This window comes from Anarhichas minor, unplaced genomic scaffold (assembly GCF_050575085.1).
Source record: "Anarhichas minor isolate MPS153535 unplaced genomic scaffold, ASM5057508v1 ptg000037l, whole genome shotgun sequence".
Classification (NCBI taxonomy): Eukaryota; Metazoa; Chordata; class Actinopteri; order Perciformes; family Anarhichadidae; genus Anarhichas; species Anarhichas minor.
In genome coordinates this window covers 2,028,905-2,100,993 of record NW_027466483.1, presented here as the reverse complement: position 1 = coordinate 2,100,993, position 72,089 = coordinate 2,028,905, and the positions used below count along the sequence as shown (strand labels likewise).

Here is a 72,089-nt window from a genome sequence, read left to right as displayed (position 1 = left end):
TCAATCTTTTCCTCGTGGTGTTGGCTCAATTCTATTGGCTCTAACGCGTCGAAAGACGGGTCATTCATTGAAATCGACCAATGAGCTGGTGACTTACAGGTCTGCGTATACACAGAGGAACAGGAGTCAGCCAAGCTCCATGATGACAGAGACACACACAGGGCCAGTGTTGGCAACTTGGCGACTTTCTCGCTAAATCTGACGACTTTCCAAACCCTCATGGCGTTCTCTCTCGTGACTCGTCTCCCTCCCTCCTGTTCGTGTGCTTGCTGTGTGTGTAACTCCCGCCCCTCCCCCCTCTGCTCAGTGCAGGTACAGAGACGACACCACACATATTGACCAATCAAATGCGGCTTGAGAGAGAGAGAGAGATTGAGAGAGCGAGAGAGAGAAACAAAAAAACAAAAAACAAAGCGGCTCCCAATCAGGAGCCGGCTCCCGTCGTTCACGTCAAAGAGCAGGCTCTCAGAGCCGTTTCGTTCGCGACCGACACATCACTAGTGTCCACCATAGTTAGGACATTCAGAGAAGAGAACAGGTACAGTATGCTACTGTATTTTTGTAATTGCAAATTTACTGTACTACACTATATGCAGCTGTTTCAATAGACATTTGTAAAGTTCATCACTGTATGTATTGTACTGCATGAATATATTTTGTAACTGCACATCTACTTTTTGTAGAACTGCAAGGCTGCCACATGCAGGTGGAAGGAGAGCTATATTCACTCAGGAGCAAGAGACCGTTATAGTGGGCATGGTCCTTCAAGATAATTTAATACGACTCAGAGAAATCCAGGAACGAGTGATACAAGACAACACACACTTCCAGGGAATCGACAGTGTGAGCATTTCCACAATTGACCGTGTCCTCCATCGTAACAGGATACGAATGAAACAAGTATACAGAGTACCTTTTGAGCACAACTCACCAAGGGTGAAAGAACTGCGAGCTCAGTATGTGCAAGTAAGTGTACATTCAGACACATTTACTGTAACCCAGATTGTCTACAGTACTGCCACATACTATGTGAATGACATTACTCTTCAGTACATACAATGTATGTGAATCAGAAGTGCATACAGTAGGCCTAATTGAACTCTACAATATAGCACTGTCTCTGGACAACTTACTAAATTCTACATACATTATATTGTATTCCTACACAGACAATATTTGACTTGGAATCCTTGGACAGACCCCATGAGTTAATCTTTGTCGATGAAGCAGGCTTCAATCTAACAAAGAGGAGAAGGAGAGGCCGAAACGTAATTGGACAGCGGCCATTGTTGAAGTCCCTGGTCAACGAGGTGGCAATGTCACAATCTGTGCTGCTATCAGCAACCATGGTGTTCTACATCACCATGTTACACTCGGGCCATATAACACCCAGCATCTTCTAAGATTTCTGGCCAATCTAAGAGATATTTTATTTGAGCAGCAGGGTCAAGAGCTAAATGAGAATCCCATTCCCACCAATGTGATAGTGCTGGACAATGTCAGTTTCCACCGAGCTGCTCAGGTAAGGGAATGGTTTAACATCAATGTTCAGTTTATGACCTTGTACCTCCCTCCATACTCGCCTTTCCTGAATGCGATTGAGGAGTTTTTCTCCTCATGGAGATGGAAAGTGTATGATAGACAACCCTACACCAGAGTAAATCTGCTGCAAGCCATGGAATTAGCCTGTGGTGATATAGGTGAGGAATCATGTCAGGGCTGGATACGGCACACAAGAGGCTTCTTCCCCCGTTGCCTCAGGAGAGAAAATATTGCTTGTGATGTCGACGAAGTGCTCTGGCCTGACCCAGCCCAAAGACAAGAAGAAGCACATTGATGACATGTTGACTCCTTTGATTTTTGTCCCTTTTACTGTCGGATTGTATACTGTAGTAGGCCTACAGTGCATTGTAGGCTGTATAATGTACAATAAACAAATGGTATGGCCTTGAACATCGTGCTTTCTATTTGTTACAGTAACAGTACTGACTGCTCAATAGATTTTGACTGGTTGCAGGTTCATATCAACAAAGAACAAGAATTACAGTATCACAGAGACAAAGGACACGTTTGTGAGATGCAGGGTACAGTACTGTAAAAATAGGGGTACAAGGAGGAGGAAGAACAAAAGAAATTGCAAAGAGCAAAGCACAGTAGTAATTTCTGATCAATTTTGAGCTACTGTAATAGAACATGTTTTCGTTCATATGAAATTTGTTTTGAGATTAAAAATCTACTTCTCCCTGAGAACTATATGTTTTGAACAATGTGTTTTCTATTTATTGGTGTATTGTTTACTGACTGCTTGATAGTGTATATTATTTTGATCACTTTGTTTATGATTTGAGAGCAGTGTTTGATTTTGAGCACAGGTAAAACTGTTTTGAGGCGAAAGTTTCATTTTGCAAGAGGATTCAGAGGTTTTGTAAATAGTGCTTGAAGATGAGGTTTTGTGTTTACAGTTTTGAGAAAATGGGTGACCGTTTCAAGAAATGTGTCTTAGCAATCGAGAAAAACTGTATGGCATGTGGATAAAGTAGTCCCAGTGGAAGGCTCTTAATGAACCAGTGGAACTGATAGTCTCTCTCCACTTTCAGGCAGTTTACTGAGACTCATTATGTGGATGGATATACCCTGAACCTTAATGTTGTCTCGTGCAAAGACGTTCAAATATCCGTACCGCTCCACACAAACACCAGTTTAACAAGATGCATTTGAGAGGATGAGTGTTTCCCAGAGTCTTTGTTGAGCTTTTAGAAGCAATGCCAGACGAAGCTGTAAATATGTATCAAAATGAAATGTGCCAAACATTTTCCTATGGAAGCCCAGTATTCATGTTAAATTATGTTTTGACCTATAAAGAGGCCCTGCAGGCTGCTCTCATGAATCTACCGAGCCCTTTAACATGTGACATCACTCTCTAGCTCTGACCTAACATACCTTTGAGCTTCCTTTAAAATCCTACTCTCAACTAAGCAAAGACCAGATTCTTGATAGCATGACCTGTCCTTGTATCCACATTGTATCTGCTTACGCTAAATTAACTATTTATACAGCCTCATCCAGCCCAGTATCATGGCAGGTTGTAAAATAGTAATAAAAAACGCAATCTGTTGGTTTCATGTACATAGAAACAAATTGTTTTTTTTCCAGTGTCCTGTGTCAAGAATGCCAATGGAAAGTTAATTAGGATCCTTTTTTTTTTTTTAAATGCATCCACGTGACTAAGCAACAATCTAGTGCTAGTGACATAGCATTTAATATCCCAAGTCACCTAATGACGGACAGGAGAGGTGGTGGATGGGTCCAACCCAGGACATTCAGCCACGAGGCCGGTGTTCAACACTACATTGTGGTTGCAGAGACCTAACTGTACATAGTTATTTTAAGTCAAACCATGATGTTTTTCCAAAACCTAACTAAGTAGTTGTGTTACCTAAACCTTACTTACTTTTTTAACATAATGTCCCCTAAAAAAAATACGGACAATTCCAATGCCAATAGGACCAATAGACTGCATTTCGTGACTATTCCACAAACTGCCGTGAGACTGTGTTGGCTAATCAAATAAACACCTTCTGTCAATCATCAGTGTACTTTTAATAGTAGTAGTAGTAGTAAGTAGGAAATAACAACAACACCCCCCCTCTCTACTCACCTCCAAAATGACCTGCTTGTTACATCTTACCATGGTATTATCTTGTTGTTCACAAGGTATTTCCATTTTATAACATCATTAGTACAAGGTGTGATGTAAAGAGACACATATTGATTCTCCTGCTACCACTGCTGCTTCCATTCATGTTATTGGTAATGCTTCTTGAATTCCTCCGTGCACAGTGAGAGTGGTGTTTGCTCGCACAACACTACAGTAGAGTGAATTGCTAACATCTAAAGATTGTACATTGATTAGACTAGTCTTTTTTTCAGCTGTAAGTAAGTAAGATGTATTTATAAAGCGCTTTTTACAGACATAAGTCACGAAGTGCTTAACAGGGCAGAATTACAAACATAAAAAACACAATGTGACCATATAAGGGCAAATAATTTACATACACAGAAAGTACAAAATTAAAACTGAATTTTCTAGTCAAATGCCAGTCTAAACAGGTGTGTCTTGAGCTGATTCTGGAATGAGTTCACAGAATCTGAGAAACGTAGAGGTGCAGGCAGAGCATTCCACAACCTTGGTCCTACTGCCTCAAAAGCTCGGTCACCACGGGTCTTAAGGAGAGTATGTGGGACAGACAGATAATTTAACATGTTTGACCTGAGAGTGCGGGCGGGTGAATACGGGTGAAGTAATCCAGTCACATATGTAGGAGCCTGACCGTGTAGTGCTCTGTAAGTGAGAGTGAGCATTTTTTTAAATCGATCCTGAATGCTACAGGGAGCCAGTGGAGAGATCGGAGTATGGGGGTGATGTGAGACCGTCGATTTGTCCTAGTGAGTAATCTGGCGGCAGCATTTTGGATGACCTGCAAACGGTTAAGAGCAGATACACTGAGTGAGGAGAAAAGTGTTTTACAGTAGTCGATGCGTGAAGAGATAAAGGCGTGTATGATCATCTCTAGTTCAGCTGTTGATACTACGGATCTCAGTTTACTGATATTTCTTAGGTGGAAGAAACATGATCTGGACAGCTGCTTAACATGGGGGTCAAATGACATGGATCGATCAAAAATAACCCCTAGATTGCGCAGGTTGCACTGGGCAGCAGAGGAGAGTGGACCAATACTCTGCTTGATAGTAGGGACAAACTCCATCCATTTTCCTCCGCTTATCCGAGGTCGGGTCACGGTGGCTGCAGTCCAAGCAGGCTGACCCAGACTTCCCTCTCCCCGGCAACATGTTCCAGCACATTCTGGGGGATCCCGAGGCGTTCCCAGGCCAGCTGGGAGATATAATCCCTCCAGCATGTTCTGGGTCTTCCCCGGGGTCTCTTCCCAGTTGAACGTGCCTGGAAAACCTCCAGTGGGAGGCGTCCAGGAGGCATCCTAATTAGATGCCCGAAACTCATCTGAAGCAATAACTAGAACCTCCGTCTTGGTGTCATTAAGTCGTAAGCAGTTTTCTGCCATCCAGTGTCCAATAGCATTTACACAGTCCCGCAGCCTAGTTATTGCGAAAGCCTCACTGGGTTTGTATGACAGATGGAGTTGGATATCATCTGCATATAAATGATAGGCAACATTATAACTTTTTATAAATCGGTCCCAAAGGTAACAAATATAGGGAAAATAACAGAGGCCCCAGAACCGAGCCTTGCAGTACGCCACAAGACAATGGAGAGGTGACAGACACAAAATCGCCCACAGAGACATTAAAAGTTCTGTCAGCGAGGTAAAATGTAAACCAGTCCAACACTATGCCAGATATGCCAACCCAATCGCGTAATAATAATAATAATACATCGATTTTCTATAGCGCTTTTCAAGATACCCAAAGACGCTTTACAGGGCAAAGACAAACAAAACAAACAAACAGAACACTTTGGTAAAAAAAAGAATAACTGGAGAAGCTGTGCGGAATGGGAAGGTAGGGTGCTGTGTGATGTGTTCATAGTGCGCTTGGCTGACCAGAGGGAGGGGATGGAAAGAGTGGAGCGATCAGGCCAGGAGCCCACGTAGCCTCTTAATCAGGATGTTATGGTCTACAGCACGTGTCAAACTCAAGGCGTCATTTTATGAGGCCCGCGAAGGCATATTTCCATCAGCAAATTTTTTTTAAATATATATATATATATATTAAAAAAAAATTTCAAAGGTCATAATTATGATATATATTTTTATTATCAAGTCTAACTTCTCATTTGTTTTATTTCTTCTGAAATGGGCTTCCATATTAAAGGCATATGATTGTCTTAAAATTAAACTCTGCTTCATAGTGTACACTACAGTGACCATAAACTACATCTCCCACAATGCATGTTGAGTTTGTGACCCGCGATATGACGGACTCTGGCCCCTAGTTGCGTTAATGTTAACTAAATCGGTTTTCCAACAAATTGAGTTGAAAATGTTCGAAAAATAATCCCAACATGTCTAAGAAGAGGAAAATTGATACAGAGGGAAGGACATTTAATGAAAGATGGGAAAGCGAATATATGTTTGTTCTTCAAGGAGAGAAACCGGTCTGTCTTCTGTGCTATGAGGCAGTGTCGGTGATGAAAGAATACAATTTACGTCGGCATTTTGATACCAAACACGGAGCCAAGTATGCTAAATTTAGCCTCCAAGAAAAACATCAACTTGTCCAAAAATTAAAAGGCAGACTCCAATCGCAGCAGAACATATTCACAAAAGCTACAGCCAAAAATGATGCCGCTCTGAAAGCTAGCTTTATTGTGGCTGAAGAAATCGCCCGAGCTTCCAAGTCCTTTTCAGAGGGTGCATTTTTGAAGGAGTGTATGCTCAAGGTTTGTGAGCAGGTGTGCCCCGACCAGGTACAGGCTTTTAAAAATGTCAGTTTGTCAAGGAACACCATCGCAGACCGAGTTAAGGAACTAGCAGCAATCTGACAACACAGCTAGCCGAAGAGTCGAGCAGTTACGTGGCTTTTTCATTAGCTGTTGATGAAAGCACAGACAACACGGACACAGCGCAACTGTTAATTTTTGTAAGAGGCGTGAAGGCAGACTTGACTGTCAGTGAGGAGCTCTTGGATGTAGTTGCCCTGCATGGAACGACGACAGGGAGGGACATTTTTGATGCAGTGGAGAGGTCCGTAAGTAAAACTAAATTACCCTGGGAAAAGTTGGTGGGGCTAACTACCAATGGTGCGCCTGCAATGTGTGGTCAAAAAACAGGCTTGGTTGGACTAGTGAAGGAGAAAATGCAAAAAAGTAACTGCCACACACCTCTGATAACTTATCATTATCCACCAAGAAGCTCTGTGTGGAAAGGTTCTGGAACTGGATAATATAATGACCATGGTCATGAAAACAGTGAACTTCATTCGGGCGCGTGGCCTGAATCACCGCCAGTTCCAGCTGTTTTTGAAGGAGTTGGGCTCGGAGCATGGAGATGTGCCGTACCATAAAGAAGTAAGGTGGCTGAGTAGGAACGCAGTCCTCAAACGATTTTTTGAGCTTAGGGAAGAAATTGCTGTTTTCATGCAAAGTAAAGGAAAACCCCTGCCTGAACTGTCAGATCCAAACTGGCTGTGTGATTTTGCCATATTGTGTGACATAACGGAGCATCTTGCCCAACTGAATCAGAGGCTGCCGGGACGCAAACAAGTCATCACAAAGATGTCCGACATGATCACAGCTTTCCAGCGTAAACTGCAACTATGGAAGTCTCAACTGGAACAGGACAATCTTGCACACTTTCCTGTCTGCCAGGAAATCTCAGTCTCAGTTCCTGGTGCTTTTTCATGTGCTCGATTGGCTACCAAAGTGAACCGGTTAATGACTGAATTTGATCGGCGCTTCTCTGACTTCAGAACACAGCGCATTGACTTTGCCATCTTTGCCAATCCTTTTCACCGCCAACGTCGACAGTGCGCCCCATCTCCTTCCGATGGAGTTAATAGAGCTTCAAAGCGATAGTGACCTGAGAGCAAAGTTCCAGGATGCTGCAATCGAGGATTTTTACCGTCTCCTGCCTCCTGCTTTGATGCCACAGCTCCGACTTCAAGCTGCCCATGTTCTGTCCATGTTTGGGAGCACCTATCTGTGCGAACAGATGTTTTCAATAATGAATCTAAACAAGACAAAGCACAGATCACGCATCACCGACGACAACCTCCAGCTGTTTTACGGATTGCTACAGCACAAGACCTAAAGCCAGACATTGACGGACTGACCACGGGAAAACGGTGTCAGACATCCGGCCAGAAAACAAATGGGTAAGCATTTTTAAAAATCTGAATTGTATTAAAAATATAATAAAATGTATTTCAACCAAGAATAAGTACAGTGTAATACGTTTGAAATTGAATGGCTGTGTTTTGTTTGTTGTTATTTTCAGATCATGATCAATAGATGAGGATGGTGTGTGATATGGCGTCCTAGGGTGAGGAAGTATTTACTTGGTGTGTTCAAGGCCATGCAGCATCACCTCATCAACCTCACCCAGAACTTGATCAATATAATTGTGAACTGAGACATATCTTATTGTTATTTTGAGTTATTAAATATACTACTTTGTATGTATACCAATGTATGCAGTGTGTTTAGGTGTATGTGTTCATACAGCCAAATGTTTACTGTTATCAAAACCATCTCTCATTTGTTGGTTGTATGCCCTCTACAAGGCTGTCTGTATAAGTTAGATGCCACATCTGTCACACATGTTCTTAGCAGCTCACAATCATTTGTTGTACCATAGTTATGTCCCTCTCAACTGTGACAAAAATGCTTTGAACAGAGTTAATAACTAAAATAACTGACTTGTGTTTGATGATATTTGTTTTTTATATTTTCTTTAAAAGTTTGATCTTTGATTTACGTTATAATAACAGAGAAATGTGCATATCATTTTACATTTATATAAATGCATTTACAATATGTTTACAGTTGAATAAACAATAATCAAATGCAGAGAGAGTTGTTTCAGAATATGTTCGGGAGTAGTTACAGTTATACAGTCTTACAGCTACATCCGGCCCTTTGAGGGCAACCATAATGCTGATGTGGCCCGGGGTGAAAATGAGTTTGACACCCCTGGTCTACAGTGTCAAATGCAGAACTGAGGTCCAGAAGTACAAACACAGAGCAGTCACATGCATCAGAAGACATGAGAATGTCATTTGAAACCCTCAGGAGAGCGGTTTTAGTAGAATGTTTTTTACGGAACCCAGACTGGAATTTGTCATACATGTTGTGCCTCTCCAGTGCAGCAGTAAGTTGGTTGGCCACCACTTTCTCTAAGATTTTGGACAGGAAAGGCAGTTTTGATATGGGCCTATAGTTCATGGGCAATGCTGGATCTAAGTTGGGTTTCTTTAATATAGGCTGGATAGTGACATGTTTAAAATAGGATGGGACAATTCCTGTAGACAATGAGGAATTAACAATAGATGTTACAGTAGGGCCAATAATTGGCAGAACTTTCTGAAATAGAGAGGATGGTATAATATCCAGGGGGTAAGATGATGGTTTTGTTAATTAAGTCCATCAGGTCTTGAAGGCTGATAGGCTGGAAAGTGTCCAGAACAGTGGGAGATTGAGAAGAGCTACAGGTAGATGAACAAATCCCAGGCTGAGTTACCAGACCTAATAGTTATTACCGTTACAATCGTCAACAGAACAGGTAATTCTGATTTAATGAGCCATTCGCAGTTTCACTGTACCGGCCGTGTGTACTTAGACTTGCATGGCTTAATCTTTGAGACAAGCATATGTTACTGGCAGGATCAACCAGGTAGAGACAGACGGTGAAACAATTCTATTAATTAATTGTGTCAAACAAAATCTTGGGATTTCTCTTTGAAGAGGAAATTAATTTGGCAAAATAAGCAGTTCTAGCTTCCTTTACTCCAGCATTAAAATAAACTCTGAGGTCTTTGAGATATGTGCGATGCACTTCGAGCCTAGTGGCTTTCCATAGCCATTCTGTCCTGCGACACTTCCGTCTCAGGCTGCAGACAGCGTCTGTCGTCCACGGAGACGTGTTGTAGGCAGCCCTGGTCCTTTCCTTCAGAGGTGCCACTTTATCCAGCAATGAGGTGCAATGTTCATTAAAGGACTGTATTAAAAATTCGACATCATTGTGAGTTGTGTTAATATCACAGCAAAAGTGCATTGAGAACTGATCAGCTGTACTCTGAGTAATAATGCGGGAGTGGAATATTCGTTTCAGACACAAGGGGTCAGCATTTACAGAAAGATCAAAGAAAATACATTTATAGTCACTGATCAGTAGGTCCTCACAACGGGTATTATCAATATCAAGACCCAGAGAGAACACAAGGTCCAAGGTGTGACCACCGCTGTGAGTGGCGCCAGAGACATGTTGCATGAAATTAAAAGATTCAGTAATATTAAGAAACTCAGTGGCACTACAGTCTGTGGTATCATTGATTCAAATCACCAACCAGAAGCACTTTGTCTAGCTTGATAATAGAGATCAGAAAGTCTGTGAACTCTGATAAAAACTGACCTGCTGGACCGGAAGTCGATAAATTAAAACACAGTAAAACGGCTTTAGCCGAACCACTTTAGTCAGCTGTAGTTCAAAAGTAGCATAGGATTCTGTGCTCCCCAATTGGCAGGAAAACTGATTCTTTCAGACCACGGCGAGACCTCCCCCTCGGCCTGTCAAACGCAGAGTCCCAATGTAAGAACAGTCCACAGGGCAGAGTTCATTTAAATGGATGCATTCCATATTCCGTTGCCAGGTTTCAGTCAGAAATAAAAAATCCAAATTATGACTTGTGAACAAGTCATTTAAAATGTGAGCCTTGTTTGCTACAGAGCGTGCATTAATCAGACACATTTTAATGGGGGAATACACTGCGTCGTCATCAGCACAGGAAGCTTTGGGGGTATGTGCAATAGGACGGATCACTCGTGCAACACCTCGAACCCGACCAAAATTAGGGCGCGAGCGCGAGTCTGTGATTCTGACGGGAATGTTCATGGGTCGTGGAGTGGAAGTTATGGTGGAGACTAGGGAGAGAGTAGTTGCAGACTCGCCAGGGGGAGCTAGAGTTGCTTGTAGGAGACTGTCCAAGCCGCCAGGGGCAGCTAGTGTTGCTTGTCGGAGACCCTCCAAGCCGCCAGGGGGAGCTAGTGTTGCTTGTAGGGGAGGGCTTGTGTTGACAGGCTACCAGGTGAGGAAATGAGATGTGGGCTAGTCAATGCGACAGTGAAGTCAAGATGGAGTAAAACAGTCAGATAGAGTGCGTGACCCCAAGTCAGTTGGGTGGATGCCATCAGGGCGGAAAAAGGCAGGACGTTTCCAGAAAAGATTAAAATTATCAATAAAAGCCATGTTTCGAGCTGCGCAGATTGACTTCAGCCACGTATGTAGGCTCAGCAAGCGGCTAAACCGACCCGCGCCGCGGTTGTGTGGGGGGATGGGTCCACTGATAAAGACCCGTTTACTGTGGACCACAAGGGAGTCCAGGAGAATGCTGAAATCCTGTTTCAGTAATTCAGAGGACTGGTTGGAAATGTCATTGCATCCCACATGCACGACCACGTCCTGGACAAGTGGGTGTTTGGCCAAGATGCTGGGAAACTTTTCCAGGATGTCTGTTACCTTTTCGCCGGGAAAGCAAAAGGTAGCCGCCACTTTCTCCTCACGTTCCTCACGATCGAGTCTCCAATGATAAGCGTGGTGAGAGGTGGAGCGATCGCAGGAGAAATCTTTACCTGCGACGGTGGAGTGGAGGACTGAGGACGGACGGAGCTGGGCGCTGGATCTCTCCGCGGTGCCGGTGTGAAGTTCGGAACGGAGCGCCGGACCCTGGTGAGGGAGAAGTTTTGAGATGTGGCTGTTAAAGGGACCGGAGCAGACAGTGAGCTATGGGACAGCCCCAGTGCTGTAGGAGGATCCACAGCCAGGGGAGGGAAGTCATGCTGGTCTAGAAGATCGTATTTGTTCTCCAGTTGGATGTTATAGCAGGGGGCTGCGTGAGGGGAGCACCTCCCTCTCCTGCTGCGACCACGGCTCCTGATGGTGTGGAGTAGAGCTGACCAAGGCTTTAGGCTTAGCCCCAAGATGTATCCAGGAATCCCCATGGACTGTCACCAGAGGAGGAGCATCAGCAGCCGGACCGCGAGCAGTCACACCGGACTCTGGCGGCGCGGCAGTCCCAGCGGCGGGACAGGGAGCGGTGGTATCAGGCACTCGGGCACCGGTTGTGTTGCTTTGTGCTGGCCCGAAGTTGATGGTATCCATTAACTTCTCGGCTTCTTGGATTTGGTACAGCGTGGAGATTCTCATTTCCAGCTCTGCAATCTTATCAGCCAGGCGGACACAGCTGACACAGCCGGATGGGGAGGTGAGTGGAGCAATGGTAGTGACACAATTTCAACAAGTGGACCCAATGCGGGAATTAGGCTGCAGTTTGCAGATCGTAGCTTAACTTGGCCCAGTCTGCGGTCTTCGTTACGTTAGCAACAGGTTAGCACCCGGAGCTAGAAGCTAAGAGCTAAAAACAAGCCTCGCTGCACTAAGCCTCGGCAGATTGACTAGACTTCAAATCCGTGCGCCTGATGACTGTGATCTTTGGTTCTGGTAAAACATCTAGATACAAGTAATCAGGATCTAAAAATGTAGCAGAAGATGAGGTTTAGAAACCTGATGAAATGTCCGTTTTTGACAGCGTTTCAGAGAGCCGGTCACAGGACGTAGTTGTAACTCGGCGGTAAAACTCGAAACTCCCGTATGTGGTTTGCTGTTAATAACGGGTGCCCTTGAACAAAAGAGAAAACCCTTTTTCATCTGAAAGAGCTCACTCTGGTCCAAGACTCACATTTGAAACTGCTTCAGGGATTTCATCTAAAAAGATTCTGCCTTGTGATTAAATCCACATATCTACAGCCATCTACTCTGGTTGAGGAGATAACTGGAGAAAAGGCAGCCTGGGATCTGAATGGTAAGTTACACAACACACTCAAATTTAGAGATGACTTTAGACTGGGCAACATGGAATACTGCTACCTTCAACAGTCCATTTATATCATTTGAACATAAATGTTGAATAGATTGTGCAGTTGAGGTCAAAGGGAACACAGTTAAAACAATATTTAAAGGAATATTACAAAAAGTTGAGAGAACTGTTCATTTTTGAAATTACAACACCTACCTCTGATTCAGCATTACCATAATACTGAGGGCATTGATTTGCTTATATATATGCCATATATGACAGTCTGCAGTTTATTTGATCATCAGCTCTCTAAAAATGTCTCTCGGCATGCATTGTTTTGCCCTGTGAAAGTACCATAAGCATAAATTTCCCATAAGGTAACATCTTTAACAGGTGACTGCACTGTATGCTGATGGTGCTCTTTGTGGCGGATATATGAAAGGCACATTCAAATGCATACATTACATATATCACGTTCTTTCCCACCTTCATCCTAGTTGGTTTGTCAGTTCCTCAGAAGGGAAGGCTCAATGGGAAAATTGAATGGATGCAAAGCCACACATGGAGCTATTGTGTGAAAACTGTTTTGTATTCATGAGAATGCCGACTTAAGTGGCAGAGAGTTAAATTGAACCTTATAGCAGAGATACTGCAGACGAGCAAAATGCCTGCATCACCTCTCAGTCCCAGAGATGGAATTAAACCATCCACACCACAGGCAGGTATGCGTTTGAAAAAGTTATGGCTATCGCCATTTTTCAAATCATAAAAAAATGTGTCACATTGGAACCATCAGAAATAACATGAATAACAATCAAACGCTGCTGGACTGAAATACAAGGGAAATATTTCAGATAAAAATTTTGAGGGCCTGTCTGGAGAGATACCAAGTGTGAGGGTTCTGTTTGGCTGTAGCCTCGATAGCACCCGAGGAAATGTTCCTGTGAGAATGCAACTCCTACCTCAATCAATCAATGAAACATATGGAATTTTGTTGACGTAAGTGCTTAATATGAGATTGGAAGCTTAACTATGCTACAACTCTTAACATGGCGACAGCTTAGCCGGCCGCTCGCAGCTAACAGTGCGGACAGAGCTAACAGTGTTTACCTGAGGGGGGACACATCCACGACGACATCGCCAATCAGGACGGCGTTATCAGCTGTAACTGCCATATGAGAGCAGTGCAGAGTGGCGACCATGAGCTAATCAATGGGAAAGGCACACATGCACTAACATGCAACAACATGCGCGACTGGCTCGGCTATGTAAACAAAGTAAGTAGAAGCTCTGATAACAACACACAGAGAGTTAGAGTGACTTCATTCTCTGTTCAGGTAGACATTACTCTTCTATATCTTCACACAGGTTATAGCAGTTTGATACTTTATTAATGCTCTGGATGTTGAATTTAGCACTTTTAACTCTGAGTTGAGGGAAACTCTGAGCTTTTAGTGCCAGAATCAGAAATCAGTTACAAAATATTTGTATTGGAGTCATTTGCAGAGGTTTACTGCATGTCGGCAGAAAGAGACCAAAATCCCTGTTTGAAATTCATTATCCCTTTGGTCCTTTCGTCATTATCATATTGAAGAATATTGAGGGAACGGGATTGTGTTACACCTGAAAGTATTTTAAAATTTTAAATCTGGACTAAATGTTGTTTGTGAAAGTGAATATTTGAATATAGAAGGCATGCAGTCTTGTGTTTTTAACAATACTGTTTAAATTTACATCACATTAAATATAAGTATTGAATGCTGTTAAGCTTAGTTTTAAAGTCAAACTGGCATCTAAAAATACACACTTTACCTCAAAGCCTTTTCAACCAAAACCATTATTAGTGGATTGGACTAAGAGGTTTCATACACTGGTCAATATGGAAATAATGTTCCATCTGTTTGGGGATACCGCGAACAGCCGACTATTCAAGGATAACCTGATTCAACTTTTAACCTCAAAATGGAATATAGCATATTCTGGAATAGATATCAGCCTGTTAATAATACTGTTGATGCAAGTGTGAAAATAACTCATGTGCTTCTAAGTGTGTGTGAATAAATCACCATGTAGACTTTCTAAATTAGTGGGAACATCGGAGCAGCGTCTTGGTGAAAACCTGAAAAGACTAGATAACATACATAACAATGTAACATAAGGCTACTGTTTCTGCCCACACACACACACACACTACAGACAACAAACTGTCTTAATCAAAAGGATTCTTAGTCGGGGACATCCCTAGTTTGATCTATATTTTTCGTTTTGTCTTGCTCCCATCTACGTAAACATATCGATTTTAAAAATGTATTGCGTAATATAGTGTCAGATTCCACCATATTCGTTAAGTTAATGATGTAATAAGAGGACTTATCTTTGCCTCCACTCCTACTGAGGGTCTCTGTCTTGTCAAACTCAACAAAACTAGTCGTAGTTTTTGTTGTAGTTCTTCTGTCCGGTCCGAGTGAATGCCTCCGCCAACAAGTCATGAAAATCTCTGTGCTTAAGCGCTGGTCTGAGAAGGTGGCAACCACAAGTGATCATAATCCCCTGACGACATGGGGGACCTCCCTGCTTCTTGAATCTGCATGTGAGTTGGTTTATAAATGCATGTGTATGTATCACATATTTACATATTTATTTATTACCTCACACCGTTGTGCCACCTTTTGTAACCATGTAACTTTGGCCTCTACAGTCTTTGGCATCAGCCAGCTCTGTGTGACCATGGAGGCTTAACAAGTCTGTCTTCCTGTTACTATTCAGTTCGGTATCATGGAAGGTCAGGAAATAGTCACTAAATGCAATTTATTGGTTTCACATACAGGGACACTAATTGTCGTTTTTTGTCAGGTTGAGTCGGGACAAAATCAATGCCAATGGAAAGTCAAATGGGGCCTTTTTCTCGTGGTGGACACACAACACATCTGTGTGTCATGCAACGGTCAGCTACTGATGTAGTATTAAATATCAAGAAAGACTACTTATGGTAGGTAGGAGGGGAGGTGGATGTGTCCAACAAACAGGACTTTCAGCCACAAGACCTAAAGTGTCCCAAAGTGTTGTTGTAGTGTCTTGATGGTTTGCCTAAAACTAACTAAGTGGTTATGTTGCCTGCATCTAACGTTCATTTTGTTGCCTAAACCCAACTGTACATAGTTATTTTAACCCCAACCATGATGTTTCTCCTTAACTTAAATAAGTGGTTTTGCCGCCTTAAACTTTCGTTTTGTAACTTAACGTTGGTTCGAAAAACATTTGAGTGATATTCCCAGGTTAATATTATTTTCTATTACAGAACCACCTCTTGTAATTTAGCTCTGGCTAAGTGTAAATACTAATGACCAGTGGCGGCTGGTGGAACATGTTCTAGGTAGGGCCATCCCATCAATTTCAGCAAACATCCCAGTATGATTTAATGCAAAAAAATTAAAGTATCAAACACGCATTACTACTTTGCAGTTAAATATTTAACATTTATTCCAACACGGAAAAAAGCAGTAAATAACACTTATATAATATAATAGAACATGTTTATTTATTGAGATGCCCCTATGGACCTTGTTATAGGAGGTAAAGATCAGGAGAAGTAAACATGAAGTGTAATTATGAATACTGATGTTAAATTAAGCTATGATGAGTTTTCACTGTTAATTTAACATCTCAATTAAATGTTGATGCCTCCATGACCAAGTTAAGCAGATGAGACTGAGGACAACTATGTAGAAGAAAAGATGTTCACTTTGTCTAATATGTAGCTTGACAGAGTTCTCCATGTGTGTCCTGGTGTTCTCATGTTTCCTTACCTCCTCATCCCTCACTCCCTACCCTGGTGTTCGCATGTGTCCTTACCTCCTCATCCCTCACTCCCTAACTGTCCATGCTGGATCTGTGCCCGTTGTTTTAAAAAGCTAAATAAGTTATTAGCATGACGTCATCCAGCTAGCCAAACCTGTCTGGTGTTCAACTAGTACAGAAGCTTCACATGTACTGCTTCCCTTTCCCGCTAGTCTGCTGTCTGATTGTGAGGTCAGGCTGATCTAGGATCAGCTCTTTGGTCTGCAGAATCTCCGCCAAAGTTCTCCTCTCAAACGGGTCTTGGAGGAGTAGTGCTCGCGCTGGCATTGGCGCTCGCCTGTAGAGACTTCTCCTGAAGAGAACGCGCAGCTGGGGGGGCAGAATCTTTTTGGCCCCACACTGAATCTATTTGAGGGCGCTGATTGGCTAAATTGTATGTCACTCATTTATATCTTTTATCAGCAATTGGCTAAACTGCTTCATAGACCCGCCTCTTTTGGGCCAAAACGATTTGGCCGTGCACACAGGCGGAGAGGACGAGCAGGAAAAGCATATATTTTGCGCAGATATCATATTTTACACATATTACTGGGTACATTCCATAGTTCAAAAACACAAATATTGACAATTTGTATAATTTATGATTATTATAATTTTTTTTTTTTTTTGTGTGGTTCAAGGTGGGGCCATGCCCCATTGCCCTCTATTGGCCAGCCGCCACTGCTAATGACATTTGATTTAGGCTAAATAGTATCCAGTTTGTAATAATTACGGTATTTGTGATTTGAATTCCACATGCATCTGCTTATTCAGCCAGGAAAAGATTTACTCAAGGTATGTGCCACTAAGTGATGTGTTGAGTGTGTGTGTGTAAAGTAAACATGAGGAGCTATATTCTCCTCTGTATTTCCATAAACTCTTAATAATATTAACTCTTTGTGAATACATACAGTATATCAACTATTTATGAGCATGAGATTACTTTTACCGCACTCCTCTCCTCCATCAGTATTGAGGTGAAGTAGAGAGCTTTTGCAACACTTCTACCACCCTGACAGAGACCATCATGGACTTCCATTAGTGAGAGAAAATTCAAAGGTCAGGAAATATTGCACACAAAAAAAAAGAGGTGGTCTGATGGATTTTGTCTTGAATTGGGTTAAAGTGGACATTAGGTTCGGATCACCCCTCACGGTCCGGCACACTTGTCAACCGCGGATTAATTGCATTTTATTTTTTTACAGTTTAATCATCATAGTGTGTAATAAAGTGTGACTGCTGCTGTTCCTTTTCAAGTAACAAGGCCAATGCACAACAACAACAACAAGGTATCATCGCAGCATTTAAGAAAGCGTTTGTGGCAGAATCAGACCGGGCCAAAGCTATTACAGCATCTATCGGGGTCTTTATTGCTGCAGACATGAGGCTATACTCCGTTGTGGAAAACAAAGGATTATATAAGAGGCGTCATATACATTTTTACATACATGAAATTTGACCTCTGCATTTAACCCATCCCTAGCTTATTGGGAGCAGTGGGCTGCTGAGAAGCACCCGGGGAGCGGTTAGGGGTTCACTGTCTTGCTCAGGGACACTTCGGCACAGGATTCGTAACAGCTAAGGATCGATCAATGGGTAGAGCCGGACGACCCGCTCTACCCATTGAGCCACGGCCGCCAGTTAAAGTGCTTGAGCCATGCTACGAAATCTCCTCACGCACCCACTTCAGTATGAAGATCGTTCCAGGCCTCTATGAAAATGAAAAGACTGTGACAGCTCATCACAGCAGAGTAGAGATTTAAAGTCCGGTGCTGCAGACACGCCCCCTCTGTGAGAGTCACACAGACACAAGTCTGGCCTTTCCTTTTCCCCACACAACGTATTCTCATCTTTTTGAAAATAAATATCTTAAATATTGTGGTTTTCATGTAAGACTATAGCCCAAAGTTATTTGCTTTCAGTGTTCTTGGAAAATTATCCGAACTGTGACTCAAAAACCGCGGTCCGATCCGAACCGTGAGCTTTGTGATCCGTTGCACCCCTAGTGGACATAGTGGCATATCTGATACACAGCCTGTAATTCAGGGACGAATTGAGGAAGGATTCTTAATTCAAACATTCCAATAAATTGCTTCGATAAAACGTATCCCGTCAGAAAAGAAACAACTGCCTGATTCAGCTGGGATTAATATTCCATGGGGGTTTTGGTCATCAGTATCATCATTCTGCATAGAATTTGGTTCATAATAGACAGCACCGCAGATCAGCCTATGGATAGAAAGTGTAAATAAACTGCCATTAAAAGGACCATCTGAACGAGCTCAGGCTCTTTGTGCTTCCAAGTCATGAGTGAATAAAACGGATAATGGGTACCGCATTCCAAGATGGCACGCCATATAGTCTTGTGTAAATCGCTCATTGTTCACATACGTTGAAAATGTTTTTCAGGCTTCTGATACCTTCCATGTATTTGCGCACATAGATCTTCTCTGGCCAAGCAAGTGAAGAATGTTTGTTCAGCCCTATTTGCACGGGACTGGTTTTACCTGTAATTTGTAATAATTGCTGAGATCGTCTGTGTGCTTAATCCGGTGTCAATCTGCCATGTCTGTAATTTGTCAAGTAAAAATTCCACCCGGATATTGCCTACCATATTTCGCCAAACACAGAGGACATGTAACATTTTTGTTTGTCTTTGGAATGTTTTTTGTTTTCTCCGTATTTAAAAAAAAATAAAAATCTTTCACAGTCTAGAATTATAGAGGCTGTGTTGGCAATTATAAAGGAAAGTTGAGACAACTTTTTGGATGTGAATTCATGCTCATCTCGCTACACCACAGACCCATTGGTACCATCCCTGGGTACATTCATGCACGTATAAAATGTCCACAATAAACTGATGTGTGGCAGTTTTTCTATAGTTAAAGTTCGTATTTATCACTAGTCTCAGTCTTTCTGACTTCCCCACTCTCTGTGACTCTCAGACCCCAAAACCATTGGTTCCTCCTGAAGCCATAAACCTTTAAAAACTCACAAATATAGGGTTTGATTACAAAAGTGTTGAATCAATATGCTGAGCTCTCCTACCTCAAGAGTCAGTTTGAGACAGATATCATCAGGTTGTAATCCCTCATCATGTCATAATCCCTCACATTGACAGAAGCTTCTATGTCTGTATCTTTGATGTAGGTGTCAGGATTAAAGTCTCAACAGCAAATAGAATATATTGTCGTGGACTCCTCCTTCAGACTACTTCTGACTCTTTAGCAAAAAACATTTAGAGAATTTCCATTCTAAATGTCCACAGCAAGTTCATGCTTTGACATTTTTCAAGCACGTTAGGGCATTAAGGATTACTTCCAACTGTAATTATTATACTTGAGGCAAATTGAGTGTAATTAGAGTAATTAAGTCGACTTCATGAGAGTCAATTTAGTCTACTGTATGAGAGTCAAATTGGTTCTATTTCAGAAATACATGTTAGATTACACACTCATCGTCTCTGCAAGAGCTGTTGAAAAATACACTACTACCACATTGCACTTCTTTTCTCCATCAGCGTCTTCCAATGAGTCATGTGGTGGAACGGGAACCCTGTTATCTGCCAATTTGAACTGTTAGTTATTTTACAGTTGAGATTGATGTACCTCTTCTCACTGGTTTGAGGCATGGCACATCTCTACTTCCTACCAATGTACATGAATGAAACCAGATATGGGTGCTGCCATTTTGACGTACCTTGGAGCCAGTCTATGCAGTAGTGATTGGTTGGTAGAGCCACGGTATCGAGGTTTCCCGCGAGCCATTGGTGAGCCCAGCATAGCTTAGCGTGAGAGCCACCTAGCTGCTGTTAGCACCATGGTAACTGTTTGGCTAGAAAGACACAACAACTAACCATAATATCTCTTTAAATTCAATTAGATAGATTTGTGTTTCAGTGACGTTATCTATCTGCTATGAACACACATGGCAGCCCAACAGCTCAGTGACAGGGTCAGGACTGTATGAACCATAGACTGTTTATAAAAATCTTTATATACAGTCTATGGTGGAAATGGACAATCACGGTATATGGAAAGTTTGAGTTTTATCTCCTCCCTCTCACGTTGACCTCTTCACTCAGAGTGGCTCTCAATCGGGACGTCGCATCCCCTTGTAATAGCATCAATTACCAAATTAAAAACTCGTCAGACAAATTAACACTTGAACATAAATAAGCATGATAATAACTACCTAAAATTGCATAAACCATCTATGGGGAAAAAATTGTCGTGCATTGCGTTTTTTCTGTTTGACCCATGTCTCATCATGGAGGGGACGGGGTTTATGACATATACTGCACCAGGGGGCGATCCAGATGATTTGGTATTTGTCAACATACAAAAGAGCTGGATGTTGACAGAATGAGCAATGCACCAATATCACCACGTTTGGGATAGATCTGTGCCTTTCCTACATGTAAAAGTCCTGTGATCACATCATTGGTGGAACACTTAGATCCTCTGTCGTTATATGAGGTAACACTTCCCTTGGGGCGTAGACCATCAGGGGTCTAAGCAACAATAAAGCACAATGTAAACTGAAATGGCAAAAACCTTATAGTGGCTCCTGCATTTTTACCTGTCTTGTAGAGGTGACCTAAATAAATGTGTGTTTATTCAATGTACCACAAGCAGTGGTGAATCAGACGACAGTTAATTTTGTACCTCTAATCATGGCTACCGTAAGTAATCTCCAATAAAATGGTAATTAATAGATACATTCACATCTATATCACAACTTATACCTTCAGTATTCCTAGTTTTAGAATATTTTCATTTCTAAATAATTAACCAGGGAATACTCAACTTTGCCCGAGGGCCACCTTTTGCAAAATGACAGAAGGCCAGGGGCCAGTTATTCCTTACAGCAGTCCCAGCAGCTCTGCACAGGTCAGGTGTATGCAGGGGCATTGCTCAAATTTGAGGACATTTAGGACATAGCCTGGACATCTGTTGGGTCGTCCGTGGGGTCACCCTTGGCACTTTTTTGATTTTGCCTGCGGGTGGTAAGTTGAGTATCATTGCCATAAATGCTTCAATAAAGACTGTTTAAGAACTGCAGGCAGAGTAAATACATTGTTTGTTACTGCCCTTAGCCTGGTGCAGACTGCTAACCAGGAGACAGAATGACCAAGTCATAAAACTACACGACTTTAAATAAAAGGAAACAGCAGCTTCAGAGACAGCCTTATGCTATGATTAATTTGCAACCAACTTTATTACACCATTTGATCCCCTTATATGAAGATGAACTAAAGAGCAGCTGGATCTGGAGATTTAATTAAGATTCAGCATCCACCTTTTGCTGGGGTACCTTTGTTACTTCATTTAAATTAGACCATAGACCTGGCTAAGTGTTGGATTTAAAGCGCTACGATGTGCTGATATCGTTGATTTGCCCTCCAAACAACATGCCAATTACAACAATATTGCAAAGCCCATATGTGGGAAATTACCATATTTTGAAATGTGGCCAAATAAATCATTGCATCAGTATGAAGATACCTTGCCAAGCGTCTTTACACCTAAGCAAAAAATAAATGCTGTTTTTTTACATACAATATCATATTAAAGGTGGAGTATGGAAGTCTAGGGCAGTGTTTTTCTGGTGACTGACTAACCACTGAATTCACAATCAGCCTTATCTATAAATCGTGAGAGCAAGTTGGTGCGTAAATAAACGTTCCTGACCATTTTTTTACTACTATTTTCATATCACATTATTTGCCTACATCATTTTATTATCTTAAATAGGCAAACTAGTGATTTTAAAGAGATGTACAGGTGCATCTCAATGAATTAGAATATCATCGAAAAGTTAATTTATTTCAGTAATTCAATTCAAAAAGTGAAACTCATATATTATATAGATTCATTACACACAGGATGATATATTTCAAGCGTTTATTTCTTTTAGTTTTGATGATTATGGCTTACAGCTAATAAAAACCCCAAATTCAGTATCTCAGAAAATTAGAATATTACATAAGACCAATTTAAAAAAAGATTTTTAATACAGAAATGTTGGCCTACTGAAAACTATGTCCATGTACAGTATACAGTGTGCACTCAACACTTGGTCGGGGCTCCTTTTGCATGAATTACTGCATCAATGCGGCGTGGCACGGAGGCAATGAGCCTATGGCCCTGTTGAGGTGTTATGGAAGCCCAGGTTGCTTTGATAGGGGCCTTCAGCTCGGCTGCATTGTTGGGTCTGATGTCTCTCATCTTCCTCTTGACAATACCCCATAGATTATCTCTGGGGTTTAGGTCCATAGACTCTCTCTGGGGTTTAGGTCCATAGACTCTCTCTGGGGTTTAGGTCCATAGACTCTCTCTGGGGTTTAGGTCCATAGACTCTCTCTGGGGTTTAGGTCCATAGACTCTCTCTGGGGTTTAGGTCCATAGACTCTCTCTGGGGTTTAGCTTGGATTTTGTTTTAAAATCATCATTTGAGTGTGGACAACATTTCCCAACATTGACTGACACCAGAGTTTATTCTTGGAAGTGTAAGCCATCTTTGTTTTGAAGTTGTGATGTAGGTTGACAAGACTGCTTTAAAAAAAACATACAAAGTATTTTCATGCCATTTCTGCAATGTAAACGCATTGCTGAGAATATGTCAGCTCAAAGCTAGTGACATCGTATAACGAGCAACGCTCAGGGTAAGGGATGAAGAGTAAATTATGTACATAAAAAGTGAATATTGGTGGGTGAGAGAGAAGGTGGATGGATGAAACAAACACAGGACTTTTCACCCAGATATCCAGTGTTGTGTCTGGATATCTGTGTCCCATGTGAAATCAAAAGTGTTGCTGACTTCTTTAGAAGTTACATAAGTGAGGTTTTGTTATGTGCTTTTCTGGACTTATGTTATGCTGTTTATGTACGTATTTTACTCAGTTAACGTGCTTATTTCAAGCCCAAACATGGTGTTTTTCCTGAACATGTCCGCGACTATTTCACGTTAACAGCGTGGCGTGAAATGACATGTGAAACGCTCATGACAGGCGGAATGTCCTTAGAAGTAGTGTGCTATTCATACGCCTTCCCATGATATCACATTGCAGATACACAACAACTGTAGATCTAATTAAAAGGCATTGGACTGAGACAAACCAACACAGGCCAGGCCATTAGTGACATTTGGATTCCTGTTGTACTAAACAGTCTTGAAAGTTGGAAAATAGCGCGGTAATGTCTGAGGCAGCAGGGCGAACAACATGATTGACATCTCAATATACGCCACATGCAGGACGTAGATCTAATCTGAATTCAGGGTGGAGGCTTAATGTTCTGACTCAACTCTTCCTATCTCTGCCTACAGTTAGCTCATCAGAGCTGTGACAGGTCCATTTCTGCTGCTGCTTGCCTGAGATTACATTATGACCACATCTGCTGGGTATGACAGTCGGTCAGGCCACCCCACCGCTCCCGCGGTCCAATTCACAGCCTCCCATATGTCAAACCTCTTGTGCTGTAAAGCAAATTAAAGATTTTGCTTGAATAATAATTCAGAAAAAGAATGAAAAGTAGCGCGGTGGCCTCCATGTTTTGGACAAAAGCCTTAACTGAATGTTAATTACATTATTCACCAGGATAAGAAAGACGCCTTTCTTTCATATTCTTTTCATAATGTGTCCAGAGATCTCTTTCTTACCTCTACAATGGAACCCTCTGCTCAGTTTCACTCTGAAACCGTCACTGATTACTCACAGCTACTGCTTCAATTATATGAGTCAAATATGCATTAAGTTACATAGTTTTAAAATTTAAAAATATATCCCAACTCGTCAAATAAAGACGCTTGGTCAGTTGCCCTACGTTTTAAACTATGATGCCTTGTCAAGGTCATAGTGTCTTTTTAAAAATAAATTTCCACTATAAGGGAAGGGCTAATTGGGCCTTCTACCCACAAATATTAAAACAAATTAAAGCTGCGAGCAGCGATGAACGGGCCCTCGCACCTTCCCGCGTCTCGGGGGTACTGGCGGGACGCCGGCAGAAGCGACCATAAATATCTGCGACCATCAGACAGCGTGCCCACAAGTTAGACATTTTTAATGCTTGGACTGTGTGACGCTGGAAATTATGTAGTGCAAATATTCCACCAGTTCCTGTATCCACTTTGTGGCGCTAGAGAACACGCGCAAACATGCATTGTGTTGCTCTACATCAAGTATAGACCACATCATGTAAATGTCATATAAATCGGATTCAGTTTGTCACATAACGCCGTCTTCCTGTTGCCAGTAGGTGGCGCTATGACTTTGAGTGAAAATTGGCTTGTAGACATCCTCAGGCCATGACTTATCAAATATGGCAAGTTTGGGACATATTTGAGCAAGTCCAGTGGAGTTACATCAGCTTGTTGTTTAATAGCGAATCACCGACAATGGCCGCCACGTCACGGCTACGCCATTCTATCAAACGTAAAGCTTTGAGTAACTTTTAATTGCAAAGGGCTTTAGATTATACTGACCAAATTTGAAAAGGATCTGACAAAGTCTCTAGGGGGAGTTCGTTAAAGTATAGCGACTAGAAATTATGGGAATATTCCCACAAAAATCAAAATGGCCGACTTCCTGTCCATTTTAGAGCATTATCCCAAGCGTTGCTTTTTTTTAAGTCTTCATGTGATACATGTGCCTACCAAATTTCATACATGTAGGTCAAACATAGTGCTGGGGCTGCGATTTTGAATATTTGTAGGGGGCGCTATCGAGGCAATTTGAAAGGGTCAAGCCAAAAAGCCATATGAAATATTTATTTCCATCACCTATGACACTTGTGCAAAGTTCCGAGGCTTGTTGAGCATCCTAAGTCACAGAAAAATAAGTTTAATTTTTCATGGCGAATGACGTGTTGCCACGGCAACAGCGTTTAACGACAAATCACAATATTCATGATGAAGCATTATCAATGTCTTACGGCTTAGCTTACCAAATTTGAGACTGATCTGGGCAACTTCCTAGTCGGAGTACATCAAAGTATAAAACTTGTCATTTCCTTTTGCCAGTAGGTGGCGCTATGACTTTGTGAAAATGTTGCCATGGAAATGTGCTCAGGCCTGGACCAGCATCATGCATAACAATTTTGGGGCAGATTGAATAAAGTACCTTGGAGTTACAACAACTTCCTCTTTCATGGCGAACGGCACGAAATGTGCGTGACATGGGCGCCACATAAAACGAAGGTCGTTCAATGTCAGTTGACCATTTTAGTAACTTTTCATCATTAATGTCTTTAGATCATCTTGACCAAATTTGAAGTTGATCGTATAAATTCTGTGGGAGGAGTTCGTTAAAGTACAATGCCTGAAAACGATGAAAAATGCCTAACAATGCAAAGAAATGGGAGTATTACTGCATCGCCCCCTAGTGGTTGTATGGAATGAAAATTTGAGGGAATGTTACAATACACAATGTGAACATATGCTACAGATTTCGTGATGATAGGCCATATGGTTTTGAAGTTAATTGGTCCATATATTCTTAATACAATGACATATCAATTAGCTTTTAGTAACTTTTGATTATATAGATCCAATAATGATCCACAGCAAATTTGGCACCAATCAGACTCAGCGTGTAGGAGGAGTTTGCCAAAATGTGTTTTTCACAAAATTCAAAATGGCGGAAGATTTTGGGAGGCGGAGCTTAGGGTTCTGATTGGCTTTTTTGTAGAGTAGGCGGAGCTGGACATGTGTGTCGAATTTCAAGTAAATCAGACATACTGGGTGAGAGGCGCCGCAATGCGTTGCCGGTCAGAATGCTAGGGGGCGCTAGCGAGCAATTTTGTCATGCTCGAGCATTAGACCCATAAAATATCAAATTTTCCCGCAGTCCTGATATGCTCACCAAATATTGGGGTGTTGGGGACATGATAAAGCCCCCAAAAAGGCGTTTCATTCGAGAGAATAATAATAATAATAATTAAAGCTGCAAGCAGCATTGATCGGGCCCTCGCAACTTCACGCACGTCGAGGGTACTAGCAGGACTCTGGCCATGCATTTCTGTGACCATCATACACTGCGTGCACGAGTTGGATGATATTTCCTGCGTCGACCAGCAGCGTAGCAAGATCATGTTGCCAGGTCTTAAGCCTCAAATGTTTTGAGTGTACATCCGATACAATCATAAATGTAAGCCTGTTAAGATGATTAAGAAAATAAATGTGTGTGAATGCGCTTCAGTGTTTGTAACATAACAGACTGTCAGTTTACTGGGATGGGGTTCAACTCCCTGCAGTGTCCTGCTGATTGTATTTGGACTTACATGAAAGTTAACAAAATAGTAGTGCCATTTGCTTTTACTTGAACACTTTAATTTAACACTGTTTTCATTTTAAGTTCTTCTGCAACTTTAGATTGTAGTGTGAAGCATTCATTATAACGTTTAACCTGATTCTCATGTTGAAGCTCTGGACAGATCATTTATGCTAATGCCCACCGACAGTGGCTTGACAACCACTTTTATCTAATTTCTGCTCTCTAAGCATCTTACTATGCACATATTTAGATCAGAGAAGTCATTCTTTTCTCATGGTGTGCCCACAAACCCTTTCAATAAGGTCAGTGTTTGGGCCGCTGTATTTATAGAATCCTGCTTACGTCCATGCTTATCAGTAGGTGGCGCTATGACTGAGTTAATATTGGCATGCAGAAGTCCTAAAGCCATGACAGTCGACAAGCATGTCAAGTTTGGGACAGTTTTGACAAAGTACAGTCGAGTTACAACAGCTTGATGGATGATGGTGAACCATGTAAAATGGCCGTCACACCATATCCACGTCGTTCGATGAAACCTAAAGCTTTTAGTAACTTTTAATCGCTAAGGTCTTTAGATTGTTCTGACCAAATTCTAAGCTGATCGGATTAATTCCCTAGGAGGAGTTTGTAGTAAAAAAAACACGAGAAATTCATAGAAAATTCAAAATGGCTGACTTCCGGTTGGGTTTAGAGCATGGTCCCAAGAGACTTTATTTTAAGTCCACATGTGATACATGTGCCTACCAAATTTTGTAAATCTATCTGAAATGTACAGCGAGGGCTGCTTCGTTGAAATTTTGTAGGGGGCGCTATTGAGCCGATTTGCCACTCTGAACCAATAAAATCATATTATATAACTACATTTTGGGCTTTAAATGTGTATGCCAAGTTTGCTTATGTTTCGAGCATTTCTAGCCTCTCAAAAACACCTTAATTGTTCATGGCGAAGAATGCGTTGCCACGGCAACAGCTTTTCACGAAACAAGCTTTGAGTAACTTTTCATCACAAAGGTCTTTAGACTGTACCGACCAAATTTGAAGTTGATCTGATTATTTCCCTAGGAGGAGTTCGTTAAAGTGCAGCGCCTGGAAATGACAAAAACGACACTAGAAATTCATAACAAATTCAAAATGGCTGACTTCCGGTTGGGTTTAGAGCATGGTCCCAAGAGACTTTATTTTAAGTCCACATGTGATACATGTTCCTACCAAATTTCATACATCTAGGTCAAACATACTGCGAGGGCTTCTTCGTCGAAATTTTATAGGGGGCGCTATTGAGCCGATTTGCCACTCTGAACCAATAAAATCATATTCTATAACTACATTTCGGGCTTTTAATCTGCTTGCCAAGTTTGCTTATGTTTCGAGCATTTTTAGCCTCTCAAAATTACCTTCGTTTTTCACGGCGAAGACTGCGTCGCCATGGCAACGGCGTTCGACGAAACATCAAAAGCTTCATGAACTGGTATTATGAACTTCTTACATTTGTGTGGAAGTAATTTGATGTTGATTTGATTTACCTACTAAGAAACAAGCCAAAGTATAAAGACTTTAATTTCCTGTTACCAGTAGGTGGCGCTATGACTGATTCAAAATTGGCCTGCAGATGTCTTCAGGACTGGAGTCTAATCAAACATGTGCAATCTGGTAAAGATCTGATGATGTGGAGTCGAGTTACATCAGTTTATTCGTTCATGGCGTAGGATCGAAATTCGCCAAGCCGCCACGTCGCCGCCCTTTGACAACTTCTTACAATTTTCACAATGAAGCATTATCAAGGTCTTAAGGCTGTTCTGACAACATTTTAGAGGGATCTGATTAATCTGTGAGGAGCAGGATGTCAAAGTACACAACTTACAACTTCCAGTTGCCACTAGGTGGCGCTATTACTATGATTCAAAATTATCATATAGATGTGTTCCGGGTCAGGATGTTATGACATGTGAGAGATTTGGAGCAGATTAGACAATGTACGGCCGAGTTACAACAACTTCCTGTTTCACGGCGAATGGTGTTTTTTTGACGCCACGCCACAGACACATAGTTCGATAACTTTTTGATCTTTGAGTAGCTTTTCACTGCCAAGGTCTCAAGAGCATACTGACCGAATCTGAAGTATATCGGGTCAAATCTCTGGGAGGAGTTCTCTAAAGTATGACGCCTTGAAATGGTCAAAAAACGTCATAAAACTCGAAATGGCCGACTTCCTGTCGGCCATTTTTTGTGCGTCTCATCACGTTCCACATACCTACTAAATTTCATACAGCTAGGTGAAACCCAATGTTGGGGCTACTCAATAGGGGGCGCTATCGAGCCAATTTTTCATACCGCAGTTGGACACCCCAATCAGACTGCAATTTTCGCAAATTCTGGCTTGCGTGCCAAATTTCGACATTTTCCCAGTATCCCAAGCACCTCCTTTTTGCGACGAAACCCTAAGAATAAGAATAATAATAATAATAATGATAAACAATCGAAAAACAATAGGTCCTCCGCTCCGACTACATCGGTGCTCGGGCCCTAATAAACAATCGAATAACAATAGGTCCTCCGCTCCGACTACGTCGGTGCTCGGGCCCTAAATACTTGTGTGGAATACTGAGTATAACTGCTTGGCAGTTACAAAGAAATGGCATAAACGAGACACCACATAGAACACTGGTATAATAGCATTAATAAGATCCTTATAATGGAAAGAATCACCTTCTCCATTAGGAAACAACAATTAGTTTGTGTAAATGTTTATTTATTTTGTCCTTATCTCAAATGAAAAACACCCATTCTCTATTCTTGTGTTGTGTAACTACATTGTAAATAGCTAAAACGATAAATCGTTCTGTAAAAAATGATCTAACCAAAGACAAATGTGTAAGCTGCTGCTGTTATGTGTTCCCAAATAAAGGACAAAAATGTAAAATTAAAGAAAACATACAGTTTCCACTCAATACATGCATACAGTGTCTTTTTTAAAATAAACCTCCAACGTAGGTTTTGGAAAAGATTGTGATTCAGGTTCAAATAAGTAAATATCTTACGTTAAATATGTGAAGCTTGTTACTTAACTTGCAGAAGTTATGATAAATTAACTCAATGTTGACTTGGTTTCACACAAGACACAGACAATGGCCTACTGGGTGAAAGTCTGTTTGTTTGACATTTCCCTCCCACCCCCACTATGTAGACTTTCTTGTTCTTTATACTACGTCAGTTGCTCTGACGTCTAAAACTGAAGCTGATGGGTTTACATTTGAGTTAGTTGAAAGCCTGTTGATACTGTTCCACTTAGTTGTACACACAAGAAGTGACAGTAGTGCTCGCTGAGCTAGAGAGAGAAGTTGTAGCCCTGGCTCCGCTCTCACCTCCACACACCTGGCCATTAACAGCATGACGTTGGCATGGATGCTGGTTTGTCTGGTTCAAGAAGATTTTAACTGGATGCTGTACCCCTGATGCTGCTAGAGTCAACAAGCACTTCTTTTGAAGCATGCTGAGACTCTGAATCATTGCTGTTACTCATACAGTAAGAGTGTAATCACAGCCAGTAGAGAAGCTGGCTCTTGAATCATGTGTCTTGTACATTGCAATGATGTTGATTCACATTTGTTTGTTTTTCTTCTTAAGAATGTAGCCAAACTATACACGTAGTTAACACCATCATATTGTGAGTCAGATCACGTCCAGATGTGACAAAGTAACGATGACACAATTACAGCAACCTTCACTAACCTTTGGTAACCTCAAGAATACCACGCCCTGCTTTTTGCAATCCAATCCATAGTATGGTATATTATTAATACATGTATTCATGCATACATACTTACATATGCATACATATTCATATATACATAATGATGAAGAGTACACATTGTGGCCAGTCCAGACTTAATAACCAAATGACGCCTGTGTTACTTCAGGCCCCTTACTGTGCCAACTGTGTGTCCTTCCTGCAGGTCTGAATGCGAATGCCCCCCTTCATGCCCTTTGTTTCCACTTGTAATTACATTATGTCTGGTCATAGTCTTCCCTTACCTTTTTGTTTTCTAGTATTTACATACAGTCTAACCACTGCTCTGGCTCCCTGTATGAAATGCTTCTTTTTCATTTGTTCTCAGTCAACTCACCGGCTCAGATCTGCTCTGTGTCTGTGAGGTCACCAGTGTGCCGGCACGCTTTATTAAACTCACACCAGCACAGCAACTTCTGAACTGGACTTGAATGATATCTTCAACAATTTAGATACATATGTTGGGATCTGATTATGTGCTTGGCTCTCACCGTGTGCTTTAAAGAAAGGAATCTGAGTGGGGCCTGATCTGGGTAGGTAGATACCAAACCCCCACAAGAAAGAAGTTCACAACTACCTGCCACAGAGAGTTTTATTATCGTGCCACCTGAGAACCGAAGAGCTCAGAAGGACCACATCGTCGGTAACAAAGTCATCTCATCGTAAGATTTCCTTAAGGTGTCTGGGCTTAGTTAGGTCACTGTGTTTATTATCTTGTTTGTGTTGCTTAAGTTACTGTGTCATTTTATAACATGGTGTTTATGCTCAATAATCGCAGAGATTAACGGCCGAGATCGTTAATGTTGTGGAGAACTGACTGTGTATTTCATACTGCTGCAATCGTGTTTGAGATGATTCAGCACTAGCGGGGGCGGAAGTTGTTGTTTCATCGGTTCAAAGGTCAGAACCGCGGTTGGGCGGGTCAAAGATCGTCAGCCGTGTTTCTGTGATGAGATAGCAATCTCCGTATCTTACGGCGGTGGTGTAGATCTGTTTAGGAGGATTTATTTTGTTTTGTTTGCTTTCTCTCTTCTTCTACTAACCCACACATATAGCGTTAAGCTACATGTAGCTCCGGGATGAGCTAACTGCTTCAGACACATGTAGATAACAAGACCTCTATAGTCGCCATTTTAGAGTCTCGCACCATTTTGTGGGAGGGTGGTCACGTGCAAACTCCATTTTGATCGTTCGGTCTATCTTCAACGTGTAGTCTCACGTAACGTAGCCACATTTTAGATTACATCACACGTTGTCTGAGCTGTTCTCTCGCCTCTCCCCCACACACACTACATGCACACACACACACTACATGCATGCACACACACACACTCTTACCACAGTTTGTTGATTTTAGATAGCGTGCTCATGAATGTATAGTAGTTGTTGTTAGTTTTAGATATTAGTTGATTAGATCATTATTATTGGAACGTAATAAACTCTGTTATACTTTAAAGAGCAGCTGTCTGTGATTACTTTGTGCATGTATTGTGATAATAGCTGTATATGTGGTCTGTGCTCGAACTTAAACCTTCACTTTCACTCTGAATGTGTCATAGTACTTTGACTATTGACATTGTGAGTGAATACTAATTATGAGACTTAGTTCATAGTTTGGTTATTGGTCCCTGTTTGCAGGGCGGTGCCCCGTTATTATTAATAATTGTTAATAATCTTACTGACATTAATAATTCTGTTAATGTCAATCATTTAGTTTTTCATATTTGCTGATAACTCAAACACGCTCCTTTTCGTTCCCAACACATGCATACACACATATATATTCATACATACACATATGGGTTAATCAATGCATGAAGAAGAACATATTTTATTGTTGTGTCATTACCTCATTCACTATTCTCGAATAAACTGACCAATATAATATTGCCAGACTACATTAGCTGGGACTACTTTTGTACAAACTACAGTTTGTCCTCCGTCCTGCATTTCTGCGCAGCATCTCCAGCTATAGAGCGGGTCATCATGTACGATCAGTGAGCACAGGCTTTGGTTGCCGTACTTGACAATATGGCCACATCACTGTGACAAAGATCCACACAGTGTTAGCGCCACTTTTTTTCTGAACATTAAAAAAAGGCAGAATTATTTTAAATTTGTATTTCTGAGGTGTGATCAAATCTTAAAATTTTAATTATGGATTTCTGGATTTTTATTCCCAGTGTGCCATCATGGAAAGAAACTTAGTTTAAACCAAGTTATTTCAAAGTTTTCCACACTCACCCAATGAGTGAGAGGCCAGATGTGAGACTTATTTCTTATTAAAAGATTCATCAGCAGTGGCTGGGAATGTGTGAACCCATTTTTGGAGTTGACAGATGCCCTTTGGTTAAGTGACTCTCCCCGTTGAGCTAGCCCCATGCAGCATCTATCAGCCGGCCTTAAAAAAGTCGATAAAATGAGGGCCGCCTACAAATGAACACATTTACCACTTCAGTTGTCTGCCTCACCTATAAAGGGCGGTGCTGCAGGGAACAGGGAGAGAGACACTCTTTGACGGCTCGCCTGATTGAAATAATGGAAGACTTTGGACTTGAAGGAGGAGGGTGAGGAGTGATCGCTTCACTTCCTGCGCTCTCTGTCTGCCCTGTGTGGCCTACAATGCTTCAAAACCAATAGTGCTCCTGTGAGCCGCCCAGCGTGTGGTGACCAACAGGCTTTCATTCCACATGCTTCTGATGCTTTGAATGTGAGAGCAAAATGTAAAATTTGAATTTCCTTGTATTCTAGTCCAGGGTGTACCTCTCTCTCACCAACACACACACACACACACACACACACACACATCCCTGTACTTTTACCTTCATGAGGACCCCCATTGACGCAATGTATTCCCGCTTACCCTAACCTTAACCATCACAATAAATGCGTAAATCAAACCCTTACCTTAACCTGAACCTAATTCTAACCTGAACCTTAAAACCAAGTCTTAACCCTCAAACAGGTCTTTGAAGAAGTGAGGACTGGCCAAACTCTCCTCACTTTCCAAAAATGTCCTCGATCTGTGGATGTAAAAGTCTTTTAACTTCCTCACTATGTAGCAAATACAAGAACACACACACAAATATCATGTAATTGTATATCATTTTTGGTTACATAAATTCATCTCCATCAACATATACAGCCTTTATCTATGCAAGTCTTAACCCTCAAACAGGCCTCTGACGAAGTAAGGGCCGGCCAAAATGTCCAATAATTCCCCACTCTGTGGTTTTGGTCCTCACTATGTAGCGACTATAAGAATACACACAAACAAATATCATGCAACTGTATCTACTTCTTCGGTTATGTGAATTCAGCTTGTTTTATCAACATATGCAGATAAACTGAACACTCCCCTCTTCAGTACCTTCTCCTGTTCCCAGGCCCTGCATGTCTTTTCAGATCTACCATTCACAACCTGTCCACCTGATGCCCCCGGACGTTCCTGCCTTCCCAGTCACCTGATCTCCATACCAACCAGCACACCTGCCATTCTCACATCAATTGAAGCTACAAGCAGAATTTCAGAAGCAGGACCACTCCTCAACCGTGCCACTTCCTGCATATCTATAAATACCCGCGTAACCCGCTCCTCCTTGAAGTTCAAGCCTTGCATCTCAACCACGTTTACCTTTAATAAATCTGTTAAATGCTTTTATTTGATGGTGTGGTCCTTGCTAGTGAATTGAAGCTACTTAGCAGAATTTCAGGAGCAGGAAAACTCCTTAACCGTGCCACTTCCTGCTATGGCGGATTCCCTATCGGAGCTCCCCACAATGCATTCGGCTAAGCGGACGAGCTACACGAAGTTCAAGCCTCACATCTCAATCACGTCTACCTTTAATAAATCTGTTAAATGCTTGTTTGATGGTGTGGTCCTTGCAAGTGAAACTACACTTGTTCCGAATCAGCCAGACTTTATGTTCTCTGCCAGCGGCCCGTTTCACCACATTTTCAACATGCAACCCTGGAACAAACACATAAAGGCATCAACCAATCGTGTTACTACACCGACCAGATCCACTCCTTCCATTATTGCCTGTCACAATAAAAGCCCTAGACATATCTTCAGGCAACTGTTTCGCATTTTGGTGCCGTTTATCTATCAAGCCCCCGGAGTGTAAAGGCTTTTAACCAGCATCAGACCAGCTAACATCATAATGCCACTGCATGCTCTAAACAAGTCTCCATTATTAGTCACCCCATTTGCAAGTATTTGTACTTCTTGCACATCACAATGTTTGTCAGATATTGTAGCCAGGTTGTTATAAATGTTCCCATTATACTGCCACTGAGTCTTCATAAAGCCACATGTTGTTGAAAAGCTTTTATACAGAAGCTGCAGAGACACAATGCTTTTTGTCCCAGAAGGGTGGAGACCTCTGGCTAATTTGCAAAGACGATGCTCAGAAGTCTAGTCTAACCTTCAGAACTAATTCCACCCAGCGCTCCTCTGCTGCTGTCATGTTCATTTATAATCTCTGAACTTGTTTGAGAGGTCAGAGTTGCTGACCTGCCAGCGCTGACGCGTCCAGCCGAGGTGGACATCCAGCCAGCTCCTCGCTCTCTGCCGTGGCCCCTTGTGCCCTACAGGTGTGTGTTTCAGGTCATCCAGCCAATTACGTAGCTCATGGGTATGCAAAGGCAGCGGTGCTCATTAGAGCAACATGACTTCAGTTTTTCAGGCCTGCCAAACTAAATGTTCTCAAAAAAAAAAAGTATTTGCAATACTGCAGCCTGTCCTAATTATGCACATTTTAATTGGTTTTAACTTTGCCATAGCATCAAAAGTTGTCAAATTCAGTTGGGTTTATGAAACATTTCATCTGGAGTTTGTTAATGGATTAGTTTATTGCCATGTGTTTACGTACAGTACTTTAGATAAGTGCCCACATTTTGCTTGGGGCAGAACAGCAACTGGGTCAAAACACTGACTCCAATTAAAAGGAAGGGCTCGTCTTTCTTTGTTAAACAGAAGTGTTGTTGTCAAATGAAGCGTGGTTTCATTCTTGACATTGGGAACATATTTTAAATGAAATATTCTACACAACTTCCATAATAGGTTTTCCTGAAGTTTTTGTCCATATCCCACTATTCTTCACCAAATAAGCCTTGCTAATAACATGACCTAAGTGTGTACATCAGTGAAACAGCAAGGATGCTGGACAAGAGGCTGAATGATCTCCCGTTATAGACAACATCAGTCGTCAGTGAACACCAGACCCAACTGTAAATTACTTTTGTAGGTTCACAGCTGTCAGCTAACTTTGTAACTCCAAAAAGTCCCTGTTCTTGTAAGGATTACAGATACTAGAACCCAAAAGCACAACTCGGAGACAAAATACAAGTTCAGTTCTTTTACTAGAGTTCAGGCAGGATCAAAACTGGGAGGTCAGTCAAACAGGCGAACAAATCCAATAAGGGGCAATAATCCAAGGTCGAAAACAGGCAGACAGGGTCGGAACAGGCAGATCATGAACAATATAAAGGTACGCTGGAGAACTTGGCAATAACATACAAGACAATCTGGCAGGGAACAAGTGCAAGTGAGGGGACCTAAATAGTGAGGGCTAATGAGGGAATGGGCTGCAGGTGAGATGGGTGTGGAGGACCAGGTGAGGGGAATGAGAGATGATCGGGTGTATATACATATAATTATTTATTATTGTAAAATCGATGTAACATGGGTTGAAATATCCTGACTTTTTGCCCCAAGTAAGGGTTGTAGCATTCCTAAGACACTGCATCCTACATTCCCCATAATGCAGTTTGAGAGTGTCTCTTTACACACATTTTTAAGTCCAGAGATTGTAACACAAGCAGCCCCATATAAATGTGGAGTCTCCATGCCCAAGCTGAGATAACGCTGATATATTCATCAACCTAATAACATGGCAGTTCCAGAGGGACATGGCCCCAACGACAAAAGCACGATCACCCTTGGATTTGCGGATGGTAAGTGGTATGAATAAAAGACCTTGGTCTGATCATCTGAGTGGCCTACAAGTGGTAGAAGGATGTCAGAGAGATGCTTGGAGGGACTAGACCAGGGGTCACTAATAGGTTCCGGACCCAGATGCTGTTGCATCCGGTTCTAGACTTGTAACCGGATAGATAATTAAGAATTATTACATTTTAACGGAGCACTTCTATTTACCGACGCAGCTTTTCTAGCCTTTACGCCACTCGTTCAGTGATCCAGGAAGCACACCAACCAATTACATGCGATGTAAATCGTATCACGTGATGCTACTCAGCAAAATATCAAATATGTGTATTCCGATAAACGTCGCAACTCCAGTGAGAATAGTCGGAGAAGTTTGTGAGTCACAAAAGTTATTTCATAAAAAGAAAAATGTGGACAGCGAGACCAGAGCCTTTAACCAAGAATCAACAGACTTTTAAATGATAATTCTTCCTTCAGGCAGTTCAAAACCCCTATGTCTCATGTGTTCAGAGACCGTGGCGATTATTAAAGCAGCAATTTGAAGCGCCACCACGAGACAAAGCACAAATCTTAAGAGCAAACAAACCCACTCACATCCAAAATGAAGGCACAGCAATTTCTAAGAGCCCAATATGATCAGAATCCTAACACATGAATTCACTGACCAACAATGATGTTACCAGAGAGAATAGAGCTGAAACAAGTGGTTTAATAACCACAGAGAAAGTCCATGCTCACTGATTTATTTTTTTAGAAGATAAGAATATAATATCATTTTTTTTTTTGGTTGACATCACTTCACACCTGAATGAACTGAATTTAAAGCAGCAGACAATTCAGTTAAATACATTTTTCTAAAATTAATTACTTTATTTTAAGAGTCACAAAAGCTTTCTGTTACTTATTTTATTTTTTAATCCAATCCTTATTTTACTTGAAATAAGAGAAGAACATTTATTTATTATTAGAGTATATATTATTTAGAATTCATCTAGTTCAATAAATATTGTTGATGTATTATTCAATTGAACTTTCTTTATTTTTGATTTGACAGTCAGTTGTACAGACGTTAATACAACGCTAGGCTACTTCAATATCGGACAAAATCATAGCACAAGTTAGACATTGTTGTGATGTTCCGGACCTTTACATGAGGAAATTCTCTCTAAATGCACCTCGTTGAATATTAATTGAATCGCCCTGGACTACCATAAAATCCCTTTTTTCTAAAATTTGATCATATTTATTGAGAGAGTGAAGTTAGTGACAGTGTGGGCAGTTCTTGCATTGAGAATGACATCATCACACTAGGCCAATTTGTTAGTCGTGACCTTTAATTGGCAATCTCAATGCAGAGAGATATCGAGATGAGATTCTGCAACGAGTGGTAATCCCATTTCTCCAGTCTGGGACCGAACTCCATCCTCCAAGATGAAGACGCTCGCCCCCACAGAGCGGTTTATCAGAGACTACCTCCAGAATTTGGGAGTAGAGAGGATGGAATGGTCCTGACCTCAACCCAATTGAACACTTGTGGGACCAGCTGTTCGTGCCAGAGTGACCAACACAACCACATTGGCTGACTTGCGACAAATCCTGCTTGAGGAGTGGAATGCCACCCCACAGCAGTGTGTGAGCAGGCTGGTGACCAGCATGAGGAGGAGGTGCCAGGCTGTTGTGGCTGTGTATGGTTCTTCCACACGCTACTGAGGCTCCTGTTTGTTAAATGAATAAATTGTAAAATTGCCAATATGTCTTGTTTCTTCCTTGTTACTGATCGACTTCAATCATCCAATCCACCAAACAACACCAAACAAGAGTCAATAGCAACAGCAGAATAAGCTGTTTGGCATTGGCAGAGAAGATTTGGCAAATTTTTCATGGGCGCAACCCACATACTCAGCTGTGCTGCTCATCCCACAAATTCATGTTCCTTACAATTGGGGCACCGTTTGAAAGGTAAATAAACAGGCTTTCCAACGGTATAACATTTATTGCCAAGAAGCATTGTTACAACAGAGAAATAATCGACCAAACACGAATTTCTGAACTTTTTGTTCGATGTTTAGTTGTCAGCATGTGTTTGTCTTGTCATGTCTAAAACATCAATAAAAGAGTCTCCAGCCATGGTAGCAGCTTTGTCAGACTGCTCATTATAAAAATCTAATAGGTATAAGGTTTAGCGAGTATGTAGCACGTTAGGATGCTAACATTTGGTACTTGTCACAATTACAATGTGCAGCAGAGGATGATGGGAGTGACATTAGTTTTGTAAGTATTTGGTCATAAACCAAAATATTGGAAAAACTTATAACAATTCATCCGGACGGGAACATGAATGTTTGTCCTAAACTTTATGGCAATCCATCAGAGTTGATGAGACATTATGAAAGTCGAAGTTTCAAATGTTAAACTGCTGGTGGTGCTACAGAGGAATTAGGGGATCACCAAAGTCATTAAGATTCATCCTCTGGGGACCATGCATACCGGTATCTAATTCCATTCAATGCAATAGTTGAGATATTCTGGTCTTGACCAAATGGTGGACCAATCATTCCTAGAGACATACTGTAAGCAATGCTTAACAAAACAGCAGTAAGGCCTGGACCACATCGAGATGTTTCACTAGAAACGTGTCGCCAGCAAAGTAATTGTTTTCCTGTGGTACAGCGCAACTGGCGTGCGTTCCTCTCCTGTATGGGGGTCAGATAATGTCAAATAACGACAAATAAAGGCTAAACTACCGCGGAATCCGCACCAAAACAGTGGCAGCTTGCAACAGGAAGTGCCTCTGCTAGCTGCCGCTGCCACGATTTGAGCTTGCCCTTTCTCGACTTCTGACCTGTCGCCTCCGCAAATTGCGCAACATGTAACGCTATCAGCCTCGTGGGGAGGGGAGGGGGGAGCTGTGCTCATGTGATTGGTTGACAATTAGAATGTTGAAAAAAACGCATTTGCGAATCCAGCCACGTCAGGGGAGTCTCAAAAATCCACAAAGAAATGTGTAGCGATCCACAAAGAAATGCAGTGCATCCACAAATAAATACATACAAATCCACAAACAAATATAAAAAATCCACACAGAAATACATACAAATGCAGAAAAATATTTGTGATTTTTTTTTTTACATTTATATAAATCGTAATTTATTTATGTGTGCATTGGAATGTATTTGTGAATCGTTCTGCGTGCATTTGTGAGTCTTTCTGTGTGCATTTGCAATTATTGAGACTGATCTGACCCCATACTCCTGCACCTTAGATGTGCATAGAAGGTAAAATATTCTCAATCTTTCAGCACTAGGCGCGGAGTCACACCGCTCTGCAATGTTACACTTGGCCCAGGCTGCCAATCAAAGAGAGAGGGAGACCTTTTTTTTCTTGTTAATCACATTTGATCGCCCGTTCCGTTCCACAGGTGCAGCAGCTGTTTTGCTCAAGATGCTTTGCCAAGGTATTTTTTGAAGCAGCTATACCCGAAGTGACACGTCTCGGTGGAATCAGCCCCTAAAGCACCATGCAACTATGCACCCTTATTACTCCTTGGGAGAGTTGCACATTACATATGAGGATATACACTCCAAGGCAAAAAGTGAGCTGCTGAAGCCAACTATCAGCAAATCCATCTGGTCCACAGTAACAAATAAATTACATTACTTTAGTTGGCCCTTGAGAGGGAAGGACTTTTCATTAACCTAAAAATGTAATTTCTTCATCTGTCACTAGTCAGAAAAATATATTGGTCGTTTAAAGCATTTGAACCGTAGACTGTATGCACAAAATATTGATGTAGTCTGTGTGACGGCTGACAGTAATGTAAGCATTTATAAGAATCTCATTACTTAAACTGGATTGAGCTTCCTTTTGTGACACTGATCTCGACATAAATAAGATTCAAATGCCATCCGGATAACCAAAGCCCTTCATAGCATTAATCAGCATTCAACAGAAACAAAACTAACTGCCTCAGCATGTCAATGTGCAGCGGATGCCCCTCACCGAGACACAGATCATACACATGAAACAGGAATCAAGGTTCAAGGTGTCTTCATTAATACCCAAGAGTAAGTTTGTTGTGCAGACGAGAGATTCAGCATCCAGAGTTCAAACAAGAGACAAACACACAGCTCAAAGGACATCAAAACAAATGTGACTTGCTCTATCCCTTTCAGTCACTTTGACCCTCAAAGACATTTTGAGTTTCGGTTCCGGTGACGTCAATGCCCTGATTGGCAGCCTAACGCGATAGCTCCTCTGGGAAAATAACTACTACGCCCTGATAAACAATCAAATATTACATTTTTCCAGAATATTCCGGCTGGTAAGTGGGGCAACAATGGGGAAAAAAGGACACAAACAAAAAAAGCACGATTGGAGAGCCCGTAAATGAAGAAAACACAAAGAACTGCTCTCCAACACATGCACAAGATGACGGATCTAATGCTAACTCTCAGCCAGATGACACGGCAAGTTTAATGAAAGTCGTGGAAGAAACACGGGACTTTCGCAAAGACACAAAACATCAGCTAAATGATATTTCCTCCGAGCTGGCCAACGTTAACTGCTAAAAAAATAGCAGAGGCAGAGACACAAATCGAAAGTGTGGAAGATCAAGTTCAAAACTTGGGACAGGTGCTCGGCAAGATGAAAAAAGTGATGGATCAACAGGAAAACAAATTACTCAACCAAGAAGGGAGATCACGTCGGGAGAATTTAAGGATTTATAATGTTCCCGAAGGAGCGGAGGGGTCGTCTCTGGTGGAGTTTGTGGAAAAGTTAATGCGGGACACGCTGGAGATCCCCCCCAACTACGGACCTTGAATTGAGAGGGCCCACCGGGCGCTCGCCCCTAAACCTACCGGTGACAGAGAAGACAAGCCACGGTCAATAATAATAATAATAATGCATTTCATTTGTAATGCACTTTTCATAAAAAAAATCTCAGAGTGCCACAGAGCCAGTACATAGTAAAAAACATAATAAAAAACATAGTTAAAACATACTATAATAAAATAACTAGTAAACATAAAAAAACAGTGAATGAACAGAAACACAAAATAAATAACTGACAGTGATTTAGGTCAGAAACCCCTTCCTGAATAGAAAGGTTTTAGGCCGGTCTTAAAGAGACCAGTGTCTGTGTTGCCCTTAGGTGGTCAGGGAGACTGTTCCATAGGCGTGGAGCTGCCGAGCCAAAGGCCCAGTCGCCCATGGTGCGGAGCTTGATGTTGGGGACCCGGAGGAGCGAGTTGTTTGATGATCTGAGGGTGCGGGTGGAGATTTGGGGAGTGATGAGTTCTTGTAGGTAGGGAGGTGCGTGTCCATTTATGCATTCATGTGTGAGTAGTAGGACTTTGTAGTCAATCCGGAATGAGACAGGGAGCCAGTGTAGTGAGTGCAGAATAGGTGTTATGTGCTCATACTTCCGGACTCTCATCAGGATCCTGGCAGCGCTGTTTTGAATGTATTGGAGCTTCTGGATGTTCTTGGCAGTGATCCCAGTGAAGAGTGAGTTACAGTAGTCCAGTCTTGAGGAGATAAAGGCGTGGACGAGCTTCTCTGCATCTGACAGGGTTAAAGTGGGGCGGAGTTTGGAGATGTTTTTGAGATGATAAAACAAGGGTTTGCACAGGTGTTTTATATGGTCATTAAAGGTCAGGTGTGGGTCAAACCTAACTCCCAGATTAGTGACTGTGGAGGAGAGGGGGATGACCTGACCGTCGAAGGTGAGATGAGTTATGGAGGATGACTGAACCTGGTGTGGAGTGCCAACAAGGAGGGCTTCGGTTTTGCTACTGTTTAACTGGAGAAAGTTGTTGCTCATCCACGCCTTTATCTCCCCAAAACAGGAGGTGAGACATAACATGGCTGCAGAGGGGCTTGGGGCAGCTTTGATGTAGAGCTGTGTATCGTCGGCATAACAGTGGAAAGACATCCTATGTCTGCTGATGACAAGACCGAGGGGGAGCATGTAAATAATGAAGAGGATGGGGCCGAGGACCGACCGTTGCGGAACACCACAGGAGACAGGGAGCAGTCTGGACTTGCACTCCCAGTGAGACATATTCAGTTCTGCCTGAAAGGTAGGACTGAAACCACTTGAGTGCAGAGTCTGATAGTCCAATGGTGGTGTGGAGGCGCTCTACGAGGATAGTGTGATCCACTGTGTCAAAGGATGGGCTTCTTGAGAAGGGGACGGATGACAGCAACCTTGAGTGCAGGTGGGACACAGCCAGACTGCAGGGAAAGGTTAACAACTTTGGTGATGAAAGGACTGAGAGTGGGGATATGTGATTTGAGCAGAGCAGTAGGAATGGGGTCCAGGGTACAGGTACAGGATTTCATTTTTCTGAGGATTTCCTCAACATGGCTCTCCTGAACCTCAGCGAGATGTAGAGGAGACGGCACACTCGCAGATAAGGTGTTGGTGTCAGAGGGAAGCATAGATGGAGAGCTGGACATCAGAGAGCGAATGTTGTTGACCGTGGATCTGAAAAAGTCAATGAAGCTGTTGCATTGCTCCTCTGTAGCCTCAGTTGAAGAGGATGGTTGTGGCTTCAGGAGACAAAACTGGTGAGTGTATTCGCAACAAAATTCTCGCCCGACTTGGACTCTGACACACTGGCCATTTATCTAAAAGAAAAACTATGCCGCGATGTAACCTGTCAAAAGATAGACACTGCTTTAAGTCGGTTTAGCTCCTTCAAAATTACCGCCGAGTGCAATGAGGTAGGCGAAATGTATGAGCCACAGCTTTGGCCAGAAGGGACTTTTGTACGGCGTTTCTATGAAGCCCGCAAGGCTGCGGCTGTGGGGTCACTAGGTGTAAAAACACCCGTTGTTGCAAGGAACATGCTTGAGGGTGGGACATCTGCTGCCATGCAGATAATTGTGAAACATGAGTATTAGAGTTGTGTCTTATAACTCGCGTGGCTTGTGCCTGGGACAGACTGCTGGGGACAAAGCGCGGCACATTGTTATTGACACACTCATGGAGAGCGCTGATACCTTATGTATACAAGAGACTTTTTTATCCAAACAAGACCTGGATAAACTTAACTCTGTCAATAATGATTTTCATGGGGCAGGGGAATCCACAACAGATCTAAGCAAGGGCAGAATACCTGGGGGGGTCGCCATTCTGTGGCATAAAAAATATGATCCACTGATCAGTGTGATTAGGTGGACTGGTGCATAGCAATTAACATTGTACATAAGAATGTTTTTGTAATTTTAAATGTTTACACTCCTTATGAAAGTACCCAAAACGAGGATGAATACCTTCATAGGCTCGCTTTTATAAGTTATTTTGTAAAAGAAAGTGCATATACAAATATATTTGTTGTGGGGGATATGAACGCTGATATTTCAGATAACTCCCTGTTTGGTCAACACCTAATGCAATTTTGTCAAGATAGCAAGTTGGTTCTTTCCAGCAAAGTGCTGTTGCCAGTAAATAGCTACACATACACCAGTGAAGCATGGCATACAACCTCTTGGCTGGATCACTGTATATGTACAGCTGATGCTCATGACTGTCTCGAGGATGTTGCAATCCTGTATGAGCTGGCTACAACAGATCACATACCTGTCTCTATGACATTACATGTTGAGAGTCTACCTGAATTGACCAGTAATGATAACCATGAACAAAACTTTAAAGTAGATTGGTCAAAGCTCACAGAAGATGATTTCTTGCATTACAACTCACAAACCGATAAGAGCCTAAGTAATATTGAATTACCACTTGATGCAATTCTGTGTGGCAACATTAACTGTAAAAACCAAAACCACAATAGTAATCTATGCATAATGTGTGATAAAATAGTGAATTGTCTAAATAATGTCAGTGAATCATTCTGCAAAAAAAGGGCTAAACAACATAATCTTAGGCCAGGATGGTATGAATATGTGTCTGAACTCCATCTAGAGGCTAAAGAAGCTTTTAAAAACTGGGTTTTATCAGGAAAAGCAAGACATGGTCCAGAGTGTGAACACAAGAAACACAATTTTGTATCTCAAAATGGCGGCTGCATTATGACGTTTTGATTGACACCTCATTTGACCTATTAGGAGCTTCCATGTCCTCTCCAGAGCCTAGAATAGCCAACGAGAGTCCGCGTTGAAGGACAGTGCCTCTCTTCTTTCGAGTAAAGCTCGAGCCAATTGCAACCAATCGTTCTGATGACTCACGCTTCGGATAGCCAATGAAATTACGAAAACAATGATATGCAGATTCAGGGAGTGGATTTAGAGAAAGATTGTGGAAGTCACTTGTGACACCGCGAGTCAGGCCCTTGTGTCACTGCATTAAATTCAAAGTGTGGTGTGTGTGATGTTATGCAGAATTTGTAAAAGTGAATAATGGTGAAATAACTTATAGATAACTGTATTTAGACATATATAAGCTTTAGTTTGAATTATGAATACACATTTCCACACAGGCTGGGTATGTTTCTATGGTTACCATGGGTCCCCAAATTGTCCTTTTTTGGAAAGCGCCTAGACATACTCTTAGTAAAACATGTCTAAAATATTATTTTTTTTGTGGTATTGTTATCAAATTTGAACCTGGACTAGGTAAGGCTTCATGCTGCGGTCCCATTGTGTTTTCCAGCTAATAAGTCCCAGCTATAGTTATCTGCAGGCATCTGTTTGCAAAGTAATATTCAGGCGGAAATAAAAACCTTCTACTTCAATGTAGCTCAAGCGCAAGTTCAGACAGGAAGACACTCACTCCTAATCTCTGTCTCTCCTCTCCTTGTAATTACTCTGACCCGCTATCTAGACCCGCACTATCCTGTCTCTGCGGTCTTCCAGACCACCGTATCCTAGTCTGCAGTCCATCGTGACATTCCTCTATCCTTTGCTTTGACTAAACTGGACCTCTCACCTCTGGTCTAACATCTACTCGTTCACGTTCTACCCTCAGATTTCTCTCATAACTAATTTTCTATTTTTTTAGGAAATTCACCAGAGCAGTAGGTAAGGTATTTATTTATTCATATAAATACATTTCTTTTGGGGGATTAGGCCTATTGGACCTCAGTATCCCTACCCTCGGTGATAGTACTTCAGGATGGAGTCCAATCGCCAAAGACTTTGCACTTTTCATATGTGATGCATGTATAATAAATCATTGTTAAATTATAAAACAAGTCTCTCCTAATTGAAATGTAGCTCAAGCGCAAGTTCAGACAGGAAGACACTCACTAGTAATCTCTGTCTTTCCTCTCCTTGTAATTACTCTATCAGCTGATTGGGGGCGTGCACTTTTAAGTAACCAACCAGATTCTGCACACCGGTTCCTGAAGCCAATCATATCGTTGCTGTCAAACTTTAAATAGTGTTCTCCTCTCTGCTGCTGTCAGTTGTCATTTCAGCATTAAGCAGATGCGACCCGCCTCCACCCCAGTCACCTCCAGTCAGCATCACAACCATGCTCCTGATCCATCATCAGTGCAGCAACTCCTTTCACCACCACCACCAGTGTCTGGACTCCAGGGGGATTAGGCCTGTTGGACCTCAGTATCCCTACCCTCTGTGGTATACTTCAGGATGGAGTCCAATCGCCAAAGACTTTGCACTTTTCATATTTGATGCATGTATAATAAATCATTGTTAAATTATAAAACAAGTCTTTCCTGATTGAAGTGTGTTCAAACTTCTATTACTCAATGCCAGTAGCACTTACAGTGATTCTGACCATGCATGTACTCCAAATGGTTCAAGAACAGCTTTCAATTTACTTTGAGTATGCCTTGGATAGGCGTTTTAGGCGAATTCTACAGGAGTGGTAACAGGTTTTAAATGTGCTGACAAAGAGAAGAAGCTCAAAACAAGAGGGCCTACCTGTGATGGAAACATCATGTTTCAGTTTTCCCTATAACAGCTGAGAAATGCACAGTGACCACCAGCTCTGGTCTCCTCTCCACGGCCTCATAAACCATTGTGTGAGTCCAGCACAAACAGACCAGTATCTAGTGAAATTGTGTTTTGTTCTACAGCCAATATGTGATATAGTTTGTCTGGTTTTGGCAGATTGACAAGACATCTAGATGACCTCCAGTTTCATGTGTGTTTCTTTCTGAAACCAGGGTGAAAAATGCTAATTACTGTATGTGTGTGCTGCTCATCACCCTCTCAGCAGCTGGCCCGTATCTAATTGCTTCTACAAAAATTCCTCTCCATCCACAGGCACTGCAGAACAGAGCAGAGTAGAGGAATCAATGCACAATTCACATCTCTGAAAATTGGAGGAGCCGTCCAAAATTATTTATCAGTATGTGAGAGAGGAGGGCGTGTTTATCATGGAAAGTGGTCCTCGGAGATGTCAATAGCCAGCCCTCTGCATTAGTTTCAGGCTTGTTTTATCTGATTCTGCCCACTCAACTCTTCAGTGTGTAATCACAGCCACCACTACAGGCCTAATAGCACAAAAGCGATTATATTTGATTGATATAGGACTAATGAGCCAAAACCTGGATGATGGACAAGGATATGAGTGGAAGAAGGAAAGGCAGAGAGGCTTAATGATTTCACTAGTCTGAGATACTTTGTATTCTGGGTCTGTCAATGGAGGAGGGGATGCATGTCGCCTTCTAATGGGTCCGGCTTTTCACGATCCTCCTCCGCCCAAAACACTCAGGGTACTTGATGAAAATGCAGAATTTGCCAAAATATCTGGGGAGAAAAACAGATGGAAGATCTGAAATTTCATTGGAAGTCGGAAAAATTTAAAGCTATGGGTTTAGATTTTTTTGCTAAACCAAGTTCAAACCCAATTTGATGCAATTTTAGAGCACATTTTGTATAATTTCTGAAATGACAACCGCTGTCCCGCAGATCTCCATAACCCAGCTATTATGGTAAAATGAGATGGGAGGCCAGCTGAAGAGCCACTGGGTTTGGAACATTTTGAATTCTGTCCAAGCCAACTTTGTAACACCTGTATATTTAGTACCTGTGCAATCTAATGCAATCCACTGCTACACTCCTGTAATACAATTTGATGTTGTGAAGCTTGCTATGGAAACACACAGGTCTTTTAAACACACTCAATGCAACACAATAACTGCCATCATGTCAGTGTCAGACAGGCTGAACACGCCTGACTTAAAATGTCTGCAGGAAAGAAAGGAATCACTCCTGCCTCAGTGAGACAGTCATCACAACATATCAATAATGCTGCAACAGTATTAATAATGCAGGGGTCTGTTCTCAACAGAAAAAAAAACAACAGCATTGGTAGCGTGTTCAAAGTAACAAAACAAACATGGTGTCGTTGCTGTTATTTTACATCTGACTAGTTAAGCTGTGGTTTAGAACTGGTCAGCCAAGCCGGAATATGCAGGTGTCTAAAACACCAGGCTCTGTTGAACCTGACAAAATAAGCCTGTTTACGCCTCGTGTTTGATATATACAGCAACAGTGTCTGCAAACAGCTGAAAGTGCTGTCCCACAGTGATGTTGGGATCTGGCAGGAGTGTGTTTGGTTATTAACAAGTATGAAAACTAAATCGCTGATGTCAATAAAAGTATTAATATCAATAGGATTATATATATTATATATTATTATATTATATATTAACAATAATGGGGCACCACCCTGAGATTAGGGACCAATAACCAAACTGTAGATAAAGTCTCATAATTAGTATTCACTCACAGTTTCAATAGACAAAGTACTAGTCCACATTCAGAATAAACAGTGAAGATTTGAATTCGAGCACAGGCCACATATCAGCTATAATCACAATACATGCACAAAGTAATCACAGAAAGCTGCTCTTTAAAGTATAACAGAGTATATTTATCTCTAACAATACCGATTTGAAACCAATATTAACATAAATCAACAAATATCTATTATATAACTACAAGCATACTACGTAAAAGCAACAAACAATCACGTGATGAAGAGTGTGAGTGTGTGTTGGAAAAAAGGAGGGGGGGGACAAAGGAGAGAGAGAGGGAACAAGATGGCGGATGTAGTCACGTAAGTGATTACGCTGCGCAATACTCCAAAAATGGCGGGGAGGCTGAATAAAATGGGGGAATAAAACATACAATAGAGGCCGCGCTTACGTTCCACGTGTATATGAAATTTATGTAATGGTGTATACGTGTGTGAGAGTGTGTGTGGGTTAGTTTGGAAAGAAAGGAAAGAAGAGAGCACTCAATGCAAGGCAAATCCTGACCTTAGCAGCAAAGTACACTAACTAACTATCACACAGAAGCCCAACTGGCGAACTCAAAGTACATTTTACTGACTTTACTCGCGGAGGTGGATTTCATCCCAACAAAGCTCAGCAGCGTGGAACAACACTATTACAGCAGCAACAAGCACAACAGTTATGTTACACAACACTGAACGGGACTCAGTGGTCCGTAAAATACACACTAACAAGGTAAATACAGTAAACTTAACAAAACAAGGTCACAAACACACTATGATCTATCTCTGCCCAGACAAAGCCTCTCACTTGAGATTGCTTTGTAGTGGTTAGTGTGTTTCTTCAGATTTCTTTCTCTATCAGGGGACCGGAGCTCCACTGGTTTGGTGAGCTACGCGGCAAACAAATCCTCCGTGGGACAGCCGGGATTAATGCTTCGGACTTGTAGGCTGAATTTCTCTAAGCCTAGAACCGGGGATTTTACCGCTCTAACAGCGGGTTCACAGCGAGCTGATTCTGGCGGCGGAGAAAACAGCGAATGTTGACTTGAAGAATCCGGGAGCTTTGTGATCTTCCTCCTGCAGGTTAAAGTGGCGGAGCACAGGGCAAATATCCGTTTTCTCCTTCAGGATCCAAAAAAAGTCTATTGTTCGTCCAGCGAAGTTAAGACTATCACCTAGGGTTTTTCCTAAAAAAGCAACGTTGTTTCTGCACCTCCTTTCATCCAAGCTAAGTCGGATGGGATTTCACAGAGTAAAGATTAACAGCGATTCATATAGTCTTGGTGACGTCAGGGCGGTGTCACAGGAACTCCCTGTGGCTCTTGTCCAATGAGGCACCAGTGTTTGGTTTGAACCAAATCTCACACATGAGATTTTAATGCCTGATGGGGGTTGGTGTGGTTTAACCCAAATCAGGCTTCTCTTTTTCCACGCAGGCCTCTTCCTTTGTTTCAGTCCCAATCGTGATTTCCTATGTGTTCGGTAAGTAGTGTGATCATCTGATCCAGTCGTGGATTTCTGCAGAAGGAATTATATTGTAATGAATAAAACCTGTTCTAGCTGGCGGCTGTGGCTGAGGGGGAGAGCGGGTTGTCCAAGTTGATATCCAAGTTGCATGTCCCCACAAATGATTTGCCACACTGTGAAGCTACAAGGTTTTTGCCCACTTTACCCAGGTCAAACCTTGAGCTATAGAAATCTGCTCCCCTACTGAAGTCGTAGGCCTTGATCAGACAGAGCGCCTTTTGCAAATGGAAAACACAAGGCTCACCGCACTGCCTTTATGTTATCAAACACAAGTTTGAGCTTAATTCCGACTGACTTGAAAATTTGACTCACATGTCCAGCTCAGTGTCTCTACAAAAAAAGCCTCTAGCACCACAAACATTTGCCTGAATAGATTTTCTGCACATTTTCTACACATTTCTGAAAACCGTATCGTATTGGACTAACCTTATCAAAAAGTTATCAAAAGCTTGTTGGTATCTTATTGCGTTGTAAAGGCGTGGCTCTGCACACTAATCATCCAAAAATGTTGGGCTAGTCATCACAAAAATTGCAGCATATGTGTCACGGTTTAGGCTTTGCCCCCTGTGTTCCTGTGTCTCTGTGTCTGTCTGATTACACTCATCCTACTCACCTGCTCAGTCCACTCAGCTGCCTTCAATCTTCTCATCACCCCACACATATATACTCCCCTGCTTTCCCTGTTCCGGTTGTCAGATCGTCTCTGTTCGTCCCCCTGTCTGCTTCACGTTCAAGCATTGTGTCTTCCTCGTGTATGCTCCGTGTTCCAGCGTTTGGCCCTCGTGTTTGCTCCTGGTTCGTGACTTTGCCTTTTTTTATTCAGTTTGGATTTTTTGCCCGCTCCCTGTTGGAGTTGTTTTCTGTTACTGTGTTTGATGACTTGGAGCTCAGTAAAGCTACCTAGTTCTCCACTTCACCTTGTCTCCTGTGTCTGTGCCTGGGATTGAGTCTCTGATCTGCCCCTCGGACGTGACAAAATGTCCACATATGAAAACTCCACACTGAAACATACTCTGAACGTTGAATCCAAATCGACCACCGCTAGAAATGCAACAGATTTGCATTACAAATAAGTGCTAACATTAGCTTAACACAAACCATGAACTGTATTCTACCAACAGTTATTAGTATTTTTTTTAATTAATTAAAACAATACTTACCCAAAATCTGAAGTACCGCACTCATTTGCTTCCATCATGGAAGAAACACCATCGCAGACCGAGTTCAGGAACTAGCAGCAATCTAACAACACAGCTAGCTAAGAGACGAGCAGGTACTCGTCTTCTTCATTAGCTGTTGATGAAAGCACAGACAACAGGGATACAGCACATCTATCAGTGTTTATAAGACCTGACTCTCAGTGAGGAGCTCCTGGATGTAGCTGCCATACACGGGACCACGACGGGGACATTAGTGATGCAGAGAGGTGACAAAGTTATTGTAATAACTTGTTTGATGATATTTGTCTTTATTTTCTTTAAAAGTTTGATCTTTGATAGAGTAATGTGGGTTTCTTAACCCTAAATTAAAATGATTTATGTTATAACAGAAATGTGCTTAAATATCATTTTACATTTATATAACTGCATGTACAATATTTTTAAACTTGAATAAACAATAATCAAATGCAGAGACAGTTATTTACCAATATGTTAGGGAGTAGTTACAGTTATACATTCTTACATTTACAACCGGCCCTTTGAGGGAAACCATGATGCTGATGTGGCCCGGAGTGAAAATGAGTTTGACACCCCTGCTTTAGATCATCCTGACCAAATGTGAAGTCGATCGCATGAATTCTGTGGGAGGAGTTTGTTAAAGTACAACACCTTAAAATTATGAAAATTGACAAAAAAGCCAGAAATGGACGAACTACTGTATCGCTACCTAGTGGTTGAATGGAATGAAAATTGTAGGGTACGTAACAGGATGCGATGTGCACATATTCAACAAATTTTGCAATTGTAGGTTAAATATTTTTGAAGTTATGAGTATTGAAAAACAAAGCCACGCCCTATCAAGTTCATTTGTCCATATCTTCTAAACTAAATGAGATATCAAAAAGCTTTTGACAACATTTTATGATATAGATCCAATACTGATCTACATCAAATGTAGTAGCAGTCAGACCCAGTGTGTAGGAGTTTGCAAAAATGTGGTTTTTACTAAATTCAAAATGGCGGAAAATTTTGGTAGGCAAGCAAAATAATAATAATTCCTACAGTTTCAATAGGGTCGGTGCTCGGGCCCTAACTACTGTTTTGTGTTTGTTCTGACAGTAAACTGCAGCTCTGTGTGAATATACAGCAGTGTGGATCTCTAAGTGCCCTCTGGGCAGAGCCACTTTTTATGAGCCCTGTCCTCTGTAATGTAAATGATGGCATCTGCGCTGTGTCATACCGGATTATACATTGCTTATGCTGTGATGAAATAACATGAGTAAAGGTGTGCCAGCACAATATACCCCGGCAACAAGAAGCAATTACACCTGGAGGCCGTCCAAGTCAACAATACTGCACAGTGAGCACAAAGTGTTTACTGACAGGCACATTGAGAGGATGCCAGCACCTGTCTGTGAGCAGCTCTCTGGATGCCCTCTCCTCACAGCTGTATTCCACAATTGTAGAAGTGGTTACTACACTGAACATGGGGATTTAATGCATGAAAAACCCTGTCGCTCCACTCCACGGCTCTCTGAAGCTCTGTACATTGCTGCTGCCTGGCAAAAGGCGGTGGTGTCGGTGGCACGGAGGTCAGACAGACGCTAGATAATATCCCTATACTTTCATGTTAATAAAATGTACGACAAATTCACCAATATGTAGGATATTACCACTGACATTCCTGTGATATTATGTTGCATCGTCTTCTGTATTAGCCATGTGTTTACTACGTGTTTATTTGCATATAGAGTGGGGAGGTAAGATCCAATCACAAGTGGTCACTCAATACTTATGTGGAGATGCATTTGAATGCTAGGTGTGAACAGACGTACTTAGACAGGCAGAGCGCTGGGCTTTCAAGCAATTTCTACATCGTGGCTAAACCGTGGAATTACAATTTGCAGGTCTGTCATGTAATGCCATTCGGCCTTAAAGTTTTTTCCCATAGACTTACATTGGGAAAGTGACATCTGTAACTAAATCAACTTTCCAGTATGGCAACTGTAAAGTCCTTAATTAAGTCATTAGGTCTTAAAAGTTGTAAAAACGTGTATTGTTCCATGTTTGAATTTGATGTTCATGTTTAGCATTCACCAGCTTTAGCGTGTCGGGCACGTTTTCCTGAAACGTGCATCAATTTTGAAATCTTTTGGCTTCCCAAGTTGGAAATTTGGATGGAAAAGTACTTTTGTTGGAGGAAACTGAGACATCTATAAGAGGATCTCTCACACGTCTTAATTAACCACCACGTTGACGGTATCTTATCCTTTGTCCAATTCGGAGCCCATACCGCCATCACTCTCACACATTCATAAGTAGCACACAACTAATTCTCCATCATCAGTAGCCTCTGGTACATCTTCATTTCCAAACCCTCCAATATCAAAAAGAGTGCTGCTCTGCTCCATCATGTTACTTTGACTTTTTCATTGTTGTGTAGAAACAGTGAAAACCCCCGCCATCATGACTTGCATCCAGCACACTGTAAGTAAAAAAATGGAAGACTCTTACATTTAAGGATACAAAGAATTCAGGATATTTTTTTGTTATTATGCAACACCGGGATAAACAACATAATGCAGTTGTAGCCTAATTGCAACACAAGAAAAACATGACAAATTAAAAACTAAAGAAAAGCAGTAGTTTTCTACTACAAAATTTTTTATAAAGAAATTTGTGAGGAAATTTGCTTCAGGAGGAATGTAAACAGCAGAAACAACCATTCTCTGGGCAGATGATATGGCCGCCATTTTCACATTAAAAATGCAGGGAAAACATTGTCCATCAACTTTGACTAAGTTTGAGCATCAAGCATCGTTGATGTAAACAGAGTCCACCTCTCAAGGCTCTCATTTTGTCTCATGTTGTAATATTTGCCCAGCTCTGCCCCCACTGCGAAAGTTGGAAGAGCACTAAATACTTAAGAGATCTAGCCTTCGCGTCGAAAGGAGTCAGCTGAGGTGGTTCGGGCATCTAATTAGGATGCCTCCTGGACGCCTCCCACTGGAGGTTTTCCAGGCACGTCCAACTGGGAAGAGACCCTGGGGAAGACCCAGAACACACTGGAGAGATTACATCTCCCAGCTGGCCTGGGAACGCCTCGGGATCCCCCAGAATGAGCTGGAACATGTTGCCGGTGAGAGGGAGGTCTGGGTCGGCCTGCTTGCCCTGCTGCCACCGCGATCCGACCCCGGATAAGCGGTGGAAAATGGATGGATGGTATTATTATTGCACAGTGTGTTTCTATTGCACAGATGTTGTTAGTGTTGTGTGGTCTACTGGGAGCACAGCTTTTGATCTGATTTTAGTTTTTGTACTTTTTTCACATTTCTATCATATTGTCATGCGTTCGTGTCCTCTAGGAATTTTGAGGTAGCTGTCGCCATCTTATCTACAGTAACCATGGTTGCATGTGGTGTTCTCACCAATAGCAAGTTTATTGCTCTTGTTTTAGACTTTGATATGATAGGCTCTTAGAGAACCTGTCCAAATCTGGTTGGTTTAACTTCAGTGAACGCACATAGTCAGCTGAAGTCAAAGGGGGAGAGATATAGAGAGATTTGTGAATGATGAGAGTGGAAAGAGTCTTCCCGACAAAAAAAACAACTGCATTTGTCTTTTTCCAAACTCTGGCTATGCTGGTCTACCAGCTACTAAGCACCAGACTAGTACAGACCAGCATTGAAATCATCAAGTCAGCAGGATTCATTCTCTGGGAGCCATGAACGTCTGTAAGAAATGTCATGGCAATTCATCCAATAGTTGCTGAGATATTTTAGTCCGGAAAAAGCGTTGGAACGGCCAGCCGAGATTAGTTTACCGCCAACAAAAGTTGAAAATTCCTGTGCCAGCTGAAAGCATGTTCATCATTATCAGCCCTCAGAGATCAGGAATTACTTAAGAAACCATGTTTGAATCCAACAACATAATCAGAACCATTCTCTGGTAGCAGAGCGCTAACAAATTCTCTCAGTAACAGGAATCACATCACTATTATAGGGTAATGCATTAGATACATTAGAGAGTTTAGAAAATAGAACACAACTTCTCACACTAATGAGATAATGTACCAGAACCTTGCACATTGTGATACCTACTGCTTTCTGTTCAGTGTATAATGAAAATCAGTATAGGAAGGTTTTGTTACACGGTAATGTTGCAAGCAATCAGTGTTTTAAAAAGTTTTCGAAGACATCACATTTTTGTATAAGTCTAACTACACTGTACCTCAGGAATGTAGGCCAGGATCCTGTTTGTGGACTTCTGCTCTGCTTTCAACACCATCATCCCGTCTCTGCTGCATGACAAACTCTCCCAGCTGCAGGTGCCCGATTCCACCTGCAAGTGGATCACAGACTTCCTGTCTGACAGGAAACAGCACGTGAAGCTGGGAAAACACGTCTCAGCCTCCTGGACCATCAGCACCGGTTCCCCCCAAGGCTGCGTTCTTTCCCCTCTGCTCTTCTCCCTGTACACCAACAGTTGCACCTCCAGTCACCAGTCCGTCAAGCTCCTGAAGTTTGTGGATGACACCACCCTCATTGGACTCATCTCTGGTGGGGATGAGTCCGCCTACAGGTGGGAGACTGACCATCTGGTGACCTGGTGCGGTCTGAACAACTTGGAGCTCAATGCTCTAAAGACAGTGGAGATGGTTGTGGATTACAGGAAGAACGTAGCCCCACCTGCCGCTATCACCCTGTGTGACTCCCCCGTCTACGCGGTGGAGTCCTTCCGTTTCCTGGGCTCCACCATAACCCAGGACCTCAAGTGGGAGCTTAACATCAGCTCCATCACCAAGAAGGCTCAGCAGAGGATGTACTTCCTGAGGCAGCTGAAGAAATTCAACCTGCCAAAGTCAATGATGGTGCACTTCTACACTGCCATCATTGAGTCCATCCTCTGCTCCTCCATCACAGTCTGGTACACTGCAGCCACAGCCAAGGGCAGACTGCAGCGCATCATTCGCTCTGCCGAGGGTGATTGGCTGCAATCTGCCGTCCCTCCTGGACTTGTTCACTTCAAGGACCCTGAAGCGATTTGAGCATGTGATCGTGAGCATGTGATCGTGGACTGTGTGGGCCCATTGCCTAGAACCAAGTCGGGTAACCAGTTCTTGCTAACAGTGATGTGTGTTGCCACCCGTTTTCCTGAGGCCATGCCCTTGCGTAAAATCACGGCGCCAGTAATTGCTAAGGCACTGACAAAGTTTTTTACCACCTTTGGACTACCAAAGGTTGTGCAAACTGATCAGGGAACAAATTTTCTGTCCAAAACCTTTAGAGAGATATTGCAGTCGTTGGGTGTTTCCCACTCTGTGGCTAGCGCTTACCATCCAGAGTCACAGGGTGCAATTGAACGATGGCACCAGACTCTGAAATCCATGCTGCGAAAATATTGTTATGACACCGAGAAGGACTGGGATGAGGGTGTGCCTTATGTACTCTTTGCCGTGCGGGATGCAAAACAGGAATCCCTTGGGTTCAGCCCTGCTGAACTTGTGTTTGGTCACGAAGTGCGTGGGCCGTTAAAACTGTTGAAGGAGAAGTTGATGTGTGGGTCTAAGCCCAAAACGGATATGGTACAGTTTGTTTCCGTGTGTAGGGAGCGTTTGCAGCGTGCGGCCGGGCTGGCGAGGGAAGCCCTGTCTTCCTCCCAGGACAACATGAAGAAGAGGTATGATAAGACAGCTGTTGAGCGACAGTTTAAGCCTGGTGATAAAGTACTGGTGCTGTTACCAGTGGTTGGTTCTGCCCTTTCTGCCCGTTTCTCGGGTCCGTATGTGGTGGACAGGAAAGTGTCAGACACCAACTATATGATTCGCACGCCTGAGCGCAGAAGAAAGACAAGGTTGTGCCATGTGAACATGCTCAAACCTTACCTTTACAGAGAAGTTGCCCCGGGGGAGCAGAAAGAAATTGTGGGGACTGCTGCCCCCGAGCTGATTGCTTCTTCCATGGTTTGTGTGGAAGCCGTTGCTGACGATGGTCTGGCAGTGCCCTCGGATGGTCAGCAGTGTGGCAGGCTGGCTAATTCTGAGTTTCTGTCCAGTATAAACTTGCATTTGTCGTACCTGACGGAAAGTCAGTGAGGTGAGGTGCTTGAGCTGTTCCGCTCCTTCCCTACTCTGTTTGGGGACATGCCAACATGTACGGGTGTGTTGCAGCATGACATTGATGTGGGTAATGCAACCCCAATCAAGCAACATGCGTATCGTTGTCCTATGGAGAAGAGGGAGAAGATGAGGAAGGAGGTGAACTATCTGGTCGAAAATGGGTTAGCAAAGCCTAGTCGCAGCCCATGGAGCTCTCCGTGTTTGTTAGCTCCTAAATCTGACGGTACCCCGCGTTTCTGCACAGATTTCCGCAAAGTGAATGCAGTGACGGTGCCAGACTCATTTCCGTTGCCTCGCATGGAGGACTGTATTGACAGCATTTGACCGGCTGTGTTTATCACTAAGCTGGACCTGCTTAAAGGATACTGGCAAGTTCCTTTAACTGCTAAAGCTTCTGACATCTCAGCATTTGTGACACCGGACCATTTTATGCAGTATACATGTATGGCATTTGGCATGAGAAATGCACCAGCAACTTTCCAGCGTCTGATGCAACTGGTTTTAGGGGATGTGCCCCACTGTAACGTGTACCTTGATAATGTGGTGGTGTACTCTGAGACCTGGCAGACCCACATAGAGAGCCTGGAAGTGGTGTTCCAGCGGCTTGCTGAGGCATCTTTGACCTTAAATCTGGCAAAGTGCGAGTTTGGTAAAGCGATGGTTACCTACCTGGGGAAGCAGGTGGGCCATGGGCAAGTTCGCCCAATGGAGGCGAAAGTTGAGGCGATATTGGCATATCCAGCCCCAACCACCCGGCGCGAACTTCGCCGTTTCTTGGGAATGGCTGGTTACTACCGCTGTTTCTGTAAAAATTTCTCTGTGATCGTGACTCCCCTAACTAACCTGTGTAGCCCGGCTGTTCCATTTGTGTGGACCAGTGAATGAAATCATGCATTTAAGGCGGCCAAGTCTCTCCTCTGCAGTGCTCCGGTGTTGGTGGCTCCAGACTTCTCACGTCCCTTCATGCTGGAAGTCGATGCTAGCGCTTCTGGAGCTGGTGCTGTGCTGTTGCAGGACGGAGGGGGGGATGTGTGCCACCCCGTGTGTTACTTCTCGGCAAAGTTCAAGCACCATCAGCTGAACTACTCCACCATCGAGAAGGAGACGCTGGCCATGCTTCTAGCCCTTCAACATTTTGAGGTATACGTGGGTTCTAGTTCCACGCCGGTGATGGTATATACCGATCACAACCCTCTGGTCTTCCTGGCCCAGATGTGTAACCACAATCAGAGGTGTTGGGCCCTGATGGTCCAGGGTTATAACCTCACCATAAGGCACAAGAAGGGGGCAGACAATGTGGTGGCTGATGCTCTGTCCCGTGGGTGAGAAATGTTTTTTTTTCTATGTATAATAGAATTGTGGGTCTGTGTTATGGGGGAGTGGTTGTAGCCAAACGGATGTTTGGTTTTATGGGAGGGGGTGTTACGTGCCGTGTGTTGTTGTTGTGCTCTCTCTGATTACACGCAGTGTCCTCTCGGGTGCCGCCCGTTACTAGAGGCCAGCTGCGCCCAATCAACGATCGGAGGCGTGGTTAAAAGGAGAGGAGCTCCGGAAGGACAGCCTTCTTCCGGGGCCGAAGCCGCAACCAAGCCGAGAGAGTGGTGCCGTGGATCTCTCCGGGTACAGCCGTGTGGGCTGGTGTCGCCATCGTGTTGGTGCGATTATCATTTTGAGTCGCCCTCTGACTATCAGAGGGTAGTTTTGTTTTGCCGCGGGCTTATCTCCAATAAACGATCCTTTGTTAAAACCCTTCGCAGTGCTCTCTCTCTCTTCCCCCGGGTAAAATAACACCGTTACTCCCCGCATCCCTTAGATGCCTAAAAGGGGAACGTAACAAGGACCAAGACCTCACGACACACGAACAGTTTCTTCCCATCGTCAGTCGGGCTCATTAACAAAGCCCGGGACCCCCACTGACTCTGTCATCCCCAGGAACATTTTTTACGGGCCACTCCCCTGCACTCCCCTATGTTTCTTTATTTAAACACACTCAACACTTTTAACATTTCACTTACATTTCACTTGTTTACAGTCCTGTTATTTGTTTGTTGTGCACTTTATTTTATATTCTTTTATATTATATTGTAAATTGTAATGTTTCTATTTCTTGCACTGTTGATTGTTTAATGTTATTGTTTATTGTTAAATGTTATGCACCACCCGCCATGACAAATTCCTTGTAGGTGCAAACTGCCTTGCTAATAAACGGTTCTGATTATTTTATTGATTAATTGACTTTATTATAAATACAAAACCAAGCAATCAGGGGGCTTTATTACATGATAGATAAAGAATTTGTTTGGAGGAACTAACATAAACTGAAAATCGAAATAATTTCCTGCATGTTGCAGAGGAAGTTGTGGCTATTCAGCAGTGGCGGGCCGTGCATTTTATACCTGGGCCTTCAGTGCTGTCCTTGCAGCTGAAACACCACCTAATAATCTCATTATGACGCGCAAGCTACGGTTATTATTTGTTTCTAGAGGTGTAATAATACACGTATTCATATTAAACCGTTCGGTACGAGGCTTATGAACCGAACAATACGTTTAAATAATACTCGTGCATTTGGAAAAGGCAGAAGGTTAAATTGTGGGAAACATAATGTTTTCGGTGGACTGCGCTCACGTAGGAGACAACAGGCTTTGTGACCTCTGAACCCGGAACAAAAAAAACCCAAACAAAAGACAGCTGAAGCGTCGCACTTCTGGGAGGCTACGCTAAACTAGTTTAACAAACTTCGTAATTAACGGACAATGCATATAGTCCAAATCTATATAATTAACACAATGATAACAACCAACTCACAAGAACCAGTCACATATATTCATATGACAACAAATCAATCCAGCAGACCTGCAGCAACACGCATTCTGCTACACACTCAAGGGCCATTCAGATATTCGATGTAAAAAAACAAACGCAGTTGACTTACCAAATGGTGATCACTTAATAAAGACAAACTCCATCCTCCTTTCTTTGTTGACTAAGAGTTTAATCCCACGGTTAAATCCCAACTCACAAATCCGTTTCTCCTCCTTCAGCCATTGAGTGTTAAAAAAACAAAGCTAGGTAAAAAAAACTCAGACTAAGCCTCTGATGGCTACTTTAAGTTTTGTTTCACAATAGTCACGTGCTCACCCACTAACCAATCACAGCACACGCTGCACCTCACTGCAGTGCTGCGCCTTAAAACTGAGCTGCACGTTAATGCTGACGTACTTGTAGGCCAGCTAGCAGGCTCTGACACGTCAAAGAATACGCCCAACATGTCAAACTAAAGATCTGATTGGTTGAACACTATGACAATCAACAATATCGTCCCCATTCACTTAAACTGCAAAGGGATTCACTTGTGAGTCTGCAGGCCTCGGGCCTCTCTTCTTACCTAGAGACACAGAGGTGAAATCTGATTGGATAAAAGCTCTACTTAAAACAAGCTGCACTGGAAGCAGAGCAACTGAGGAATACAGTTGTGCAATGAGAAAATAAGATAATGGGGAAAATATTTTTATAAATTATAATACATGTGTATTTAAGAAAAATTATAAAATAGATATGACTTTGTGATTCTGTTTAGGCCAGCAGAGAAGGCTTTGCAGGCCCTGACGGCCCACCACTGCTATTCAGAGGTTACTGTTTTTGCATAGAGCTGATTAGATCCGACCCCAGTAGGCTATCTGAATTTAATTCCTGTAAGTAACCAGTATCATTTTTAATTTCTCATGTTTATAAAGAATCAAATTTCATGAAACTGGTTCAAAATTAGCGAGTGGGTGCATAAAGCAGGTGTGATTGTGTTGTAAGTGACCCATCAGAAGAGGGACAGTGCCTACCGTGATGTCCAGCCAAAATGTCATAATTCAGGTGGATTCGAATGAGCAGAACTCATCCTGGAGATCAGAGTTAACCTGTTAACGTGTCCTGAGTCGCCAAGCAGACACTATTAAATTGGTGACCTGAACTGAAAGTGAATCTATACTGTTTTCAGTCTGGTAGCTTTAAAGAAAGTGTAGATAAGTTTCCCTTTCAGTTCAGTTCCACATTGGAAAGGGATGTCTGACGACAAGATAAAGCGGTGAAAACATTCTAAATATAGTGTACACTTAAACTGATAATGGGGGTTTTCAGCAGGACATTCCTTTGTATCCCTTTAATGAATCATTTAGTAGTACTGAATGACTGCGTGGAGGGCTAGAGAACAGACTGGGCTGTACCCTGTTAATGAATAACTAGGTAATGAATACTTCATAATGTCTGTGAATCGACTTGCTGATCACTTCCTGATTAACTCTCATTATCTAGTTATTTAAACACTAGTAACCTCGTTGTAAAGTGGTATCCATATTATCTATTATCCTTTCACAGCAGCCATAAACTTGTCATTCGAAACCAAACCTGGGAATAAGAAACTGTTTTGTTGAAGATAAGAGTGTGCAGCGGTGACTCACAGAGAAGTGAAGAGCCAGACTCACTTGTTAATGTCACTTCAGTGAGCCGCCGCAGCAGTGCTGTTAAAATCTTGTTAAAATGAATAAATCAACATTACAACCTTCCAAACATTGTCCTTCGGTTTGTAAAACACAGTTCATCTCCCGCAGTCGAGTCAATATTTAAATGCACGAGTGCTCTGAGGAGAGATATTCATAGGATGTGCCAGCTGGATACAATTACCACTTCTGTTTTTAAAACTGTGCATGAAAAGAGAAGAAATACATCCTTCTGATTACATCCAGGTATCAGAGGGATTTTTAGGCACAGCATGTGCCCTTTCTTTGCACTTGGAAACCAATTAAGACCCTTCAAGAAATTTCAGTTTCAACAGTCAGGGAGGCATGAGGAATAATCTGACATCATTAATGCTTTGGATGCTTTTGGAGTTTTTGCAGCTCTGTGGATTCCCTTCAGGGCAGCACTGGCTCACACCAGTAAACAGACATCAACTGGCGGAGACGTGAAACTTGATTGAAATTAATAATCCACCACAGTGAACTTTCTTCTGACAGAAGGTACATTGTCTTTGTGTGGTTCTTCAGACAGTTGTGTTGAAAACTCCCCTTGTTGTTGTGTTCAGGGACGCTTGAGGATTTGTTACCAAGAAGCTTTCAATTGATCAGCTAAGCTGTCAGAAAAAAAATCAAATGCCAAATTGAGGGGAAAAAATAATAACCAACTGTGAACATACAAGCTGTGTCTCAATTCAGGGGCTGCATCCTTCGGAGGACCCAGCCTTCGCAGTCTACCTGGGCCGCGTCCTTTGAGGACCGCAAAGGCTAGACCGTGCGGTCTACCCTACAGAGGACTTCCTATTTGCGTCAACAGCTGTTCCCGCCCCGCCCCCCTCTTGCTGCTCCCGTCCCTAAAATCCCTGCTCAACAGGATTATATATATATATACATATAAATACATTAAACTAAAACCTATTCAATATATATACTGGAAAGGTTTTAGTTTAGTGTTTTAATCAGTTTTTTTATCATATATTCAATAATTAATTCATAGATCTTTTTCATATTGTTTTTCTATATTAATAATCAGTTAATTAAATCAGTTGCTAATAACTAATTTTCAATCAGTTATAGTTCTTGTAATTAAATTAATTTATCAATAACTTGATTTCATTTCATTCACACATACATATATATATATATAGCAATCCTAAAGTAGAGGAAATCAATCAAGACAGTTAACATTAACAGCAGCAAAACAAATGTCAGCAAACGTGTTTATTAACTTGCAGTATACTTGCATGTGCATATACTTTATATTTTTTAAATAAGTTGCCGCCCCGCAGGCACATTTTCTACAAGCTGTGTCTCAATTCAGGATGACCGTGCGTAACATTTAACAATACACAATAACATTAAACTATCAACAACAATCAACACAGTGCAAGAAATAGAAACATATTAAAATGTACAATAAAATATAAAATAAAGTGCACAACAAAACAGATAACAGGACTGTAAAACAAGTGAAGTGTAAGTGAAATGTTAAAAGTGACGAGTGTGTTTAAATAAAGAAACAGGGATATGCAGGGGAGAGACCAGAAGGAAATGTCCTGGGGATGTCAGAGTCAGTGGGGGACCCGGGCTTTGTTAATGAGCCCGACTGACGATGGGAAGAAACTGTTTGTGTGGCGTGAGGTCTTGGTTCTGATGGACCGCAGCCTCCTGCCAGATGGAAGGGGCACGAACAGATCATGTCCAGGGTGAGAGGGGTCGGCTACAATCTTTGTTGCTCGCTTCAGGGTCCTTGAAGCGAACAGGTCCTGGAGGGACGGCAGATTGCAGCCAATCACTCTTTCATTAGAGCGAATGATGTGCTGCAGCCTGCCGTTGTCCTTGGCAGTGGCTGCAGCGTACCAGACCGTGATGGAGGAGCAGAGGATGGACTCAATGATGGCTGTGTAGAAGTGCACCATTATTGTCTTCGGCAGGTTGAATTTCTTCAGCTGCCTCAGGAAGTACATCCTCTGCTGAGCCTTCTTTGTGATGGAGCTGATGTTCAGCTCCCACTTGAGATCCTGGGATATGATGGAGCCCAGGAAGCGGAAGGTCTCACACAGTCACACAGGGTGATGGGGGCTGGTGGGGCTACATTCTTCCTGTAATCCACAACCATCTCCACTGTCTTTAGAGCAGGGGTGTCAAACTCATTTTCACTCCGGGCCACATCAGCATCATGGTTTCCCTCAAAGGGCCGGTTGTAACCCAGAGTTCGTGACCATAGGTGAGTGTAGGAACGTAGACTGACCAGTTAATTGAGAGCTTCAGCTTCCGGCTCAGCTCCCTGTTCACCAAGACGGTCCGGTGCAGCGCCTGCTTTACTGTTGCAGCCGCACCGATCCTCCTGTCGATCTCCCGCTCCATCTTACCCTCACTCGTGAACAAGACCCCGATATACTTGAACTCCTTCGCTTGCGGTAGGCACTCCGTCCCCACCTGGAGGGAGCAATCTACCGGTTTCCGGCAGAGCACCATGGCCTCAGATTTGGAGGTGCTAACTCTCATCCCCGCCGCTTCACACTCGGCTGCAAACCGCCCCAGTGAATGCTGGAGGTCACGATCCGAGGAGGCCAAAAGGACCACATCATCTGCAAACGGCAGAGAGGCGATCCCGAGAACCCTAAACCTGACGTTTTCCACCCCCCCGGCTGCGCCTAGATATCCTGTCCATGAAAGTCACGAACACGACCGGTGACAAAGGGCAGCCCTGGTGGAGGCCAACACCCACCGGGAACGTGTCTGACTTATTGCCGAGGATGGGAACACAGCTCCTACTGCAGTCGTACAGAGACCGGATGGCCCGTTGTAACGAGTCCAGCACCCCATACTCCCACAGCACCCCCCACAAGAACCCCTGAGGGCCCGGTTGAAAGCCTTCTCCAAGTCCACAAAGCACATGTAGACTGGTTGGGCAAACTCCCAGAACCCCTCCAGTAGTCTTGCGAGGGTAATGAGCTGGTCCACTGTTCCACGGTCAGGACGGAATCTAAACTGCTCCTCTTGAATCCGAGGTTCGACAAACGGTCGGAGCCTCCTTTCCAGCACCCTGGCATAAGCCTTCCCCGGGAGGCTGAGTAGTGTGATACCCCGGTAATTTGAGCACAGTCTCCGGTCCGGCTTTTTGAAGATGGGAACCACCACCCTGGTCTGCCATTCTATGGGCACTGATCCCGACCCCCATTCGACATTGAAGAGGCGTGTCAGCCAACACAGCCCAACAGTGTCCAGCACCTGCAGCATCTCAGGGCGGATAGGAAGTCCAGTTTCAGCTTTTGCTTCAGACTGTATTCATCTTCTGGAGCAACAACTGAACTTCTGACTCACCCAGAATCTGATAAGTATCTTATTCTTGCTTTAACTAAGTTGTCTTTATAGCTGTACTTAGGCTTGCCTCAGTTGTGATTGGACTGTGAGTTTCTGCCTGTCTGAGGAGGTGTGATTTAGTCTCAGCTGCTGAATAGCTTTGCTAATTGCAAGGGAGGAGCCTGCACTCCTGGCAGACAATCAGTTGATTGCTGTCCTTAAGCACTTCTGTAGGTTGGAAGCGTCAGGCAAACGAAGGCTAGGGCGAACAAAGGCAACAGGGTGACTTTTTCAAGCCCGACTTCGTCAAGCTAAGACTTCTCGAACGTGTAGTTACCGCGTTTGTATTTGTCAAACCATGTGTTTGCATCCGATTTCGGTCCGCTCCTCTGCTCGGTGGTCATGTAGACATTGGGCCACTCCCAGGTGCCGTGACCCCACTAACCTCATTTATCCTACTGTCTCAGCTCATGTTGAGCAAGTGGTGGCGGGGGGGCTCTGGAATTGCCAGTCGGCAGTGCCGAAAGCTGAGTTCATCTCAGGCTACACTTCCTTGCTCTCCCTCAGCTTTCTTGCTCTAACTGAGACCTGGATCACGCCAGAAAATACCACCACACCTGCAGCTCTGTCAGAAGTGTACTCTTTCTCTCACACTCCCAGAGCTGCGAGGCAGGGTGGTGGTACTAGCCTCCTACTCTCCCCAAAATGGAAATACACTCTTGTCTCAGTTCCTCAGTTCTCCCCGTCCTCTTTCGAATTTCATGCAGTTACTGTCACTTATCCAGTCAAGCTCACCATTGCTGTTGTGTATCGCCCACCAGGGCCTCTTGGTGAGTTCTTGGAAGATCTCGACACATTAGTCTCGCACTTCCATGACGATGGCTCAACACTCATCCTGCTCGGCGACTTTAACATCCAGACTGATAAATTAGAACCTCTTCTTTCCTTCCTCTCCTCCTTTGACCTTTACCACTCCTCTTCTCCTCCTACCCACAAGGCCGGCAACCAGCTGGATCTTATCTCTCCTATCCACTGATACTGCTACTGACCTTCTCCTCGCCACCCTTTCCTCTTCTTTGAACAACCTCTGTCCCTTCACCTCCAGGCCTGCACGGCCAACCCCACCTGCCCCGTGGCTGTCGGACTCAGTGCGTACTGACAGACGGAGCCTAAGAGAGGCTGAGCGTAAATGGAGAAAAGGCAAACTCCCGGAGGACCTTCTTAACTTCCAAGCTATTCTTTCCACTTTTTCCACCACTCTTTCTACTGCTAAAGCTGCGTTCTTCCACTCCAAAATACTAACCTCTGCTTCCAATCCTAAAAAACTCCCCCTCCTCCTACTTCCTCCCTTCTCCCTGACAATTTCGGCAACTTCTTTGACAAGAAGGTAAACGATATCAGGTCCTCCTTCTCTCAGCCCCCCGGTCCCTGTCCATCCTCTCCCTCACTCTCTCAGTGTGTCCCTGTCCACCATCTCCAGCTCTTCCCCCAACGCTCTCCCTCCCTTCTCATGCCCATCTTACCCTATCTTGCTCCCCTCTCCCCTAACAAGGTCATCAACCTTGTTACATCTAACCGCCCCACCACGTGCTCGCTTGACCCGATCCCCTCCCCTCTTCTTCAGTCTATTGCGATTGAACTCCTTCCTTTCCTCACCCACCTCATCAACAAATCCCTTGTTTCAGGATGCTTTCCCACGGCTTTCAAGACTGCCAGAGTCACCCCCCCCCTTCTGAAAAAACCATCACTTGACCCTTCTGATTGTCAGGATCCCTGTCAAACCAGACACCTCCCATGGCCACACAGCTGCAGCCACTTCAGCTAATCACCTCCTGCGGGCTGACACACCAGACCCAGATCCTAGTAACGAGATCTGGGCAGTATTTGAACCCTGGTCCTCCAGACCTGTGTTGTCAGTTCGTACCGTCTTTCACCCGCTTCAACCCCGTATCATCTTCTGCATCGAGCGCCTGCCTCCAGTGTCCACCGGTCCGGGAATCACCCGTCCCCTCCGATGTGTTAACGGACTACACACCGCCACTCTGCCTGCCCTCCGGTGTCGAGCCACGACTCACACTGCCGCTCTGCCTACCCTCCGGTGTCAAGCCACAAGACATCACACCGTCGAGCTGCCTGCCCTCCGGTGTCGAGCCACGGGACTCACACCGTCAATCTGCCTACTCTCTGGTGTCGAGCGACGGGACATCACGCCGTCAAGCAGCCAGCACTCTGGTGTCGAGCCACGGGACTCACACCGTCGATCTGCCTACTCTCTGGTGTCGAGCCACGGGACATCACGCCGTCGAGCTGCCTGCCCTCCGGTGTCGGACCACGGGCTCCACACCTTCCTGTCTTTATTCTGGCTAAATAAAACCTGTTAGATCAACTTCTGTCTCCTGTGGTCTTGCTATTGGGTCCTAACTGTGAACTCCCGTGACACTGATATCAAGAACTTCAGACTGATTTCTCTTCTACCCTTTCTTTCCAAAACACTTGAACGTGCTGTCTTTACTCAACTGTCTTCCTATCTCCACCAAAACAACCTCTTGGACCCCAACCAGTCCGGGTTCAAAGTGGGTCACTCGACTGAGACAGCCCTCCTTGCGGTGACGGAGTCGCTTCACACAGCGAGAGCTAACTCTCTCTCCTCTGTCCTGATTCTCCTGGACCTGTCTGCAGCGTTTGACACTGTGAACCACCAGATCCTCCTCTCCACCCTCGAGGGGATGGGCGTCTCAGGCTCTGCACTCTCCCTGTTTGCATCCTACCTGACAGGTCGATCCTACCAGGTGACATGGAGGGGGGCCGTGTCGGAACCATGCATGCTGACTACGGGGGTTCCACAAGGCTCAGTCCTGGGCCCCCTTCTCTTCTCGCTCTACACAACATCTCTGGGTTCTGTTATTCGCTCGCATGACTTCTCTTACCATTGTTATGCCGATGACACCCAGCTGGTCTTGTCATTTCCCCCCGGTGACACTCAAGTGGAGGCACGCATCGCTGTGTGCTTGGCTGACATCTCGAAGTGGATGACGACACACCACCTCAAGCTCAACCTGGACAAAACCGAGCTACTGTTCCTCCCGGGGAAGGGTTGCCCGCACCGAGACCTGTCCATCACCATTGACGATACCGTGGTGATGCCAACTCGGACTGCGAGAAACCTGGGTGTGACCCTGGATGGCCAACTGTCATTCTCAGCAAACATTGCATCGGTCACACGCTCCTGCAGATTCCTGCTCTACAACATCAGGAGGATTCGCCCCTTCCTTACTGATGAGACGGCGCAGGTGCTAATCCAGGCTCTTATCATCTCCCGCCTGGACTACTGCAACTCACTACTTGCCGGAGCCCCGGCGTCGGCCATCAGACCTCTGGAGCTTGTCCAGAAAGCTGCAGCTCGCCTGGTGTTCAATCACCCCAAGTTCTCACACACAACTTCCCTTCTCCGTTCTCTACACTGGCTACCTGTAAGAGCTCGCATCCAGTTTAAGACTCTGGTTCTAGCCTACAGGGCAGTGAAAGGAACAGCTCCTTCCTATCTCCAGGCCATGGTCAAGCTCTGCTGCCTCGGGGCGATTGGTTGACCCGTCGCTCAGAGGTCCCTACGGCCGATCGACCCGGTCGCGGCTATTTTCTGTCCTGGCCCCAGAGTGGTGGAATGAACTCCCCACTGACGTCAGGACAGCGGAGTCGCTGCCCATCTTTCGGCGCAGGCTGAAAACTCACCTCTTCAAGAAGGCCTACCCTGAGCCTTCCACTTAGCACTTACTTGGCATCTATTGTATTCATACTAGCTTATTGCACTTATTGTATTCATATTAGTTTGTGGCACTTATTGCATTCGTTTGTTTCTGCACTGTACGTTGCCTCTGGTTTATGCTCTTAGATGCTTGTTTGAAAAAAAAGGAGATGCATATCTGAATCATATATCTGAAAAGGAGACGATAATCTGAATCAGTCTGCAAGAGAACTACGACTTGGGAGAAGATTTATTCTCCAGCAAGACAACGACCCCAAGCATACAGCAAAAGCTCCACAGAAATGGTTCAAAGACAACAAGGTGAATGTTCTGGAGTGGCCAAGTCAAAGCCCAGACCTCAATCCAATCGTGAATTTGTGGCTGGACTTGAAAAGAGCTGTTCACGCCCGATCCCTGAGCAACGCGACAGAGCTTGAGCTGTTTTGAAGAAGAATGGAGAAAAATCTTAGTGTCCAGATGTGCCAGCCTGAGTGAGACACATCCACACACACACTCAGTGCTGTGATTGCAGCCAAAGGTGCATTTACTAAATACTGACCTGCAGGGGGTGAATATTTATGCAATCTTTACTTTACCTTGTATATTTTTAGTTAATTTACATAATTTTGGAAAAATCTGTTTTCACTTTGATATTAAAGAGGGTTTTTTTGCAAATTCTTGTCAAAAAAGCCAAATTATATTGACCATGATTTCATGTATAAAAGCAACAAAAGGGTGAAAAATCCAAGGGGGGTGAATACTTTTTATAGGCATTGTATGACAGAAGTTATCATGACTCTTTGTGTAAATCTTACCATATCTGAATCCTGAAAAGAATTAGAGGAGCCATTTAGTTTCTGGAAATGTATATTTCATATTTTCCAACCATACACTGTATAAAATATGAACGCTAGTGATGTCACCAATAGGTTTATGAAGAACCGTAATGAAGGTTAATGTGGGTGGCTCTGGCCGTCGCCATCTTGATAGTGCCAACTCCGCTTAACCCCCATTCATCAATCCACTATCTGTATAGCAGTGTTGGGCCGTCAGGGCCTGCAAGGTCTTCTCTGCTGGCCTAAACAGAATCACAAAGTTATATCTATTTTATAATTTAATAATTTTTCTGAAATACACTACATGTATTGTAATTTATAAAAATATGTTTCCCATTATCTTATTTTCTCATTGCACAGCTACTGTCTTCCTCAGTTGCTCTGCTTCCAGAGCAGCTTGTTTTAAGTAGAGCTTTTATCCAATCAGATTTCACCTCTGTGTCTCTAGGTAAGAACAGAGGCCCGAGGCCTGCAGACTCACAAGTGCATCCATGTGCAGTTTAAGTGAATGGGGACGATATTGTTGATTGTCATAGTGTTCAACCAATCAGATCTTTAGTTTGACATGTTGGGTGTATTATTTGATGTGTCAGAGCCTTCTAGCTGGCCTAGACATATGTGATTGGTCAGTGGGCTAGCATGACATGTTGGGCGGTGACAATCCCAATATCTGCTGCCTCTGTCGAGCGGACATTTTCAGCCTCAAACACATTAAAACGTATCCAAGAAATACAACTGGGGAGGCTCGACTGTCTTCACTGGCGTCCATGAATCCACAAGGACTTCTTACTGGAAGTAAAACACACGGATGTACTGAACAACCGTGAGATTAAACTCTTTGTTAACAAAGAAAGGAGGATGGACTTTGTCTTTAAATAGTGAACAGCAGCTTTGATAAGTTAACTGTGAGTCTTTTCAACTGTGGGCTCGCCGCTACGAGGTAATTCAAGAGGCCCGTTACAAGGACAGTGGTGTGGATTTGAGTACAGTGTTGGCAGCTGAGCTACCTACTAGACTACCGCCAGAACTGTTTATTGTTTGGGATACTCAGGGAAACTCAGAGCTCCTATGCTGAAACAAAGAGCCACTTGCAGACAGCTTTTGGCCAAAAATACATAATTGCATCATTTCAAACATTCCCTAACGCCCGTCAAAGACTGCCTAATGAAGCAATGGAAGTATATGCTGCCGATGTATGCAGGCTTGTCAAAGAAGCGTTTCCAGATTTTGAGCATAAAGCTTCAGAGTATATGAAAATGTCTCGCTTCATTGGTGGTCTGGATCAAGAGCTTCAAGTCAAGTGTCATGAAAGAGGAGTGAAAAGTTTCACCGAAGCTTTTGAAGTTGCCTCCCAAGCTGAGCGTGCTCGCCAAGCAGCTAGATTGATAATGCCAATGTCTCCGGCTAATGTCGTTGTCAGAGATGGCGGCCCAGTATCGTCAGTAAATGCGGTACATGGCAAAGACCCTGAACTCAGAAAAGCAGTCCAGAATCTGACTTCTAATGTAAAAGATTTAAGTCATGATCTGAGTGCATTGAAACTGAAGCTGGATGAGCAAAGCAGTGGGCGCCACTGGGAAAGGAACATGCAGGTGCGTCCTCGTAGATCTCCCTCACCTCATGGAAGGAGCCCAGATAGACCCACTAATGCATGGAGCTCAGGTTATGGAAATTCCCCATCCAGATATTCACGTTCCCATCAATTTTCTCCGGAACGCTATTCTCATGTAAACCGCCACCATCAGGACTTCACCCGCAGGGAACCTGACAGGTACCGACAGCCTTACAGAGACACGCACTACTCCGCCCATGCCTCTGGTCCTTTTGAGGAAAGGAGATGGAGGCAAACCTCACCCAGCAGACACCACTATGACTCTCGTCGCTGAAGCCCAAGTCCCTATTCCAAACATGTGTCATTCCAAGAGTATGAGGACAAAGGCCAGCAGAGCCCCACCAAAACTGACTACAAAGATCATGGCAGATTTGAACAGGGAAACGGACACTAGCTGATGATGCGGGGCACTCATCAGCTACTTCTCTGGAAGCCCCAGAGGTCTGCCTCACTGAACAAAACGACAGCATCCGACAACAGACAACCCCTAGTTGCAACCCCTAGTACAGATATGACAAGGCCTGTGACTGAAACAGAGAACACTGGAAGTAAAGATTTCACCTCCTATATAAATGTAATTGTTGAGGGCACTGATATGCACATCATGCTAGATACAGGCTCCACTATTTCATTTATAAGTGAGCAGACCAAGATGTCAATACCTTCTCTTGCAAAAAGACCCATAAAAAAGAAGTTCATCATGTCACAAGCTGTGACTGGCCAAAGCTTGGATACATTGGGTATGGTAGATGTCACCTTTAAGCTAGGGTCTCAAACGCTACAACATGAAGTACAAGTCATCAGAAATGTTAATGAAGGCTTCATATTAGGCTTCGACTTTCTTACTCCTCACAGTAAGCTTACGCATACATGGAATTTGACTCCGGTTTCCACTCCGCTCTCAATGTACAAACACAATTTTACAATAAACTACAAAAAAATATATATACAAAGAATAAGAAAGGTCAGCAAAAAAAAAGAACAGATGTAGGTATAAATATTTAACAGCTATATACAATATAAGTATAAATATATATCCAAAAGAAAAAGTGTACATATACAGTGGGTACGGAAAGTATTCAGACCCCTTTAAATTTTTCACTCTTTGTTTCATTGCAGCCATTTACTAAAATCAACAAAGTTCATTTTATTTCTCATTAATGTACACTCAGCACGGTATGGTGAGGGGGGGTAGTGCTGGGGGGCTCCTCCT

General features: G+C 43.1%; 1 protein-coding gene and 2 pseudogenes across 1 annotated transcript; 2 read left to right on the top strand and 1 right to left on the bottom strand.

The window, feature by feature from the left end:
- Window positions 1-4,086: 4,086 nt before the first annotated feature.
- Window positions 4,087-4,766, bottom strand: LOC142966288 (uncharacterized; annotated as a pseudogene).
- Window positions 4,767-6,040: 1,274 nt separating this feature from the next.
- LOC142966334 (general transcription factor II-I repeat domain-containing protein 2-like) lies at window positions 6,041-7,855 on the top strand (annotated as a pseudogene).
- A 34,476-nt stretch (window positions 7,856-42,331) lies between these two features.
- On the top strand, window positions 42,332-68,497 carry LOC142966287 (uncharacterized). Its single transcript, XM_076106976.1, is given in 10 exon segments — window positions 42,332-42,476; window positions 42,780-42,966; window positions 56,365-56,843; window positions 57,120-57,182; window positions 57,381-57,556; window positions 57,776-58,197; window positions 65,113-65,705; window positions 66,225-66,440; window positions 67,123-68,245; window positions 68,247-68,497. Coding segments are annotated over 10 exon segments (3,609 nt in total). The 3' UTR covers window positions 68,452-68,497.
- Window positions 68,498-72,089: the final 3,592 nt, after the last annotated feature.